Here is a 70,217-nt window from a genome sequence, read left to right as displayed (position 1 = left end):
CAAAAACAAACCAATTAATGTTCTCAGATCTACCACTGAAAGAAAACAATTTTAAGGAACATTAAAATCAATTACATTTCTACCATTCTGGTCAAAAGAGTTCAGAGTCTATATTTCCGTACGATTACACATAAATACAACATAACTTATTTACAAAAACAAAGTGGTTATAATAGAAATAAATACAAAATAAAAATCTGAGCATTATACTTCATGTGTGGTATTGCACCCATTTAAAAAAATTTACATCAGAAATACATTTTGAATCCAAAAAAAGGATTAATTCCTCTAAATAGAATATTTATTTTCCTGACACTTAAGTAGACATAAATATATCCATATATAACTTTTTTCGGTCGAAATAACTGTTTAGATTGCATGTCTTTGATATAAATAAAAATCTTCATTGTGAGAGAGGGAGAGGGGAGGAGAGAAAAGGGGGCGGAGTTCACCGGCAGCCACACCCCTCCACCACCATGTCCTGGTAGTTTTTGAGGATGACCTTCTCGTACTCGTCCAGGTAAAGCAGGCAGATGGGGCTGAGCTGGGTGGGCACGCAGCAGGCCCGGGGGATGTTGGTGTTGACCGAGTTGACCAGGTTCTGCACGATGGCGTGGTTGGTGGAGTTGAGGTGGTCGGCCAGCGGGAAGGGGCACTCGCCATGGCAGTAGAAGGCCTGGTAGCCGGGCGGCGCCACGATCCACTCGTTCCAGCCCACGTCGCTGAAGTCCACGTACAGCGGGTGCCGGCGGCAGTTGGCCCGCTGCTTCTTCCGCGGTTTGGCGCGCGCCTGCCGCTTCTCGCGACGCCGCAGGGCATGGCCCTTGCCGTCGTGCCCGAAAGTCACCAGCAGGGGGCGCGCCTGCGGCCAGGTGTCCTCGTCCCCGTGCAGGGACCTGCTGACCCTCACGTGCCTCCGCCCCTGCCCCTCCCCTTCCGCCCCCCCGCCCAGGTGCTCCACCTCCACCGCCAGGCCGTGATTGGCCCCGCCGTCGGCGGTCCATCGGGCCAGCGCCGGGCTGACGTCGAAGCTCTCCCACTCGCTCTGTCCCTCCCGCACCAGCCGCGTGTCCAGGAGCCGCGCCATTGGCTCCTCGTTCCGGGAAGGGGCGGGCCTAAAGATCTCGTAGATGTTGATGCGGTGCAGGCCGGCGCTGCTGTTGGCGGCGGCGGCGGCGGAATCCGACGTCGCCCCGTCCCGGAAGATCCGGAGCTCGGCGGAGGTGACGAGCTCCTCCCCAGGGATGGAGGTGATGTTGAAGAGGAAGCGCTGTGTGGTCTTCCCCTCCAGGCTGCTCAGCACCTCCATAGACTCTATGGCGCGGAACACAAGAAACAAGTTAGCGTCGGTCAGCATCTCCTCCTCAGCCAGCCACAGATATTCGCTAATGTTAGCTAACATTCAGAAACTGTTAGCTAACTTAAATTGTGTAACTAACAGGCTGTTATACCACCATTCAGAAAAACCATCAATGTTTTACACCTTCAGAAGTCTGTTTTGATAAAAACTTGGCCAGGATTAAATTAACATTTGACTTTTCAACATTTGCCAATTCAAGAATCTTTTTTTGACCTAGACAAATGCGATTTTGGTGACTGTGCTGACACCACTATAATTACATTTAACTGAAGGCCAGTTTAATCAAGACCACTTTCTTGCACCGCCTTCTCATGGGCCGATTGTAAAATAGCCACACATAACAGTTTATTATGGGTAACAGTGCAGTATAGCATTGGGGCAGCTTTCAGTGGCAGACCAATGGCAGACTGATGACATCACAGGCTGATGACATCCCATGAGTTCTGTCACCATAACTCCAGTTGCTAATGTGTCATTAATGTTCCTAAGTTTGATTTATTGATTGACAGATCAAGGCTAAGAGATAATGTGCTCTGTGTCAGGTTGGTGGCAGTTACTGACAGAGCACTAACACTGTTACTGTCACTGCAGATGTACTGTGCATCGCAAAACGAATTCCAGAGTGCAGACACACTTCAGGCTGTGTAAATCACACTGAGGAAAGCTTTATGGCATTACAGCTGGGTGTGCACCAGAACACGCGTGTGTTTCACAACACGCATGTGTTTCAGAGGGAGTGCCCCTCCCCCTCCCTGTCTGGGGAGCGTTTCCAGCATGGAGTCTGGGTCGGTGGCTGTGATTGGATGAATGATTTACAGTAGCTTGTTGGTCAAAAATTCCTATTAGCTGTTCTCTTCCATCACTGTATGTACTGGACAGATTTCATCTTTTAGTAGCAAGTATTGCCTGCAAAAATTTATATGGGGGATCTTGAAATATGCTGATGTGAATAAGTACACATTGGCTCCTTGTGTGCCTCTGTTTTCTTATTTCATTGTGAAATTTTCTTAACTGAAATACCATTTGAGGTCTGACTGCGTCATTCTGTAATTTTTAGATTTTTGCATATCACACCATAACCCAAGCCTGGGTGCAGCAGGCTCATACTGAAATAGAGTGCTTAAAGATCTCCATTCTATACATGCGGAGGTGTATGAATTAACAAGCGTGTTCTTAATCACAGACATTAGGAACATGGACGGGGAGTCCTGTGATTTTGCTCCTTGTCGTGCCATTCGCCAAAGAGCACTTTGGCTAAAATGAAATAAAAGGATTTGGGAAATTCCGTTTTCTGAGCCACCAATTCTCTCCTGCACAAGGCACCTTTCTCTTTCCCTCCCTGCTTGCTCCCCCTCTCTCTCACTCCATCTCTCTCTCTTTCCGCCTTCCTCACCCCACCCCCCCCCCCCCCCATAAGAAATCCGTCTTACTGCAGAGTTGCGCTTAGAACATGTTCAAGCTTGCCCCAGCCTCGTAAACGGCAGATATGGAAAAATCGCCATCCTAAATTTCTGTTTGCAGTGATGGCAGGCTAACGGTCGGCTAACGGCTGTAGCTGTGCTGTATCCAGCCACACACTGCAGTAATTTACTGGCTAACCGTTCAGGTTTTAGTGTTTTCACAGGAAAGCACACAGTGTGCTGTTGCTATCTTTGTCAGACATCATGCATGGCAATATTCTCCTGCAGCTTAAAGAAACACACAAAAGAATTTGCTGCTGATTACTGCTGAGGCAAAGTGTAAGTAAATCTATCCAATCGCCTAAGCAGAGCATGTTCTAAGAGATATATACACGGGAGCCATATAAAAGAATAATTTATAGAAAGACTTTCCCACACCATTAGCATTTAATTCCCTCTGTTTATTTTGAGTGCATTTATAGGGCAAACAAACATTTAACTTACTATTCAGGCCAATCCTTTAGAGTAGACATTAAATGTAACTATAAACACAAAAAACCTTTAATTTGCTATTTTTAATGAGAAATAGTTCATGTGACAGGTAACCACTGACAGCAGCTGTGATTGTTTTCAAAAGCACATGATTACATAACTGGACAGTGCTAAAGTTTTAGACCGTTTTTGATTAAAACTATCGAATGCACTTGTCTGGTACAGAGGTATTTAAGTGCGGTGCAATGTTATATGGAAACTGGCAATGCAAATGACACAGCAACAATCAAAAAGGAGAAAGTGCTGGAAAGAGAGTTGACGCTCTTATGCGGCAATGTGCCAATACTGCCACTGGGTGTCACTAAAGTTCACTACTTTACTGCTATTCGGAAATTTTCTATCACTCGTCCTCAAAGACAAATAATGACATCAGTGGTAACCATGTTCCTAGAGATCTACCCTCATGTAAGTTTTCACTGAATCCCTAACAAAGCACCCCTCATTTAACAGCTAGAGATCTTTGTTGAGCTGGTAATTAGTAGAGTCAGGCGTGCCAAACTAGGGTCGAAATGAAAACCTACCTGATGGTAGATCTCCAGGAACAAGATTGGCTATCAATGAATTACATCGTTCCTTTCTTTATTTGCGTCCACATCCAGGTTCTTTGCGTATGTGTTGCCCAGGTAAATAATAAATAACAGACCTGTGTTAATTGGGCAGTTTACATGAGAGTTACCTGTAACAGTTGCGCTGGTCGGCCCATTTTGCTACAGCGTCATCTGAATGGAACGCAAGTTTTTTTTTTTTATCACGTTCGCTGTCCTCGTAAAACCCTGACTCCGCTGGACCGCCGCGTGTCCACAAGGTTATGGTGAAATCTCCAAATACGGAGTTACCTCCAGCGAGCCATCAAGGCCCAAATAGCGTAATGATACTTTATGGGAGAGCCCGAGTATGCGCAGTTAACACACAGTGCCACTTAAGTGACACAGTCACACTCGGTTCCGGTTGCGTCAGCAGGAATGTTCAGACAGGTACATCACGCCACTTTGGGGGGTTTTGGCCATTAGTCTGTCTAGCGAACGAACCGTATCATGGATGAGACATTCACTGGTTAGTTGTACTCGGTCATTGAGGGGAAATTTTCCACGGAAGTCTTTGGCTTGGTGGAGGAGGGGGGGGGGGGGGCGGTCACGCTTTTGTACGGAATATATTCAGGTTGTACAGAATATCACAAATCCGCCATTAATATATTTATACACAAACCAAGAATAACCATCCTGCCCCTGTTGCTTCTGTATAGCGAATCGTCCCTCTTGTTTTAATTTTAAACTGAACTTTTTGAAAATTTTCTTGAATAAGTTACTAGAAGTGTCCAAACAGGTGTTACGACAAACTTTCCTACTTTTCGAAGCAAAATTTCCTTCAATGATTTATACATTAAAACATTTCATATACCATTCAGAGCACAGTGAATTACCCTGTCTTTTCCCCAAGAGTTCTGTCGCTTAGCCTACAATGCGCTCCTGTTCAGGGATATGTTAAGGTTAAGGGATATGTTGGAAGGAGATACAGAGCAGGAGCGTGCCGCTGGTCAGGGGGGCCCAGCACCGTGCTACCCGGGTGGCGCGTGTGAAGACAGCCGGCGTGCTGCGCGTGCAGGTTCACCATTTCTCACCAAGCGCACGTGCTCGAAAGACAACGCGCATCGCAACCGCGTGATAGGTTTATGTTGAAGTAAATAAGAAGAAAGAGCATTCACAGTAAAAGGTGTCACAACAGTCACTTGGTCTGAGATATTGTCTACGCAAATGTTGTTCACTACATGGCAAACTTCGTAAAGCTGACCTGCCTGCGCAATCTATCACCAGTTCTTTAAAAGTTATGTTCATTGATTTGAGTTGAGGTCTTATAGTTTTCATATTAATGGAAATCTGCTGATGTTGCTGAATGTGTAATGACCGAAAATATTGTTTGTGAAGTGTTCAATGTATTATAATTTCTGTGATATTATTAGGACATTTTTATAAATTAAAAGGACGCGCAATTGTTTTTTTTATCTTCTTCAGCAAATCCCAGCAGAGATTTGTGGTCGCGCTCGTGCTCTGGCTCTGACCGCGCGGCCAGGGTTCTGAAAAGCTTTCTTGAGGTTGCCTGGATATTAGTACATACAATGTTCCTCGATTTATATTCCCTACAGCCTACATTCCACATGCCCGTTGTTCTGTGGAGAAAAAGGCCTTCACATACCACATTATAAATCTCAATTACTTGGCTAATGATGATCTGACTTCGTATTTCAGCTTTAATTTCATTATAAAGCATTTGCCACATAACACTCATATTTGGTCTTTAATGATGAATAGACAAGTTGCGTAAAATCAACAAGTAACGGAACCCTAATCGTTCATGCGTGAAATGTAGATCATTTATTTAAGTTCAGGGTTAAGTAAATATACACGTCAGATCTTTTGAGGGAAATGATCGGAAATGATCGGTTTTTTCGACAGTCTGCCAGTCATCATGCAGCGTAATTGGACTTGAAGACACTTGAAATGTGGGACCTGTCGGGAGGACTTGTCGGGAGGACTTACCTTCGTGGTGAAAACTCCTAATTGTGTTGGCTCTGCTCGCGGCGAAATCTGAACGCTTCGCCGCGGAGTTCCCGCCGAGGCTCTGGTCCGCATTCCCCGCGTGCCAATGGTAAAGGTCCAGCATGTATTGTGGTATCACCGCGAGTTTGCTCGGGGTCGGCCTCCGCTTCAGTCCGAACATATTGAGGAGACGAAGTTCAAACTCGCCGAGGAAGCGGTCCGACTGCTCTGGGCTCTGTCCGGCCATCTCGCCGTACTTCCGTCGGCCCGCCTCGGGAATCAGTCCGGTCGAACGCCCGAACAGCACCTGACAGATCAGCAGTACCATGAGAACACGGATCCCGGCGACCATGATCAATCTGTTTCTGAAGAGAGCAGAAACTAGGTGTCAGTACTCAGGTGTCGCTATTCCATGCGAAACTACTGCCATGAGAGGTCTGGTTCGTTCACTCTGAGATGTAGCCACGAGGACTGTATTCTTCTATAGGAAGAGTTTAATGCAGGGGGATTAAAAGGATGATTGGGCACTTTGAAGTTAAGAACAAAAACTCCTGGAAATAAAACACCGCCGGCTGAAAAAACAGCAACGCCAAACTGATTGGAACATTACAAAGCGACAGGAGATAACGCACCTAATAAAATAATACCCCAGAATTAGACGCGAATGTCATCAATTAAAAAATATATATCGGGAATTAAAACCAAAGAACTTTGTCTTTAAAAAAGTGGGTAGATGTCACAAAATTGAATAATTACGAGGAGATGCTGGAATGGTAGACAGACACCTATGAGACCTTATGACTTTAAAAACACGGGAACTGTGAAAGATGAAGAAAAAAAAAGACAATGGACAGGGCCCCATACACGTGTGTGGGTCCAGAGGCCGTGACGTTAGGGTGTTGTGTCTGAAATAAGATTAGATCATAGAGTTACGGAGAGGCAGTCTCGCAGGTGTTAAATCTAAAGCGCTTCCGCGGCCGGCTGAAATCAAAGGCACACAAAAGCATCGACAGCTACCTTAAAGAACCACTTTGAAACTCTTTCAAACGGGTCCATTGGGACGCATGCGACACGCGCACAACGATTAGACGTTATCTTTCTTACGTCCAAAAAAAATGCACTAATTTGGACGGTCATCCAAACGCGCCAAGTCAAGACGTTTAGGAAGTGCTCGGTAGCCTACATGCGTCTTCCTTAAATCTCCCCCGAGCCACCTCCTCTAGTCGAAAAGCCGTTTTCTTTACAAATAAAAATGTTCATCATAAAGTCTAAATTAAAAATTAAACTCGCCTTTTAAATCACGAGGCAGAAAGTAGATGGTTTGGCGTTTCGCGTATCTCCATTGCGGATCCGAGGTGTTGCGCACCAGTAAACACGGTGGTAATTAAACCTACAGTTTACCTAAGAGGAAGAGGTCTGCCCGCTCGCTGTTCCTGCTTTGTAGTCCGAAACGTTTCCACATCAGTTCGCCTCGTTCCACACAGAAATCCTGCGGCGCACAGAGAACGTCCACCGCACGGCCCGCCTCTGCCTCCGCATATTCTCCGCAGCTGTGGAGCCCGTGGAACCAAGTAGGAACGAAGTTTTGTTGATGCGAAAATATCACTTGAGATAGCCCGTGGAAAAAAAGCGCTGGCAGGCAGCACGGATCTTGGTTTTCTGTGCCTGCGCTGGACGTTTGGAAAAACCCAGAGGTAAAGGCGAGTTTTGGGCGAGTTTCACAGCGGTATACACTGCCATTCGCTTGATTCCATAACTGCCAGGAGTTTTAAAGTGTCTGTCCTGAACACCGCACGACGATTCCGTACTTTTGATTGCAGCCTTCTCTTTCCCCCAGACGAGTACTTTTGTTGCCGGGTGATGTCACTGACGCAGAACTGTCAGTCATAAGCAGCGGCAAAAGCACCTCCTGCCCTAATCAACCTCCTTCCACTGACGGCCACTGCCTGCGCGTTCTTAACATATTTTAAAACTCATTTAATTCTACTGCTGCCAACGCAAAGGTGTGTCTGTGTGTGTGTGTTAATACGTAAACCGGAACATGCATGAATACAATAGAGCCTACTCGCAACTTTGGGGCAAAGTTTCCGATTCATAATCTGCTGCCCTAGCCTATATTTATGTGCATGCTGAAAGAAATGAAGTATTGTTAAAAATAAATCCCTATTTTTTTTTACATGTGACATACCAGGTACTTTATTATTATTTTAAAATTCCAGTATGTACAGTTCATCTATGTACAGGTCAGCCAAATGCTGATTAATTATTCCGAGTCATTCCACAATAAAGTAGAAATGCTGTAGTTTTTAATTTGATTGCATCAGCGTGAAAGGGAAAGGGTTGCAGCGTGCATACCTTAACCGTGATACAATGCGGGGATTAAGCGCAGGGAGGGAAAGCGCGTTTGATTACAATACTGCCAGAGATCTAATCGGATATTGGGCAGAGTTAGAGCGGTTGCAGAGCGCCAACGTGTGGAGAGAAGGGGGAACGCAAGGAGACTGCACAAAGGCTCATTGTACGCGGAGGAACAGTGCGCTTATTTGCGCCGTTGACATAAATCCGATTATCACTTACACTGCTACAAACTGGGAGAGTTTCCTCTATTTTTATGTGCGACGTTAGAGAGGTAACTGCTGTTTGGAGACTGCAGTTTGGTTTGATTTATAATACCGACAATGAAATTAGGCTGCTACTTTCGCACAGCTGTAATGAACTCAGCGCACTATGTAAAACATAATAATGCAGTTTTGAAAAGCAGCCGTGAGAAAATGATTGACTCCAAAGCATATAAATACCATTAGGCGTCCAATTTTGCCCTCGCCAAAACGCATTTGCAGTCTCCAAACGCAAAGTCCACAGTTCTGCTCACATTTCTCTTGCAGATTGTGGTGTGAGATGTTAATATATTTTGTTGAAAAGCACTTCACTCATTTATTTTTATTGAGGCTCTTTCAAAACCTAATATTAAAATATTGCGCCTGAGGCATCAGATGCTCAGCGTGAAAATAAACAGCCACGTACAACGCTTTGCACAAATGAATTGCAATTTACAAAAGTTAAATCTATCTTTGTATTGTATTCACGGGCCTGTTATAATGTGGTTTTCCCATGCACCCGTGATATGTAGCTGATAAACTCCTGAATATGTACAGCAACAGATAATATGATTTACAGTGTAAAATAGGCAATAACTGGTTGATATGGTGTAGCAATGTCTCACTAAATCATAGCAGAGAGGAAACAGTGTGTGACCTTTGACCTACACGTGCTAGTATGCTCTTGGTGAGTATATCACTACCATAGATGACAGCTATATTGTTAGCATTCATGTGTGTAAACCAGATGTTGAACTGCATGCTAAACGACTGCGCATCCTTCCAGAGAAACAGCAAATGCACAGCTGAGCTGGAGAATTCCACCTGAGCAGTGCCCAGGTAAGTGCTGCAATTCACCTGAGCAGTACCCAGGTAAGTGTCGAGCTTCACCTGAGCAGTACCCAGGTAAGTGCTGCACTTCACAGGAGCAGTGCCCAGGCGTCACACTTCACCTGAGCAGTACCCAGACTATACACAATAGAAATGGACTAAATTGAAATGAGTTTTTGGATCTCCCAAAACAGTGCCCCCCCCCCCCCCCCCCCCAACACACACACACATCCGTAAAAAAAAGAAAATCCTTACTGTTTACATTACAGCATATGCCAGCAATGTGCTGTGGGTAATTATTTCTGTTCTGCCTGCCCACACCCCCATCAGCACACAAGCACTTCTGTGTGGATCAGAGGGTGAATAACCCGACTACATCCGCCACCTATTAGGGTCAGAGCAAAACCTGCGCTCTGCTAATGAGAAGATTATCAGACAGAGAGCTGTGGCACTGCTGATAACCTCTGTGAGGTACACTTACACCACAGTGTATGGACATGGCAGGAGTTACAACTGTCCCATTCAATGGGAGTAAAAAGTGATAAGAGGTCATTTTAATTTCATTTTGGGTCTCTGGTTAAGAGGAGAGTTCCATGGTGGATGATGGGTGATATCTTTTTGATACTTTGTTGAGGATTATGACTCTATGACATGGGGGGGTTGTGCTCAATTCTGGCAGAGAGTTTATGGTACTGTATATAAATATGGCCTAAAAGATTAATCACATTATGTTATTTCTAAAGGCAGTTGTCTATGACCATGAAATGCACTTTTTGTATGTCGCTTTGGATAAAAGCGTCTGTCAAATAAATGTAATGTAATGTAATGTAAAGGACTGTTAAAAGTTACTTTAAAAATTGTGCTCTTTAAAAATGCAACATTGAGTATAATTTACAGGGAGGGGTATAGTTTAAAGGGGATAATCACCCATCTCTGCTGGAGCTGAGCTAACTGCTAACTGACCCACGTTTACAGATGACTGATCACAGGGTGTTAATTGGTGGATTAAGGCATCATTCTCTGAGATTATCTCTAATCGACAGCGAATGGATTATGCAGATTACAGAGGGTTCTCGTCTTTCTCTCAACGAGGATGTGAGGAGGATTGTGAACGGCCATTTTCTCATCTTCAAGGCCCCGAGGGGATCCCCCACGGGCCACTTAAGGACCCGCCAACGTACCTGGGAACGTACCTGCAGACGGGGGTTCACCTGCGGAGTTATTCCTAAACGCCCCTCTCAGGCTTCGGCACGTTAACGCAGGCCGTTCACCTAAACGCAGGCCGTTCACCTAAACGCAGACCACTCACCTAAACGCAGACCGTTCACCTAAACGCAAACCGTTCACCTAAACGCAGACCGTTCACCTGAACGCAGACCGTTCACCTAAACGCCGCCATTTCACAGACTTGAAAGAAAAGGGGGATTCAGGAGACAATGCGAGCGGGGACAATCAGGACCAGCTCCGGCTCGAACCCGGCCCACTGTTTCTCCCCCTTAACTTCGTCCGACTTCGTTCTGACCGCGTTTGCAAAAGGGGTGGGGGGGGGGGGGAAGTGAAATGCTTGTGTTTATTTATAAGTAAAAGTTAAGGACACATGCTGAATGTGAATCCAGGAATACCACAGGAACAGTAACATGAACAGCACTCCGTAGTTCTGTAACTAAATCATTTCAGGGGTAGGGTAGTCACTGTTTCTGAGCCGTGTTCCAATCCTTCTGGAAGGAGTGCAGGTAACGGCACCTTAAATAATCACCTTAGCATTTACCACAGTGTAGCCTTTCATCCCACACCATAAAAACATGTGCATTTCAAAGGCTTTGTCTCACAACGTGTGAACTTTAAGCCATCAGATCACCTCGACACGCCCTTACAAACCCACCCGAAGACAGGCGTTTGAATTCAGCGCTGCTGGGCGTGTGACACACTGTGATCAAAAACAGCCAATGAGGCAGACATCAGCTACTGCAAGGCTTCAGAGATGAAAGATATCTATTCCACCCCCCTCCCCCCCTCTCTATTTTGTGACTAAAGTTAAGCACGGCCTCCCCCCTGATCATTCTTGGGCATCATTTTTATATTCATCAATACTGTATATTGTGATCTGGTGCAATATTTTAGTACATATAGTTTACTGTATGTAAGGGGATGTGTGTTTCTGTGGGAGTCTGACTCTGAGTCTGACTGTGGTCCACAGCCAGTCTCCACAGAGTGGGAGATTATGGGAGGCACTACAGCCTAGATTCAAAGAGATTTTAAAAAACTGCCCTTGACTTTGGCTCACAAATAAATGCATGTGTTACTTTTTTTCTTCACAAATACACAAATTGGTGAGTTAATTTTGTGTGATGGCTGAACTCACCAAACTGTGTTAGTGAAAGAAAAAAAACAGGGTTACACATGGATCCACTCGTATTTCAAAGGTAAGGACAAATATTGTTTGAATCTAGGCCAAAGTGAAGGGCTAATGTTGATTGAATCCAGGCCTCTAAATTCTTGTATGTTCGCCCACATGAAAGCATTCAAATGAAACACCTGATTAAATCAGTTTGGGCCTCGACACTGTGAGCCCACCAGCACTCCGATGCCAACCCCAACACCACACATTCACCCTCCTTTCTCCCTCTTTCATTCTGTTATAGAATTACACAAACACGCAGGCATGGCTTCAATCTAACCCCAGTGTGGTTTGCTCTTAATTCAGAGAGATGAATTTTAGGCAATATGCCGCTTTTTCTTACACGACGTGATGTGCTCGGCAGTTGGATTTTAAAAAAATTAGCCGAAATTGCTGTGTACAAAGTCTGCGAAAACATGACAATGCTCGATTGCATTTGCTGTTTAAAGTGTAGCACAGAGCGCGCTGCGGCTAGATTGAAGCTGTGCTAGATTGAAACATGTGGTGCATTACTGAGGTTAGAGGGTTTAGATCCCAGATGGAGATACGCACTGCTGCCCTACCCCTAATTTGTCGCTGTGAAAAATGCATGTGGGTGAATGTACTCGGCCTTTCGAAAAGTCTAGCTGTATAAATTCACAATGTTAAAAAATAAAGCAGGGCGTGTCACCCACATTAGGGTTTTGGGGCGTGCAACCAGACAATAATAAACAAAACGCAGTTTGCGGAATTAATAAACCCAAACCAGGCAAACAGAAGAGAAACGGGCTCCGTGTTGATCCAACGCCGAAACCGAAATTAACCTGCGGATGGAAATTTGAAAAAGGTCAACTGGAAATTTCAAGTCCCTGGTTTTTTCTCCCACAATTCCCTCTGCTCCTGCCCTGATGGCCACGGAGCGCTGAAGCGCGTTGCCGCGGAGACGGCAGCCGGACGGTTTCTGGCAGGGCTGTGGGGAAGCGGCACGTAGGTTCAGCTCTAAAAGGAAACCCGCGGAAGTCAAATATAGCTGCCAGAACGGCTGCAGTAAATATTTATAGATTCCAAAAATGTGGCGAGCTCCTCCACCCTCTAATTCGGTCAACATGTCCACCTCCAGACTGAGGAGGCTCTCTCCCGGCCCCTCGATGTAGAGATCAGGAGGTGCAAGAGTGCAGAGAAAAATCCCCCCTTCCCAAAAAGAAATCCCCCCTTCCCCAAAAAAAAAATCCCCCCCTACACACTGAACAAAGACAAGAGCTGTGGATTTGCAGTCTTCATTTTTATTTTGTTCTGTTTTTTGGTAAAAAAAAACAAACAAAAATAATAATAAGGGGACCTTCCCCAAACCAAAGACACACATTCTGTTGTCATATGCTACAAGAAGTCCATATCCCACGTCAGACTGAAACAGGATTGGGGTTACATTATCTCCCCAAAATCATAATTTAATCCACTGTGAAGATCCAAAACACAGATACCTCATAAAGACTGCTTTATAGACTTTTCTTACACAGTATATCAGCATAAAGCTTTTATAGGTACAATGGACGTGTGTCTGGTACACAGTCTCTCAAGCTTCACTGTTCTTGGGCTCTGAAAAAAACATTTATTTACACCTTTATATTTCATTTTATATTTTAATTTATAGAATAATTCACACACTCAAATGCACACACACACACACACACTCTCACACTCAAATGCACATGCACACACGTGATAATTAACATTCATCATTCCTTTGTAAGTCCTGTATTTCTTTTTTATCCGCATTGGTTCAGTTTCTAAAATGATCAATGTACATTGGGATGCATTTTATAATTCAATTTGGACTTCACTATCAAATAAGTACTCGCTAACCATTTTTCAGTAGGCGAGGAATGTGTTTATCTAAGACAGCCCTTTATTTCCTGTTGAGTTCCAGGCGCTGGACGCACATTTTCTGGTCTCATTCTTCAGCACGAGCTGTCGTGCTGCTCCTACAGGGTTCGGACGGACTCTAATCCCCTCTGAATCCGAGGCAAACGTTTACAGAATGACTGATCAAAGAAAAGGTTTCACTTGAGGAGAAAGACAGAAGAAGCAAAAGGGCGCACGGCCTCCATTAGAGAGACCAGCCGCACATCAAACTCCATTTTAACAACAAGCAAGCTGCTTTCACGCACATTAGAACTGACAATAGCTCGTCAAAACACGGTGGATTTGGGCTAATTGCTTGATTTACATAGTTTTCTTCTCTCTTTTTAAATGCTTTTTTTTTACAGAATTGACATTTACACATCACTAAGCCACTGCTCTTTCATTGTCTGTTCATAATCTGTGCATTAAAGAAACACATGAACGCCAACATACAGTACATGTAAAAAAGGAAATAGAAACATTTATAACATATAGAAACATGTGCAACACACATTACATACATAAAACACAGATGGTGTGCTCGTGGTAGGCGTGTGTGTGGGTGTGTGCACGCGTGCGCACGTGTGTGTGGCAAGAGTGCGTGTGCTTGTGTGGGTGTGTGTATGTGTGTGTGTGTGTGTGCAGATGTGGCACAGACAGAGAGGAAAGAGAGGGACGCATAAATGGAATATAAAATGATCCCTTCTTTCTGAAATTGGTTTTATATGGCTGCACCCCGTGGTTTGTATATTTGTTTTTTTCAAAGGGAGCCGTTTGATTAAAGTCATTGTTTTATTGATGTGATCTGTACACTTAATTGCCCCAATTATTTTACTTCCCAGGATTAAGAGGATTACACGAAACTGCTGGTGGGCGGAGCTTTCTGTGGAACAGAGGGCATGCTGGGAAGGCAGATGCCACTCAGGGCTATTACAGTTCCTGTCAAAAGAGCAATTGTCCCAAAGAACCTTGTTTAAAAAAATAAACATATGCATCATTTATGCATTACTGCCAATGTAAAAATGGAACCAACACATGCACTGTGACGTTGCAGGACTCGTTCGTGTAAGACGGGCTGCACGACTGGGTTTGCATGAGTGAAGATTATAAATGTCAAACCGCTAAGTTTTAATGTTGCTGTATGAAACAGCACAGCGTCCGCGATTAAACAGCGTGACAAAGACGACCGCGACGAGCGGAAAATCCACTGGCAGCGCGACTCTGATCCCCCCCCCGCCCCCCCGACAGAGATGCTTAATCTCCCCGCTCTCTCAGGAGGAGCACCGCGAGCGTTCACACACACACACACACACAGCGCTCAGCTCTGAGCTCCAGTAAGTGCGCTCTTACCCGGGAACGCAGCGCTGTTATGGTAACCGGGTTAAATAATCGCATTACCTCATGGGCCCACCGAGCGCACACAAACAGTAGCGCACAACCCGCCACCTCTCTCTGAGTGACAGCTCGGCCTTCATCAAAGGCGAGCGACTGAACTTCTCTTCCCCCGACAGGAATAACAGCAGGGGAACAGACGCGGGGGAACAGACGCGCATACAGTAGTCCCGCTCCCCGCCCGCCGAGGGCGAGTCTGTTCTCACGTGCGGAACATCTGGCGGGAGGCAGGCCATTTCCACTTAAGTGTTTTAGTGTTTCCTCCTAATTAATTTCACATGCGTGAAACGGGAGGCCGGCGGGCCCCTCACAAAAGGCCCCTGTGTGCTCGCCGCGGCGCTGCAGCGGTCCGCAGGCCCTCCCCGAAAACACGCGCCCCGAAACACGCGCCTGCTTCGTGGGCCCGGCCCGGCGGAGAAAGGCCCAGCTTCAGGACCCCGAATATCAGGGGGCAGCGCCGTGATGCAACCGGCAGCTGTGATGAACGGCGTAGTTTGGCTACTACCAATACTACTGCAACTACTACTGCCAATACTACTACCAATACTACTGCGAATACTACTACCAATACTACTGCAACTGCTACTACCAATGCTACTGCAACTACTACTGCCAATACTACTACCAATACTACTGCGAATACTACTGCGAATACTACTGCCAATACTACTACCAATACTACTACCAATACTACTACCAATACTACTGCCAATACTACTACCAATACTACTACCAATACTACTGCCAATACTACTACCAATACTACTGCCAATACTACTACCAATACTACTGCCAATACTACTACCAATACTACTACCAATACTACTGCAACTACTACTGCCAATACTACTACCAATACTACTGCCAATACTACTACCAATACTACTGCCAATACTACTACCAATACTACTGCAACTACTACTGCCAATACTACTACCAATACTACTGCCAATACTACTACCAATACTACTACCAATACTACTGCCAATATTACTGCCAATACTACTGCTCATACTACTACCAATACTACTACCAATACTACTGCAACTACTACTATATTGTCTTTTGTGTGTGTGTGTGTGTGAGCGTGTGTAGTGCTTTATGGGATACTCTGCTCTCTTTCCTCAGTGTGAGAGCACCAGGCGGGGTGGACCCCAGCGCATGCTGCTCCTGCTGCTGCTCCTGCTGCTGCTCCTCCTGCTGCTGCTCCTACTGCCACTCCTGCTGCTCCTCCTCTTGCTGCTCCTGCTGCTACTACTCCTGCTCTTCCTCGTGCTGTTGCTCCTGTTCCTGCTCTTGCCCCTGCTCGCTCAGCCTGTCCGCCCCCCCCGATCCCGGGCCCCGCCGCAGATGAAAGACGTTATCAGATGGATCGTGGCGGGAGGATCAGGCGGCTGGCTGAGGGCTTCACGCGAGCAGAGTACCGTCCCGTTCGCCGCTTCGTTGATTTAGGTGTCCCGGACCACCCCCTTGCAAACTGGCCTCTTTTAATTTTTTTTGGCAAACCGCACCCCGGTGTAGGCCTGACAATGCTGGCGGGACGCCGGGGCTTCCCCCCGAAACGCGCTTTCATCTCCCGCCACGGGTCCCAGACCCGTGAACACACCACACCGCGCGCCGACAGGAACACTGATCCCGAGCAGCGATAAGGACAGGTGCTTTCCTCTGTGTAGGGTTTTTATGCTGAGATACTCATCTGCTTTTCTGTCAAGGGAGGGGTGGACTGCAGAGTGACTGCACAGCTCGGCTGGGGGACTGCAGAGCGACTGCGCAGCTCAGCTGGGGGGCTGCAGAGCGACTGCGCAGCTCAACTAGGGGACTGCAGAGTGACTGCGCAGCTCGGCTGGGGGACTGCAGAGTGACTGCACAGCTCGGCTGGGGGACTGCAGAGAAACTGCGCAGTTCAGCTGGGGGACTGCAGAGTGACTGCGCAGCTCAGCTGGGGGACTGCAGAGTGACTGCGCAGCTCGGCTGGGGGACTGCAGAGTGACTGCGCAGCTCAGAGTGTGCATCTCACAGTATTTTCATGGGTAGTCTAATCACAATAGGCTGTCATTCTAATGAAGCGTTTCTCCCAGGTGCATGTTGATGTTGTACACACTAATCTGTTCATTTCTAATGATCCACAGCTGCCTTAATTGCACAGAAGAACAGACATCTAATGTTTAAATGAACAGAAAAAGATTACAAATGAGGCTAATTTAGCAATGAGGCTAATCTAGCAGACGATCGTGTGACTCAGAAACTGATGTCACCCCTCTGGAAACGTTAAGTCAATCATTTAAATACACACACAGCTCCTTAGTTTCACTTTAGCAACTCCGCAGTGTTCAGAGCTTACAAGATTAAGTTATTACATGATTATTAAATAATTATTATACCACCTAGAAAGAGAGATCTGCAGAAACCAAGGGACTGTATATCTTAACCCTCCTGTTCTGTTCATTTTTTAGGTACAGCAAAAATGTTCCCGGGTGATATAAACATACAGGGGGGGTTTGCAAATACATGAAATGAACCATTTTCATTTAGAATGTTGATTACACTAATTAAGGCCAGTAGAAGAAGTTTCATACTGAAAAAATAATTTTAAGTATTTTTCCTAGATTTTCAAACTTTAAAAAGGGTCAATTTGACCCGCAACATAACAGGAGGGTTAACAATTCAATCCTAGAAATAAAAAAATAATTTTCTTATTATTCTGCTTCTTTTCTTTTTTTAAAACTAACAACAAAAAAAAGAATATTTGAATTGAAAAATCTGAACGGATTTTTAAAAAGTGTTCGCTTTTTCCCTCTGGCCTGTCACCCCCCCCCCCCCCCCCACACACACACACACATGCACACACACAGACACACACACACAGGGTGCAGACAGCAGGCACGCATTCCGGTCTAATTGCACATTTGTCGTCTTCAAAGGAGAGAAGCTGCCGTCCAGATTCCTTGCCCGTGGGATGAGACAGTGGCACACGCCCACAGGCCTATTTAAAGGCACCGAGGGCAACGCTGTCTGCTGCCATCCCGATACCCACCCCGCCACCACACTCAGCCTTATTACAAACAGATGCCCCCGCTGGCCTCTGATCCCCACACACAGCGCCCCCTGCTGGAGGGGAGAGAGAGGTGAGGGGGGAGCAGGGGAGAAAGAGACAGAGAGAGTGGGCAGGACAGGGAGAGAGATGGAGAAAGAGAGAAAGGGAGACAGAGAGAAAGAGAGGGAGAGAGAATGGGATAGAGATGGACAGAAACAAAGAGAGAGAGGGAGAGGTAGAGAGAGAGAGGGAGAGAATGAGAGGGAAAGAGAGAGAAAGGAGAGAGGGAGAGGTAGAGAGATAGGGACAGAGTACCAGAGAGTGCGTGTGGATTACTCCTGTGACATTACTGCAGTAGTGCTTTAGTGAGGTCACATCCTCAACGTCTGCCACTGCAGCTCATATAAAACAGGTGGCTGCACTTACGCTCAGATAAATATACGTTTAATCAATCATGTCCTTAATCAAATTCATCTTGTTTCATCTGTAAATCACACCCAGTACATAATTAGAATGGAATTCTTCCAGGAACGATCAATCCTAAACGTTAGCAGGTTCGCTGGTGTGCTGTGATCTTAACAGCCAACCGAACTCTTCACCACAAGAAAGGCAAATACTAATTGAAGTTATGGAGGATGTTCAAGGACTTCTAAAAACAACAAATTAAGAGAAGCCTTTAATTTCGCCACGCAAATTTACTTTAAAGGGATTAACGTATCGTTGGCAGATAATTTGAAAGCAATTGAGACGTGAATATGGTTTTAAAGATAAGGTTTTAAAAAAGAAAGACTTTTAAAGGATTCACTTAAAAGTGGGACATGGAAAAGTTCCAACGGGGCACAAAGTGAGCATTCCGAGCTTAAATCAAACTATTTCTGCCCCTACCCCCCACCCCCTGCCCCCCCATCATCCGGAAACGGTTTTTATCTGAGACAAAACGCCATCCAGACGCCACTGTCTTCAGTGAAGCCACGTCTTCAAAGCCTTAATGTTCCGGGTTTATTAACTTAATTTACTTAAACTGAGACAGCAAAGATCTCAAGTCACAACATCAAATAGCTGTATTTCAGTCCTTTAAAAGTCTTCTTGGTCATTTCCTTCTGTTTCTGAGTTCTGACCGTAAGTCCGCAGTCATTCCTATATGTCCATATAACACACACACACACACACACACACACACACACACACACAGAAAAGTAAATATGCATCTATGCAAAGTACTGAACCAGATCGTATTTATTCAACGCAACTATTTGATGCGTAAGCTGTGAACATGGAACCATTGTCCACAATTCAACTGTTAAATTCCAATCCACAAACACACACACAAACACACACACACACACACACACATTTTTTTTTCATATTGCTACAAAAAAGGCTTTTAACACGTTAACACATGAAGTCACATTTGACAGGACTACGGAAGCTGCAGTGTCTGGCTGCCAAAGGCTGTTCACCTCAGACGGTGATTAGTGTTGCATTGTGGGATTTCCCTGGATTCTCCCACATAACCCCCCCCCCCCCCCCCCCCGCACAGTGACTGACTCTTTTACACACCGCGCCTGGCACGCCTCCCCCCGCCCCCCCCCCCCCCCGCGCCTGGCACACCTCCCCGGGGGGTCGGGTTCCATTTCCGGACGAGGCGGCGCTTCCCAGAACGCAGGCGGCGGCGTCCGCGCGGTGGTTGCTAGGAGGCTGGCGAGCCGGACGTGTCGCGGGAGATGAAGGGCGGAGCCGCGCTTTGATGTCGGGACGGCGGGAGTTCGCGGGAGTTCGCGCGGCGATCACGTGAAGCCCAGCCGTAACCCGGCGCGCGGCAGGGGGTCTCATTAGCCAATAGGAACAGTGATACTGTGTGGCAGCGCGAGCCGACGGTTTGAGAAGGAGGTCCGATTAGCCTGTCAGCTCTTTACAACACCTTTAATCTCATCAGGCAGGTGAAACCCGTCCCGCCGTGGGAAGAGGGCGTCTCCTACACTGAGGTCAGCCAGCTGAGCGCGCAAACAGCCCAAACACGGGGACAGACGAGCAGGGAGCCCGGATCCCAGAGTTAAGAGGCCGTTTAGGGGTCTACGGGTGTGATTATGGAGTGCTGTTTTTTGTGTACTTTTCACTTAAATGTCTTAGCAGTTTCCCCGGGACTGCTGGAGAAGAGATCAGATCAAATTGATGGTGGGCGACAAGTTCAAACAGACAAGTGACTGATAACAACAGTAATAACGCAGTAATAACACCGTAATGACACGGTAATAACACGCAAAGTCTGAATGTTCCAAATGTTCTTGAGACATTTTGTGTTTTCTGGGAATCCACTGATATGAATCTGGCAAAAACAAAATAAGCAATCACTTGCATTTAGTATTCTATGAAACTGCCCAAAGAACAAAAATTTAACATTTTAGATGTGTTTTTTTAGCTTTTATTCAAAGAAAAAAAGTAAGTTATGGATATTTTAAGGATACAATGTTTTGCAAGTCTTTAGCTGCCGTAATAAATCCTATTGGTCTGTATTCAGACACCTGCACTGAAAAGGGTGAATCAGCAGTTTGGAGATTTAGTTTTTAGAAATGAAACTAACGGAAGTCCCAGCCCAGCTCCCACACCATCCCACCCATGATCCTGGATACGAAACACTTTCCATTTTCAGCGCACTGACATTTAATATTTTCGCTCTAACGTTTAACCTGCTCTGACACAGTCAGTGAGCCAGCCCATCACGGTTTAACCAGACTTTAGCAGACGACCCACAGGTCTGTCTCTAGATTTGGGCCTAGCCGCTCATTTGGGCCTAGCTGCTTTCCACACCTCCCTGCATCTGAGCGTTTCACCCCAAAATCTTTTCAATCAGATACTCGGGGGAAAACTGGGAAGCACAGACTAAACAGACGGGAACTGAGCTGTTTTGAAAAGAAGACATCAAAAGATTTTACACCGTATTTAACACATCATGTTTAGCTTCCCCTGTAAACCCCCCCCCCCCCCACCCCCCACCCACACACCCAGGCCCGAAGGCAAACAGCTGACTGCCTGTTAGGGATGTCTTTACAGCTTCATCATTTTCCACAATCACAAAAAAAGCATGGTAAATAAACGAGGCCTAATGGTCTGTGTGCGTCTGTGAAGTTAACAGGACAGCAGAATTCCCAGCCGTAATCTCCCAGACTTCCGATTCGGATGTGGATGGGACGCTGTCTGCCTCTAATCGGCTTGTCTTCCCCTCTCTTATCACTGAACGCCAACTTCCTGTCCACAATCTTTCCTCTTTATTTTTCCCAAGACTACACATTCCCCACAACAAACTACAATGACCACAATGCCATACAATGGCCGGGATCACCGACAACAACCACAATGAACTACAATAAGCAAAAAAAATATACTAAAGTAACCTCAACAAATTACAATAACCACTGCAACACCCATAATCGACTACAGTAACCATTATGGACTACAGTATGCAAAAAGAACTACAAAAACTAAAATGAATCAAAATAACCTCAGAAAATACAACACCCACAATACATTTCTAATGAGAGAATGGAGCTTTGGACTGAACGAAATCCTGCAAGCTGCACCCTCCACTTCAGACCCTGTGTTGCAGGGGTCTGCTGGGCTGCGGTGGGCCTGCAGCGCCACCTGCTGTTTAGTTAGAGACACGCACACACACGCACACACACACACACACACACACACAGTGTCTGGGGGTTAGTGAGGCTAAGAGTACCTGTCACTGTAATATTACTCATTCTGATCCATCCTGGCATGATTTCAAGGGCAGCCATGTGGAACAATGCTTGGACAGGACATACTTCTTCCATGTACAGATTAGCAGACACACACAACACACACACACGCACATACACACACGCATACGCATACACACACACACAAATACGCAAACACACACACACACACAGGCACACTCACACATGCAGGCATGGACACACAACACACACACATACACACACGCGCACCAATTAGAGTAATTTAAACATTCTCATTTTCATACACACACATATGCACAAGTGTGCATATGTGGCTGCAGATACACATACATACTGTACATCCATATGATCCCTTTTATGGATAACGTCTGCTAGCTCTCTGAAGGTAATATAACCTCAGCAGTCGGTCAAAGTGCATTCAAGGACGATGCAAATTTATAGTGACACACATTGAAAAACAGCCGCAGGAAATGTGGCTTATACCCATAATTATGAGGAGCCATTATGAAATTATAAACCTATTTATTATTGGTCGGGGGAGCCTGTCAGTCAGGACTAATTACCCGAGTAACCCTGCACTCCTACCTCACGCTGGTGAGAATAAGCTCGGTAAGAATGCTAATGAAAACACATCCGCAGCGTCAGGCTCTGGGACACACTGATTGTGATGCAAACGAACACCGGGCGCAGTTAGCATAGAGCGGTTTCATAAAGAAGCCGCAGGATCCCGGGCTGTATTGATGTCTGTCCTGTGGTTCCACACTTTTATTCTCGTCAAAATGTGCAGCTCTGTAAGGACATCTTTACTTAATTAACTTCTTAGTTTCACTCAGTGTCGATGAGCCAATAAATGTGATTCGGTCTGTTTGAACAAAAACCATCTCTAAACCCACACCTTGGCCAACTCAATAGTCACACATTGCAGACAGCAAAGAGAGACGGCAAAAGGGTCAGCTGACCTGATTTCAGAGTCCAGCTGATCTGATTTCAGGGTCCAGCTGATCTGATTTCAGGGTCCAGCTGATCTGATTTCAGAGTCCAGCTGATCTGGTTCTGAGGGTCCAGCTGATCTGATTTCAGGGTCCAGCTGATCTGATTTCAGAGTCCAGCTGATCTGGTTCTGAGCGTCCAGCTGATCTGATTTCAGAGTCTAGCTGATCTGGTTCTGAGGGTCCAGCTGATCTGATTTCAGGGTCCAGCTGATCTGATTCCTGGGCACAGCTGACCTGAATCCCCTGATTGGGCACTGTGCCCATTGAAACTGAAGCAAACGCAGGTGTCAGTGCCTCCAGCAAGATTTGAGTGTCTGTCATTTAAAGGAGGGAATACGGCCTCTCACATGGGCCAGAGAGAGAGAGGGAGGAGAGGGGGGGGGAGAGAGCAAGAGAGAGAGAGTGTGAAAGAGAGAGATAGACAGAGAGAAAGATCAAAACTATGATCTGTTCTTCTTTCTCTCCGTCCCTTCCTTATTTTTTGTCCCTCTTCCTCTTGTCAGAAGCAGCTGTCAGCTGGGTGTGTGTGTGTGTGTGGGGGGGGTGCCTTCCAGACTTTGGGTTTTTCAGGAGAGACAATGGGACCTGCAAGGTGTTGGGTTACTGTGACAGAAGGGCTCTGAAAAAAAAAAAAGCCAGCTCACATTCTACTGCAGGTTTCACAAGCCTGCTGCACTTCTCCCAAACACACAGTCACCCCGTCTCTCTCTCTGTCTCTCTTCCTGTCTCCCTCCATCCCCCATTTCTCTCTCCCTCTGCCTCCCCCGTCTCTTTCTCTTATTCTCTCTCCCTCTGTGTCCCCCTTCTCTATTTCTCTCTCTCTGTCCCACTTCTCCCTGTCTCTCTCTCGCTCCCTCTGCCTCCTTCCCCATCTCTCTCTCTTTCTCTCTCTCCCTCTGTGTCCCCCTTCTCTCTCTCTCTCCCTCTGTCCCCCCGTTCTCTCTGTCTCTCTTACATGCACACACACACTAATGCAAGTTATGAAAATGCAGTATGTTTTTTACACTCTGCTTTGGTGACACAATTTATTCATCCAAAACCCACCGCGTTTTAAACAACACACCCTTTGATTTAGGCTCATGCTGCATCAGCCACTTGTTAAACCAGCTGTGAAGTGTTTCTGTTTTTGTGTGTAAAAAACCCCAAGTCACAGAGTCACTGAGTAAGTACCAAGAGGGGGAAAGTCCAGGGGTCAGAAAGTAAAAGTCCTGCCGTGTCTTTCTTCCACCCATGAACTCAGGCTGCTGATTTAATTCAGTAGTTCTGCCTCCTGGCTGAAGGACTGTGCTGACTAATGCTGGGGAGGGAACAAAATCCTGGGGAGGACTTTTACTTTCTGAACCTGGATTTCCCACGTCAGGTAAGAACAGTCTGCAAAGTGGACGATGAAGCTTCAGAAATAACAAAGTGTTGGAGCCTACTTACCTGGGCAAGGTGAGCAATGACACCCTCTGCTGCCTAAAAATAGACACTGCAGCTTCACCTGCAATACTGAGGTAAAAGATTCACCACCTCCACGACCCGAGCAGCATGATGCATTAATGAGCCATACTGCACTTCTTTTAATATTAATATCACTTATATGCCTGACTGACAGAAACCAAGAACTTCAAAAACACTTCAAAAACGGATGTGTAACGATAAGAACTGAGGGCACTCAATTAAAATCAAAACTTCATTCAGGAACTTGGAAAGACGCACATGAATGGTTATATGATACTGTGACATGTTAATTAAATCGCTCAGGTTCAATAACCTACACGCCCCATGTGTTGTGGAACCTTACACCTGAATAAATATGCAACTCAGGTAGACGGAGGTGACTCCACTGTATCTGGGAGTGAGGTGTGCTGTAAATTAACTGCATATCTGTAGGAACCCTGCAAGCAGGTTTCACACAAACCAGCCAGGTACAGGTGTACTGGGGACTGCACATCCGCCAGGACTGCAGACCTACAACACCCCCGCCCCCCATCGTTCATAAGGAGATGAAGAGGCCTACTGCACCCACGCAAACACACAAAGACGTGCACACTCGCATATAAACACATGCGCACACACATACGCACACAGGAAATACTTGCTCAGTGTTTTACGAGAGTCGGTGGATGTTTTATTGTCTCCGAGTGAGTCACTGGACGGAGCCGTTGAGTAACGTGTAATTATATCATCCTGGGGAAGGCTGGCCTGTCACCGCTCCGCCCTGTTTCCAAGGAGCGGGGTCGGAAAGTTTGGGCGTCTCCGAGGGGAAAGGTGGGGGAGGCAGGGCGGGGGTCACAGAGGCACAAAATGGAGTCTAATTAAACCCATGGATCATAATGCCAAAACCAGCGCAGTGTCGCCGCGGGCAAAGGCGTCTCTATGGCAGAAACCTTTACCATAAGACTATAATACTGAGACCTGATACGCGCGCTTTGTCACACAGGCGTGTCTCTCAAGGAAAAGCAGAGAATCGCAGGAGCTTCCCTCGTGCGAAGACGCGGGAACACACACCTAGTTAAAAGGTACCGCAAAAATAGAGAAAGAAACACAAACAAAAACACTAAATGATACATTCAGTCCCAGTTTATGGGTTACCATCTTAAACGCACCTGGTGCAAAGGAATGCAGTTAATTCTAAGACCCCGGCCGATGCTGAACTGCCGGTGTTTACCCCTAAACTCTAGTGTTTCCATAGCGACCCCTTTTCCACTTTAATGTGATTCTGTACGGTAAATAGTATTCTGGTTGAATTATTGTGCACTTAGCTTGAACAATGCTGCCACTAACTGCTAAAAAACTTTAATTGTCCGTAATAGCCAAGCTGTGTCACGGAAACTAGCTACAGATGTTATTTCATTGCTATTGCTCCGCGGTTATATTTATTTTACGTTATCTTTTGTTCTCGCTAAACATTTCGTTTGCATAGAGAAACGCAGTTCGATTGAAGCGGTAAATTAAATGGCTACCGAAACACGGACTGGGTTTTGAGTTGTGAAACTGTACCTTGATTGCCCTTGGGCTGAGCGGAGAAATCTGAATCCTTTGCCACCGCACGGCGTTCCAATTACGGGCTATTAACTCGGCTTCCTGAGATACCGACCAGACGCCCCAGCCGGGGAGCTGAAACCGGGGGAACAGGAGTTGGGCGAGATCCTCGGAGCGCCGCCGTTTCTGTGAAGGGGTTTTATTCAACTGTCAGAAACGTGCAGGACCGACAACGACCTCTTTGTCACGTCCAAGGAAAGGAAAACACAATGCTAGACTAGGAAAAACACGGTAGTTTAATACCCAGCGGACCCGGGGAACGTGCGCTTCGCGGTGGGTCCGCCAACGGTTCCGCGTGAGAGCTTGTACCCAGTCCGGGCGGCTAAATCTACGCTCTTCTGTGCTCCGCCTACGCCACGAGACCAACGGTCACACACGTATGGGGTGCCGATTCTGGACAGACTTCTGAATGAATCGGCGCCCCAAACAAACGCAGTGGACCACCCTGCCACAGAGGCTTTATAGTATTAACCATTAACAGCTGAGCGCTCCCGCTGGATGTTTTCTCAACATGATCACGGGTGATATTGTTTTAAGTAGCTAATGTAGTGCAGCTACAAGCACTCAGTCACTTGAATATTATGAGAAATGTGATATGATGTAAAGCTCGTTTCCCAAGTTTTGGCGAACCCAATGACCTTGACCCTCTGGTTAAACCGTTGGTTACTGCTCAGCCATCAGGAGTATTTTATTACGTTGCCTATTATGCAGCTTAATAAAATAATACCACCCCTGATTCAACACGTCGCACATTGTGCAGGTCATGAGAAAGTTATGTAGATATCTAACCCATATCCTTAATCACACAAAAAAACTGTCAAGGCCACTTGAACATACACCAGATCAGAAATTATATGGAAAACCCCTAAGAAAGGAAGCCAAGCTGTTAACTGGTGAACTGCAGAGTGAAAAAAACAGCAGATTCGTCATGCTTTCGAGGATAGTGATAAGCATGAATGAACTGGCCAATTCCAAAACTGGAAATCAAAACAATTTATCAGAGAGAAAGAGTCAGACATCAGACCGAATCCCCTTAAGGCCCACTCTAGAAACTTGCAACAGGCCCCAACGGCTCCATCGCAGCGGTGAGCTCTTTGACCATGCTGCCCCCTGGTGGAAATATTGTGTTTTACAATCTCTGTGTAGAAAATCTGCAGGGCTCGAGGCGCTCCGTATCAGCTTACATCTGGCTTGTTCATCAGACGTGTTTGAATGGAAAAACTTTTTTTTTTAAAACAAACAAAAAAAAACCTTTTACCTTAAAACGAATTCTAAGACTTACACATTCAGCTGAGGATGAGTATGGAAGAATCCCACGGCCACTCTCTGATTGCATACTGCTTCACTGATCAGCTGGAGCTGAATTACACCAAACTGATTTGATTGATTAACAGGTTAATCAGTAAGCAATGACATTTTTTTAAAACGTAGAGACACACACACACACTGTTCACAGATACAGTAACCGAGAATCGGTACTCAATATTTGATTACAATTATTAAACCCCTAAAAAGCTTTGGCGCTATTTGGGGGATGTGTAGATCAGACAAACCACTTCGCCACAGACAGACGTAGCTTATTTGGAACTTACTAACAACCGACGTCTCCTCGTCAGAGATCATGTCATTGTGGTGAAAAAGTCGTAGCGACGGTTCGTGAAATAACCAGCAGGTGGAAGCATTACCTAGATTTTTTTTGTTGAGTTTCATAAAAATATAATTACGCCAATCTCCTCCGCCCATATTTTAGGTTAATCATTACCGTGACTCCGTGGGACCAGGACGTATTGTATGTCCTCTGTGCTGTGGAATTAAATAAGTTATTCTGAAGTTGCGACAACCGGCCGGACTGTCAGGACGCACAGGGAAACGATTTCAAAATCATGATTCCCTGCAAGCATAAACTGAGGATGGAATGACTAATGGAATCAAGAATATGAATCAGCGAACCGCATCTCCGACAGGATAACAGGTGATTCAGTAGGCTGGTCACTGTGACGCGCAGTGCAATACATTGCAATACAGCGCATTTAGCAGACGCTCTTATCCAGAGCGACCTCCACACCTTCTGTGATGAGTAAACGGTCTTATCGTTTAACCAACTTTCCAACTTATTACATAGTATCAATTTACACAGCTGGACATTAACTGTGGCAATTCAGGATAAGTACTTTGCGCGGGGGCACAACGACAGTGTCCTGCTTGGGAATCGACCCGACCCAGTTCCCTAACCATAATACTCTGGTGTGCTTAATTACTGCTCACCTATCAGCACACCTGTTTCTCGGGTGGGGCGATAACAGTGTACAGAAACACAAGAAAACTTTTTAATATCCTACTTTTCACACAGACAGCTGGATACATTACTTAGATAGTTTAAAATGAATTATATTGGGAATTATAAGCATTATATGTTTCAAAAATCGAAATTCCATGGCATGGTACGGAGTCCCCACTAGGCACGCCAGGCGAAAAAAAATAAACGTTTCGCAATCACTGTGCGAAATTTTGCAATCCGTGCGCTCGGTTTTTGAGTGAGTTCACTCGGGGTCGCAATGCTCAATCCAATTTTAAATAAAGGGTTCATTCCAATAATGTCAGTCACGGAAGCATCATCATCATAGCTACAATTCACACTCGAGACAGCGTTTAAGGCAGCTGTGTGTAAGAATGCCGATGTCAGACAGTCGATATTTACTGATAGGGCCAGGATACGATACAGATCGGCCCCCAGCAGACACTGCTCGCGGGGGCTGTTTCAGCACATTCACGCGCTCGGGCGCAGTAGCCTCTGATACTCCCGCGGCAGTGAGTTTCTGACCGCGCGCACTTCAGCTGCACCACTTTACCTGTGCAGACAGGGCGGATTCTGACTCACGCGCGTCTCACCGCGGGCTCCACTTCCTCGAAAAAAAAAAGAAAAGAATCAGATACGCTTCGGCATTTGGAGAGAGACGGTTTTACATTAAGGTGGGTCTTAAGATGTGGTTAAATACTATTATAATCTTTTTTATATAACTATTTTGAGTCTGTATACCATATCTCTGTGAAATATTCAAAGCTTTTTGTTCATGTGAACTTTTAACGCCTTGATGTAGCCTACTGTAACGTACATGCAGAGGGTCAGGTATTGCGATTGTTTACAACAGTGTGTCCGGGTGTTGTTGCCGTTTTCTTAAAGGTATAACCTACGCGACGGAAACTGTGGCGAAAAGGTACTGTTTCATATACTAAATATTATTTATGTAATTATTTTAAAATTACATAGCTCTAGTCCAAAGTATATGCGCATTAAGTTACTTTCCCAGCGTCGAACAATGGCTTTAATTACGGTTTGCTTTTTCACGCCTTTACATTGTACAAAAATAGTGTTTAAGGAGAAAAAAAGCCAAAATATGGTTTTGCTGTAGATGTTGTATAATGACAAAGGCCCGTTGCGTTCGGTGGATTGGCTACTGAGACAACTTGACGTACAGCAATAGAGTTTGAATTTATATGACAGCAACGCATTGTTTGTACTTAAGCGTTTTAAAAGACGCGTAAAGGCGCAGCAAAGCAAAATGACTACATACGCAGGCTACTCTTATTTATGAATCGAGTATATTTCACTTGTCTTGGTTTTCCCTGAAATAGATAATTTGTTAACATTTTGAAGAGTTCACCCGTGGAATTCTATTTCTTCTTGAAACGTGTGTGGGCCAAGTTTCTGTAAAACAGTTCCTCGCGAGTATCCTGCACAAAATGGTGTTATGGTTTGGCGAGTGTGCCGCGGTGGGATCTATGGCGGCACCGCTCTGTCAGACGTCTGTAGTTGAGGGCGTGGATTCACGGCGTTTGTTAGCCCTGCAGGCCTGTATTTTGACAAACTTTAAAACTTCGTGCTCTCGAGCTATGCATACGTGCGGATGAAAACTTGAATTACTTGGAGGAATACATGTTAAATTCCTTAGCATCCGATCTTTCAAATAATTTCAGCGAGTAAACTACTTCGTGTGCAAGTTCGTGGATTTAGGGAAATGATAAGCACACGATATCAATTATCACTGCACCCCGTCTGTGAAACCAATGAACATAAATTATGCTCAGGTGTGTGTCACTGAAAATTATAACATATCACGGTTTCTTAGCAATGTGCTGCGTGGTACCTGCAACTCCGACAAATCGAGCCCTGCACTACAGATCAGAACCTCATAATGTATTTACACATTAGTGCTGCAGAAATGCGTTTGGCGCACATCCTCTACACTACTTTACTCGCGTTTAGCCAATGCTAAGCGTAATCCAGAAGGTTCAGTATTCAGTTTTATTATTATTATTATTATTATTATTATTAACCTGTGTTTAGACCGTACGCGCGAGAGAGCAGGTATCCTGCATTGTTCACTTTGTGTGCCTGTGTTCAACAATGCTAAGCGCGAGGCAGCAGGTATTCAGGTAGGGACACTGATTTGCGCGGCTCATGTTCCTACACGCCCTGAATACCATTGTTGTGCTGCGATGTCTGTAGGCTTCGCAGTCCCTATCTGCTTTACTCTGGGTGTGAGTTTCCTTCTGTGGGGGGTGGGGGGGCTTTCTTCTTTAGCTTTATAATTAAATGACCCACATGCTGAACAGCGGTGCTCGTAAACTGTAACAGCAGGAAAGGCTCTGTAATGGTGGTTATTACACAGCATGCAGGTTATCTCGTTTAACTTGCAAAAAGATGTCTGCTCTTTTTTTTTTTTACAAAAGCAAACTGTTACCAGCCGACACGTTCGAAGAATAAGCTTTTTTGATCCCACATGCAGTTGTGTGGAGAATCAATGGTTTGTTACATTTGTCAGTTTTTTTCATTGGTGTAATGAGTTGACTTCAGTATTCAAGTGCAATGACAATACATTTTATTTTATTTATTTATTTTATTTTTTAATAAACCCGTTAAAACCTTGGAGCTTGACAAAGTATGTTTTAGAACTGGGGTGTGCTGCATAGTTAAATCCATGGCTGATCAATGATAAAAGTAACAGAACTGGCCTGAAAGGAGAGGAGCTTTATGACATCATAGTACCTGATCAAGACCTAGTTCCACTGTAGCCACACCCATTACAAGGGAACAGTGTGGTCACACCACAGATTTTAAAGACTGCCCAGATATTCAACTCCTGCTTTCATTCTATCCTCTCTGCTTACTTCCAAGAGGTTTACAAGATAGCAAGTTTCTGGTGCTGGATTACAGTGTCTAAAATGTACAGCCACAGTTGTTCTAGGACTTACTGTCAACCAATATATCACAGCGCCTATAACATAACACCGCATTAGCTCTGTGTCTCCTTTACACTGCACCACCAAACCAGGCCTGTTATCTCCCCTGATGTGTCAGTTCCGTCTGAGCTGGACGTGCGTGATGCTTAGCGGGTTCCTGTGCCCGGGTTGCAGGTGGAACCCTGCTTACTGTGCCCGTGTTGCAGGTGGGACCATGATTACGGCGGCGGAGTACGGGAAGACTTCCTGGGAGCTCACGGTGCACGTGGAGCAGAGGAGCGGGGAGGAGGGCATGAAGTTCAAGCTGCGGGTGGAGGGGAAGCTGCACATCGGCGGACTCATGCTCAAACTGGTGGAGAAAATCAGTGAGTCCGTCACGTAACCCCTTCCCCCCCCCCCCCCCGTTTCCCTTATTTCACTTTGGGTCCTCTTACAGAAATGTGATACACTGCAGTATATTGAACTTAAATATAAATGTAATAACATGTAATGCTAAGTATATTTCACAGTAGTGTATATATATATAGCCTAAAGCTGCATATAAATGCACTACTATATATACATGACCAAACTGCATACAATCACATTCTAAACAGGAATAGAATCATCTAGAATGTGAATGTTTGCTGCAGCATTAAGATTTGCCTTCACTGGAATTAAGAGGCCTTGCCCAAACCATGAAAAACAGCCCCAGACCAAGGGGTGTCCAGATACCTGTGGTCATATAGTGTGAGTGAGTGTGTGTGCTTTACTGTGTGAGTGAGATACAGATTGGCCAGTCAGTGTGTAAAAGAAAGGGGACCTTGTTCAAACACAGAGACACACCCATGTTTATCCTGTGTTCCAGCTCAAAGCTCTGGGCCAGGTAGCGTTGTTCATCTGTTCACCTGCTGACCAGTTCACCTGCGGCCTGCTGCCCCAGGTGGGGGAGGGGCACCCCAAGGCCTGCAGTTCGTGCCCAAGCTCAGATAAGAGGCTTGGGCTTATAATACTAGTGGTAGTTTAGAAGAGTGGTGAAACATGGTCACAGTAAGGTAACAATTAAATAATTGGTTATTTAGCCCGGTGCATGCTGGGATAGGCTCCAGCCCCCCCGCAACCCTGACCGGGAATAAGATAATGGATAATGGATGGATGGATGGATGGATGGGTGGGTTATTTAGTCATCAAAATAACTTACTGATTCCATACACTGGAACACTATTCTCTATTTCCTGTTGAGTCACAGTTTGTCCTAAATTGAGGGTGCAGGCTACACTGTTTCCAACCACCGACCACCAATCAAAAGACTTTGATCTGCACAGCAAGCACTGCCATTGGTCCACGTCACTGATGACACAAGATGGCCCCAGCCATTAAGACGCTGGGGTTCACAGAGCCACACTTACTCCATCAGTAGGAGGAGGTACCCCACCCTGTCTGAATTCCCCTCTGGACCTGTAATCTTTCTGTCTCCCGCCCCCTCCTGCACAAAAACTGCATCTGCCAGAGACGTGTTTAAATTACAGCAGCAAGCTGGGCTGTAAAGCTGGGCAGTAAAGGCAGTCTAATGTGCCCGTGTTCAGCATGGGGCCTCTTCCTTCCCCCCATTAGACGGGATTTAATGTGCCCGTGAGCTGCGTGTGTTTCCACCCAAACTGCTGCGTGTCGAATTCCACTCCCCCGGGACCTCCGGCCTCCCTGAGGGGAGAGGGGGGGAGTGGGAGGGGGGTGTCAGTGCTCGGGCTGTGGGCCTCGCTGTGGAAATGTTCACATCTTTTCTCCGGGAGAAAGTTTTTGATGTGTGTGACTTTGTGAGCAGTCAACAAGGCTAGCCCGTAAAAAACGTTAGGGGCCACACACTCTTTTGGTTTCGTTCTTGGGTAGAGTCGTGAGATGAGCCTCTTTATTGCACTCTTTAGTGTGCACACACACACTCACTCCCATTGACAAGTGAAGTGATTCAACTTGTATACTCAGTAGTAGACAAGTAAGCTGTTTTGGACATGGCCCAGGATGCATTGAATTACCTTTGGCACCAGGGATAAATAGGCGTGTGACAGTCTGCTGTAACCCCATTTTGAATCTGAGGAGAATAAGGAAGTACAGAGAAAGCGCTGTTGCTGATTGGCCGCTTTGTGTGCAGAGGCTCCCCAGGATTGGTCGGATTATGCGCTGTGGTGGGAGCAGAAGAACTGCTGGCTGCTGAAGACCCACTGGACGCTGGATAAGTACGGGGTCCAGGCCGACGCCACCCTGTACTACACCCCCCAGCACAAGCCCCTGTGCCTGCAGCTGCCCAACATGAAGACCATCAAGCTGAGCGTCAGCTACTCCGCCGTGGTCTTCAAAACCGTGGCCGACGTCTGCAGGGTTCTGAGTGAGTACTGAACACCGCAACACAGCGTTACACAGCTCTGAGTGAGTACTGAACACTGCAACACTGAGTTACACAGCTCTGAGTGAGTACTGAACACCGCAACACTGAGTTACACAGCTCTGAGTGATTACTCAACACCGTAACAGAGTTACACAGCTCTGAGTGAGTACTGAACACCGCAACACTGAGTTACACAGCTCTGAGTGATTACTCAACACCGTAACACAGTTACACAGCTCTGAGTGAGTACTGAACACCGCAACACTGAGTTACACAGCTCTGAGTGATTACTCAACACCGTAACACAGTTACACAGCTCTGAGTGAGTACTGAACACCGCAACACAGAGTTACAGAGCTCTGAGTGAGTACTCAACACTGTAACACAGAGCTACAGGGCTCAGAGTGAGTACTCAACACTGTAACACAGAGTCTGAGTAAGTACTCAATAAAGGTGAGGTGAGATTTTAACTCAAAATCACAGTTAAAGTGAAAAGATATATAAGGAGGGCAAACTGTCAAACAAGACTATTTCAATCAGTAGAGCCCCTGGACTGAGCTGTGTGTGAAGCTCGGTCTGAAGGACACATCGGAGGGCGAGTTTCACTCTCCTGAACAGGCCCAGACATGCAAGGCTTCACTCACAGATGCTTTTCACTGAGCTCACCACTGTCCCATATCTTTCTGCTCTTTCCCAGAATGCCTTGCTGGTTTCCATAGGCATGAAGCGCATATGTTCAGCTACAGGCCTGTGGTGTTACGGTTTCCCTGTTTGGGTGACCAGCTCACCATTTTTAACAAGTTTAACTGATTTCCCCCCACCTAGACATCCGTAGGGCGGAGGAACTGTCCCTCCTGAGACCGCCCGACGACCCGTCCAAGAAGAAGAAGAAAAAAGACAAGAACAGAGACCAGGCCATGGAGGACATCCTGGACATGGACGCCATTGGGGGAATGTCAGGTGACACGCACGCGCATGTGGGCTCACATGGGGGGAGGCATACAGGCACACACACACACACACACACACACACATACATACACAAATACTGAAAACTCAGGTGACAAATTACTCACCTTCTTTCACTTTCACTTTTAAAACAGGTGCTGCACAGTTTAATTTTTAACTGAAGTGAAATATTTAATTCCTGCACTTTGGTCTGATATCGTAGTCTTTATATATATAACCTTCTTTATAGCTTTGTGCATTGTTGGTTGGTTGCGTTTTAAGATATATAATGTTTAAATGTTTGATGAAACTCACTTTCTGGCTTATTTGCTGTGCTTAATGTACCTGCAATTCATTTCTTTAATTTCATGGTATTGTATGTCCTCCTATAGAGGCGCATCTATCAAATGAGTAAGTGTGTAAATAGCTGCTGATTGGCTGTGGATGCGTCTGACACGTGTGAAATAGCTGCTGATTGGCTGTTGGATGCGTCTGACACGTGTGCTGTTTCCAGGCAGCCCCGGGCTCTACAGTAAGACCATGATCCCCACGTACGACCCGGAGAACGGGACGCCCGCCTCGGCCACCAGTCTGTGGTTTGGGGACAACCCCCTGACCACCAGCCAGCCCAACCTGCCCCCCGCTGAGCTGGCCAAGCTCTACCAGCCCCTCAGCCTCACGGACAAGACCGCTATCAACGCCGGGTGAGCCAATCAGCTCTCAGAGAGAGACACCAGCCAGTCAGCACTTAGAGAGAGACACTAGCCAATCAGCTCTTAGAGAAAGACACTAGCCAATCAGCTCTTAGAGAGAGACACCAGCCAGTCAGCTCTCAGAGAGAGACACCAGCCAGTCAGTTCTTAGAGAGAGAGACTAGCCAATCAACTCTTAGAGAGAGACACTAGCCAATCAGCTCTTAGTGAGAGACACTACACAATCAGCTCTTCGTGAGGGAGACTAACCAACTGGCTCTTAGAGAGAGACGCCAGCCAATCAGCACTTAGTTAGACTCCAGCCAATCAACTCTTAATGAGGGGAATGGGCCAGTTACATGGTTAAGTGGAATCTGTGGTCACAGTAGCATGTCATGTGACAGGAAGCTGTGGTCACGAGAATGTCATGTGACAGGAAGTCGTGGTAACAGGAGCATGTCATGTGACAGGAAGCTGTGGTCACGAGAATGTCATGTGACAGGAAGTCGTGGTAACAGGAGCATGTCATGTGACAGAAAGTCAAGAGCACTGAAGCGTGTCATGTGACAGGATGTTGTATTTCGCAGGTGGCTGGATTCATCGCGATCCTTAATGGAACAAGGCATCCAGGAGGAGGAAAAACTGCTACTGCGATTCAAGTACCACTGCTTCTTTGACCTCAACCCAAAAGTGAGGGACCACTCCTCTGCTCATTATCCATTACCATACTCATTATCCTCATCCATACTCACCATCCACAACCCTACTCATTATCCCCAACTATATTAATTCATTGTCCCCAACTGTATTCATTATCAACCAATGTATTCATGATCCACAGCCTTACTTAATGTCTTACACAGCCAGTCACAGTGAAAAAGGCAGCACATTGTACCTGGGAGAGACAATGAAAGCAACCATGCTGTGGTGTGTTTGAGCGGGAGTAAATCCTGTTCTCTTTCTCTCCCTCTCTCTATGTCTCTCTACCCTCTCTCCCTCTCTCTTTGCCTCTCTCTCTCACCCCCCCCCCCCCAGTATGACGCGGTGCGGATAAACCAGCTGTATGAGCAGGCGCGCTGGACTGTGCTCCTGGAGGAGGTGGACTGCACAGAGGAGGAGATGCTGATGTTCGCGTCCCTCCAGGTACCGACCCCAGAACCTCCTGGAAAATCAGGGTAAACCCTGCAGACGGGGTGCCCCCTCCAAGACTGGAGTTAAACCTGCAGACGCTGCGGCCCTCCAGGACTGGAGTTAAACCTGCAGACACTGCGGCCCTCCAGGACTGGAGTTAAACCTGCAGACGCTGCGGCCCTCCAGGACTGGAGTTAAACCTGCAGACGCTGCGGCCCTCCAGGACTGGAGTTAAACCTGCAGACGCTGCGGCCCTCCAGGACTGGAGTTAAACCTGCAGAGGCTGCGGCCCTCCAGAACTGGAGTTAAACCTGCAGACGCTGCGGCCCTCCAGAACTGGAGTTAAACCTGCAGACGCTGCGGCCCTCCAGGACTGGAGTTAAACCTGCAGACGCTGCGGCCCTCCAGGACTGGAGTTAAACCCGCAGACGTGCAGTTGCTGTAGCCGTGAGCCCTGTGTTTGGCAGTAGAAGGGGTTTTACCTGCCCTGCTCTGGGTGGGGAGAGTAATATGTGTCCCTGCAGGAGCAGGATTTTCGCTCTACTGTAGAACCGGTTTGGTCTCTCCCTCCGGCAGAAAGGAGTCAGGACAGGCGCTGACACGCGGATCGCTTTACCAGAGCAGAGCAGCCCTCGCATCTCACACACTCACCCCTGAACTGCTCACACACTCACCCCTGAACTGCTCACACACTCACCCCTGAACCTCTCACACACTCACCCCTGAACCTCTCACACACTCACCCCTGAATCGCTCACATACTCACCCCGAACCTCTCACACACTCACCCCTGAACCGCTCACACTCTCACCCCTGAACCTCTCACACACTCACCCCTGAACCTCTCACACACTCGCCCTCACACTTTCACCCCTGAACCTCAAACACACTCATCCCTGAACCTCTCACACACTCACCCCTGAACCTCAAACACACTCATCCCTGAACCTCTCACACACTCACCCCTGAACCTCTCACACACTCATCCCTGAATCGCTCACATACTCACCCCTGAATCGCTCACACACTCACCCCGAACCTCTCACACACTCACCCCTGAACCGCTCACACTCTCACCCCTGAACCTCTCACACATTCACCCCTGAACCGCTCACACTCTCACCCCTGAACCTCTCACACACTCACCCCTGAACCTCTCACACACTCGCCCTCACACTTTCACCCCTGAACCTCAAACACACTCATCCCTGAACCTCTCACACACTCACCCCTGAACCTCAAACACACTCATCCCTGAACCTCTCACACACTCACCCCTGAACCTCAAACACACTCATCCCTGAACCTCTCACGCACTCACCGCTGAACCTCTCACACACTCACCCACTCACCCCTGAACAGACACTCACCCCTGAACCTCTCTCACACTCACCCCTGAACTGCTCACACTCTCACACTGAAGCCTGGGTTTAGTTGAAAGCTGGTTCTGATGAATGAATGAATGAATGAATGTTTGTGAGTGTGTGGATTCATGGTGTGCACGCGCTCTGTTTATTTCAGTACCACATCTGTAAGCTGACCATGTCGTCCGAACCGCTGGACTACTCCAACGAGCCGGACATCGACGAGGTGGAAGCGGCGCTCTCCAACCTGGAAGTGACTCTGGAGGGAGGAAACACAGACAGAATGCTGGTATGAGCGGCAACTTATATGCAGCATTTGTTTATCATCTATTTGATTATTATAGTCCCGTATCGCTTGATTGGATGCAACTCACTAAAGGAGAAAAATAGTCTAATAATGTAGTCATGTATTTGAAAATACTCTTGCCATTTTGCCCTATAACACAAAAACTAAGTAGGATGTTAGTAATATATTATTAGTGTAATGTTTGTGCATGTAAGCTAGCCGGCTTGGTTTAATGTAGATGCAGCTCTGCGTTGTTAGAGAAGCTGTGTGTCTGTGTGCTGCTGGGAGTCCAGATCTTTGTTGCTTTGAGAAGAAAACTTTTGCCCTGCGCACACCACAGGTATAAGCTGTTGATTGGCCGGCTCCATGCATGATGTCATGAGAGCAGGAAACCTGACACCGCTTTTATTCTCTTTGTAGGAAGATATTACAGACATTCCAAAGCTGACCGACACCCTGAAGCTGTTCAGGTGAGCTTTGAGTTAGCCCGACGGCTAACCCTGATGCCTGCAGTAGCTTAGCATTGCTCAGGGAAACGCATATGCAAAGTGCTAGAGCAGTTAGCCCGCTTTAATAATCTCTAGTTATCTACAGGTTCTCACTCAGCATATGATTTAGTGATTGAGCACTATGGTGCTTTGATATTAACATTTTCATATTTTGCTTCTTCTGTGTTTGCAATTTGGAAAATAGAATATGGAATATCTTGGAATAATGCGTCGGTATCTTGTAATGTTACGCAAGTGTTCCAAAGTTACCGCTGCCTGCCAAACAAATCAATGCATGCAAATACATGCAGATGGCAACAACATCCACAATAACAATTATATCAGCAATCGCCATGGTAACAATCACCAGCGTAGCTGTGGCAGTGATGTTTGGAAATGAGATGAATATTAAAATGAGACTCAGTGGGCTTACTTATTTCCACCAGTCACATAAATCCACTGAAAGCCATTGCTACAAGTTCTCCTCACCAAAATGCAGAATGCTTATAGCACCATCTAGAGGCTCAGAGGAGAAACACATCGCCATATTTCTATTCCTTCACTTCACTGAGAGAGCAGAGTGGATTTCCATAGGCCACGTCTAAGCCAATGAAGTTATGAACGGTGTGCTATCTTGGCCAGGTCTCCCTCGAAAAAGAGATTTTAATCTCAAGGGATTTCCTGCTTAAATAAAGGTTAAAAATTAAAAAATTAAAAATTAAACACCCCTCTTGACTTGTCTTTCTGTTGCAGGCCCAAGAAGCTGACCCTTCGGCCCTATAAGGAGTACTGGTTCATTTTTAAAGACACCACGATCTCCTATTACAAGAACAAGGAGGCGGCCAGCGGGGAGCCCATTGAGCAGTTTCATTTAAGAGGTCATAACCGGAGTTCCACGCGTCAATTCATAATGCGCTCAGTGTTTAGAGTCGCCATGGCGATTCTAACGGTTTTTTTTTACCGGCTCTCGCAGGATGTGAGGTCGTTCCCGACGTAAATGTGTCAGACAAGAAGTTCGGAATCAAACTCCTGCTCCCGGTGGCGGACGGCATGAACGAGGTGTACCTGCGCTGCGAAAACGTAAGGCTCGCCTCACCTGAGACGTCTCTGATTGGCTCTGCCTCCTGGCTGAAGGATTGTGCTAATTAGCAAAACAAGGTGATTGGAACAAAACACTGGTGGGAGGACTTGTACCTTCTGAACCTGGACTTTCCACCTCTGGATATGTTGCGTTTGGGAGCATTAAACTATGTGTGTCACATCTGTCCTTTGACCATATAAGGTCACTGGAGGTTGAGGTGGGGGGTTGATATTGTAAACTCTATGGTACTTTTCTGGTCGCCATGAAGGAGACACAGTATGCGAAGTGGAAAGCTGCCTGCATCCTGGCCTCCAAGGGCAAGACGATGGCCTACAGCTCCTACCGCACGGAGGTGCGCAACATCCAGGCCTTCCTGCAGATGAAGAATCTGGCGCCCTCTTCTGGCCAGGCCACGCCGGACCTGGACTCCATGGAGATGAACGCCGAGTGCTTCGTCTCACCGCGATACGTCAAGAAATACAAGACCAAACAGGTGAGCGGGAGTACGCCGCACATAGCACGTCTGTGCACCTGTGCGTGAATCACCTGCTCACCTGTGTCTCTCCTGCTTACCTGTGACTCACCCTTTCCCCCAGCACCTCTTCCCTCTCATTAAACTGCTGCATTGTCATTGGCTAACTCTTTGTGCTTTGTAGGGAGCCGCCTGTTCATTGGCTAACTCTGGGGCGCTGCCTGCTCATTGGCTAACTCTCTGTGCTTTTGTTGGGTGCTGCATTGTCATTGTCTAACTCTTTGTGCTTTTGCTGTTCTGTCCCAGTTGACGGGTCGGATTCTGGAAGCGCATCAGAACATCGCCCAGCTGTCCCTGATGGAGGCGAAGATGAGGTTCATACAGGCCTGGCAGTCCCTTCCCGAGTTTGGAGTCAGCTACTACATCGTCAGGTGACTGCCGACAGCCTTTTTTTTATCAGACGATGGTTTTGACGATCACGGCAGTTTGTTTGATCTCTAGTCCGGAAGTGAGTAGTGAGGGCTGCATCTGTTTCTGGCCTTTCCTTACAGTAATTAGCCCTAGAATTTCCACCACCTGACATTTTAGTTACATTTCTTGATAACCACATGAATGACAGCTGAAGACTGTTCTTGTGTCCTTATATGAACCGTTTTACTGTGCTGTGATCTAATCTCTGAGTGAACCAGTTGGTGTATGTAGCCAGTTAGCTCATTTAGCCAGGGTAACTGGTGGTAACAGAAACGTGCAACACCCTGGCCCCCAAGGACATTGCCCAATTGCCCCACACCTGCTCTGGTCCATACGTTTAGGCTGTGATGTCTGCTTGTGTGCCTGTCTGTGTGTCTCAGGTTCAGGGGGAGTAAGAAGGATGAGATTTTGGGGGTCTCCCATAACCGACTGATCCGCATCGACATGTCCACTGGCCTGCCCCTCACCACCTGGAGGTTCTCCAACATGAAGCAGTGGAACGTCAACTGGGAGATCCGACAGGTGAGCGCCTCCTTCCCCTCACCTGCACACACCTTTACTCACCTCCGGATCGGCAGTTCCCACATTCACGTGCCTAAAAGTGCAGTTCAGGTCAGAGCTGCATCAACAGAGGAGACAAGACTGGTGAATTTTCATTTTAGAAAAATGTCTTAGAATGTTACTGACTGAACCCCCCAAATAGTCGTGGGTACAAGGCTGATTAATGTTGCGTGCATATTTACTACCCATAAAGGATCATTGCTTTGTACTCATTGATTTACCGATCAACATCAAATTGACCTTTATGACCACTTCTGATTAGACACCTGAACCGACATCAAAATGTTTTTGGCGGGAACAGACAGCCAGTTGTAATGAAACGGTTATTTCCCTAACAGTGAGCGATGAGCTGGCTGAATCGATCGGTTTCACCTTCGACCTTTCCGGACTCAAACTCCGGTTTCTCACGAGCGACTTTCTCACCCGCCGTGCCGCTTCGTTTCCAGGTGGCCATCGAGTTCGACCAGAACGTCTCGGTGGCCTTCTCCTGCCAGAGCTGCGACTGCAAGGTGGTGCACGAGTACATCGGCGGCTACATCTTCCTCTCCACCCGCTCCAAGGACCAGAACGAGTCTCTCGACGAGGAGCTCTTCCACAAGCTCACCGGCGGCCAAGAGTGAGCCGGTCCGACTGCCCGGTCGGCTACGCCCCCCCCCAAACGCCAAGATGGCAGAACGTTCTGGTGGAACCAAGCAGCCAGGGCCTGTTGTAGTTCTACACTAGCTGATGTTGTCCCAAATATGTGCTTCTCTATCTGGGTCTTGTGAAGCCATTACGCAGAGCATGAGTTTGTGTACTGAGTTTTCATTTGTGTACTTTTTTTTTTTTTTTTTTTAAAGAGCATGTAGTCAGGCTTTGTAAATACAGGAAAAGGTTACAACATGTTTAATGATTAAATACCTGTGGATTTTCACAGCAGAATGTGCTACTAGTGGTAGATTGTATGAACATTTGACTGTCAGAATTCATGCTTATCTGGGTAGGGTCAGTGAGTATTTCATATCACAGGCACGTTCTATTCATGGTTTTTTATTGTTGGATTTTTCCTGACATTAATCATGTTATATTTGCAATAGTAAGTGAGTCTCTCAAGAGTTTGAGCCTTTCATCTTCCTAACTTTGGAAGAGCATTTAAATGGGAAAAAAGACAGTGTATGGAGCATTTACTTTTCTTGTTTACAAAAAAAAACCTGTAGAAGTTCTTTAAACTGAAACTCCCAATAAAATACTGGATATTTTTGTTGGAAAACAAATGTGTGTGTGTGGTAGTCATTGTTTGCATGCAAAATTTGCCAGTAATGCAATGTCAATGTCATCCACCAGAAGCTGCTGCATTGGTTTAATAGTTTTAGTAACAGATACACAGATTTCATACCTTTTCTCAATCAAGTTTAACTGTTCTAGTCGTATTTTACATGTAAGTAGTATTAAGCACTGAAAATTATTTTTATGGCGAGATTTCAATTCAATACCTAGTTAAATACCTCTTCTCTATCGCCAGTTTTCAGTACTCTCACAATCGGTGACGGCACTGAACTCCCTCCTACATGATGGACAGTAGAAGTGTTTTAAATATGCAAAAGCTGCAACACAGGCAACATTTTTTCGGCAGAAGAAGCACTGGTAATTTTTTTTTTTTTTTTTACAAATTGCGTAAATAACTACATAAACCTCTCCTATAAAGAACAATCCAATTTTTTGGACAGTTTTTGTCTAGTCCAAGAACTTATCGCATTAATATGTTTGTAATTTAGAAAATGCTGATACTCCTGTTGTGTGTCTGCGATCATTTATTTTTCCTGCTACAGATTGATATTCAGCACTCCACGCTATTGAGTAACGCACTCAACATATTCTACTATGATTGGTTAAGAAGCGAAGTGAGACAGAGATACACCAATCATGGCTGACTGTTTCTGCGGAACGTCCCCTAACATCTGCAATTGATTGCTCTTCCTTATTTTCTAGGAAGTGCATACGCACGTGGGAAAAACTGGACGACACAAACGTCCATTTTAATTCGAAAAATAGTTTGGCTGGCTAGCTAGCCAGGGGTTTTTGGTTCGAAAAGCAGTCAGGAGCCTTTAAACCCTCAACGTGTTAGCTAGCTTGCTAAATCACGTTGTTGGAATGGCGAATAATGTGGACGATTCGCCTGACGCACTGTGTACGATTGGAGAAGGCGACTGCGTGGTGCTGAAACGAGGAGACATTTTCAAAGCTGCGCAAATACAAAAGAATAGGTAAGTGTAGCTAAACAGTAGCATAACGGAGGGGACACGTAGCTAGTAATCTCTTTGAGCTCAGTAGCCACCTAGCATCCAGCTTTATGCATTGATACAGGGTGGAGAAATAAAAAGGCTGCTGCTAGCAAGTTAAGGTGTACTGGATATGGATGTCATACTGATCAAATACCTATCGATAAAACGTTTTGTGATTTTATTACCTGTTGATTGCTTTATAATATTCTAACATGCAGGAAAGTCATTTTTGAAAAGCAGTGGTTCTTCCTTGATAATGCCGTCGGCGAGCTGTACGGGACCGCATTTGAAGTCGCTTCCGGCGGAACACTGCAGCCGAAAAAACCCAAAATTACAGAAAGCATCACAGGTAATGTCAGTCACCGACAACAAAAGTTGTTTATTTTAACATTCACGCGTGAGAGTCACGCGTGCACGTTATGTGTGTATCAGTCTTGCTGTGCCGGCGGCACCACGAGCCATCAGACTGTCGATGACGTAATCTGGCTGCTGAAGTTGTCAAATCATGGTTGCCCTTTAACGGCGAGATTTGACCGTGCCACGAAACCATTCATTTTGGAAAGCTCAGTCCAAAATTCACTGCAAAATCTGCTCGCAGTTTTAGAAACACTGCTAACCACCTAAAGTTGAAGCCTGCTAGTGTATCTGTAACATCGTGGTGACGTTACTCCAGTTTGAAGCCTGCTAGTGTAACAGTAACATCATGATGACGTCACTCCAGGTTGACGTTCTGTCTTGAACTGTGTTCTTCCCAGAGGTCAGAGAGGCTGGGACGGACAACAGGAACATCGTGGACGACGGAACGTCGCAGAAGCTCACCAGGGACGACATCGAGACGTTAAAGGGGCAGGGTCTGAAAGGGCAGGTCTGTCACTAATCCCCAAACCAGCTTTAAACCCTGTTCAGCTCTAACCTGTGGGCATTAATCCCCAAATCAGCTTTAAACCCTGTTCAGCTCTAACCTGAGGGCATTAATCCCCAAATCAGCTTTAAACTTAATGGTTAACTAAAATGTATGTTTCCGTGAAGAAGTTATCAAATGTTTGAGTGGATCTGTGGCTCTGATCTGAGGTCTAGTATTGGTTTGGCACCTCCAGGACCACGGTTTGTGTCCTGAATTTTGATTCCTAACCAATGAAGGAAGAACTCACCGAAAAACATATTTATTCTGTCCGCCGATGATAATATTGTCACCCAGAGCATAAAATGGGAACTGTATCACGGTGCCAAATCGGAAGACCGGTTTTTGTCAAGCATGACAGAATTTTAGCTTGTGAAAATAAGTCTGGCTTTTTTTGCTTAGATTGCTGCCACAACAAAAAAAGTAATAGCATGTGGATTTAACTAGTTTTGGTGTTTTTTTTTTACCCGTCTAGCCGCAGATAAATGGTGCTGCTGCACTGTTATATTTGTTTCCTGCAGTGCTGCGTTGCCCCAATGCGCTGCGGTAAAATGGCAAACTTCCCCCTTTATCTGGGGAGTTTCGGCTGCAGATGCTTACGGTGCTTAACCTGCATTGCCTCAGTAAAATATCCCGGTGTGCACATGGATTTGCCATGTAAATCTGGGAGCTGTGTCTGGATAAGAGCGTCTGATAGACGCCTGAAATGTAATGTTCATCATACAGTCCTGTAGAGATTTAAAATGCAGTTTATGAGATGGATGGAGGTTATTAGTGAGCAGAACAACTGCACGTACATAAACAGACGTCACAAACTGATTAATATGCATCATAAAAGAGTGTCGGTAGTGTCTGGGGCGTGCCCGTCCCCAAACTCTCCCAGCGCACACTTTACATCACATCACACGTTGGCGTATACGAGGAGCCACGGGAAAACCCGTGATTTAGAGCGGTCTAAATTCTTGGGATTTTACCCAGTAACTGTTGTGCTCTTCTCTCCCTCTCTCTCCCTCTCTCTCTCTCTCTCTCTCTGGTCTCTAGGACATCGTACAGCAGCTTGTGGAAAACAGCTCGAGCTTCAGGGATAAGACGGAGTTTGCGCAGGAGAAGTACATCAAAAAGAAGAAGAAAAAGTGAGTCCCTCCATGTTGACACGCTGCGTCAGTCTTTGTGGCCCGGGTCTTCCTACATGCTACACGCTACACACGTGTGATTCTGATAGGCAGCCAATGGTCTGTGCCTGTTTCTCATTGACTGCATTTACATGCACCCAGGATTCCGGTTATTGCCGTTATTTTGAACAAAAAAACGTTCCGAATGAGCTGTTTCCATGGCTACTAGGAAATGAATGTTCTTTTAATATTCCCATCTACATACGCCTGTGCATATTAAGCATGAAATGTAACATTTCAACCTTTGTGATCTTCATTTGCTTCTCAAAAATGTTAGTTTCTCCCTCTGTCCAAAAATGAGAACTTAATCGAATTATGCTGCTTACATGTCCCATGTTTTATTCAGGATATTGCCTTGTTCGGAATAATATCAGAATATGAGTTTGCGTGTATGTCATTGTTAATAAGTGCTCGTACCAAATAGAAAATATTATGAATATAGATTTAGATTTTTTGTTGTCTGGTGTTGCTGCAGGTATGAGAATACCGTGACGATCCTGAAGCCGTCCACGCGCATCCTGGCGCAGATGTATCACGGCCGCGAGCCTGGGAAAATATGGTAGGACCCGTTTAACGCAGCAGAGCAGGTTACCGACCGCTCACAGTTCACTGTGTGAGGTGGAGGTCGTGGTAAAAACAGGGTTCCCACACTCTTTGAAACTCCTTAAATTTTGTCCATGTTGTGATTGCCACTGTGAGAACATTGTGAGAACGCTGTGTGTTAGCTGAGCTGTCTCCTCACCTGTGCGTTAGCTGGGCTGTCTCCTCACCTGTGTGTTAGCTGAGCTGTCTCCTCACCTGTGCGTTAGCTGGGCTGTTTCCTCACCTGTGTGTTAGCTGGGCTGTTTCCTCACCTGTGCATTAGCTGGGCTGTTTCCTCACCTGTGTGTTAGCTGGGCTGTCTCCTCACCTGTGCGTTAGCTGGGCTGTCTCCTCACCTGTGTCTTAGCTGAGCTGTTTCCTCACCTGTGCGTTAGCTGGGCTGTTTCCTCACCTGTGCGTTAGCTGGGCTGTCTCCTCACCTGTGCATTAGCTGGGCTGTTTCCTCACCTGTGTGTTAGCTGGGCTGTTTCCTCACCTGTGTGTTAGCTGGGCTGTTTCCTCACCTGTGTGTTAGCTGGGCTGTTTCCTCACCTGTGCGTTAGCTGGGCTGTTTCCTCACCTGTGTGTTAGCTGGGCTGTTTCCTCACCTGTGTGTTAGCTGGGCTGTTTCCTCACCTGTGTGTTAGCTGGGCTGTTTCCTCACCTGTGTGTTAGCTGGGCTGTTTCCTCACCTGTGCATTAGCTGGGCTGTTTCCTCACCTGTGTGTTAGCTGGGCTGTTTCCTCACCTGTGTGTTAGCTGGGCTGTTTCCTCACCTGTGCGTTAGCTGGGCTGTTTCCTCACCTGTGCGTTAGCTGGGCTGTATCCTCACCTGTGCGTTAGCTGGGCTGTCTCCTCACCTGTGCGTTAGCTGGGCTGTCTCCTCACCTGTGCGTTAGCTGGGCTGTCTCCTCACCTGTGCGTTAGCTGGGCTGTCTCCTCACCTGTGCGTTAGCTGGGCTGTCTCCTCACCTGTGCGTTAGCTGGGCTGTCTCCTCACCTGTGCGTTAGCTGGGCTGTTTCCTCACCTGTGTGTTAGCTGAGCTGTCTCCTCACCTGTGTGTCCGCAGTCACCTGCGCTACGACAGCCTGGCCCAGATGCTGACGCTGGGGAACATCCACGCAGGGAGCAAGGTCATCGTGTTCGAGACGTGTGCCGGCCTGGTGCTGGGCGCGGTCATGGAGCGGATGGGAGGTACGGGTTTGAACCCGGAGCACCGCCTGACTCAGTGCGGTCAAACCTGGGCCGTGATCAGGAGCTTAGTGTCCCGCTGCAGAATGTTGTTATTGTAGCTGACACCCACCCCAAAAAATATGAAATGACAGATTTGTGTTGGTTCTGACCCATCTCTGACAGGTTGTTTTTGTTTTAATGCGTGCGTGTGTATGTGTGTGTGTGTGCGCTTGCGGCGTGTGCGTGCGTGTGCGTGTGCGTGCGTGCGTGTGTGTGTGTGTCTGTGCGCGTGTGTGTGTGTGTGTGCTTGCGGCGTGTGCGTGCGTGTGTGTGCTTGCGTGTGTGTGTGTGTGCTTGCGGCGTGTGCGTGTGTGTGTTGTGACCCCTCTCAGGTCACGGCTCGGTCATACAGATGTACCCGGGCGGGGGGCCAGTCCGCGCCGCCACAGATAGCTTCGGTTTCCCCAAGCACTTCCTGCACACGCTGCACGACTTCCCCCTCTGCAAGGTGCAGCCCCTGCTGGCTGGCCGGCTCTCACCGGACGCCCAGGAACCTGACGCCCCGCCCCAGCCCAATCCCGAGGGGCGGAGCCAGGAGTCAGGGGGCGGGGACTCCACCGTTGAGAGAATGGAGTCTGAGATGGAGAGGGAGACTGACGACAGGGAGAAACGCAGGGAAGATAAAGTATGTTCTATCTCTCTACTTCTCTCCTTCTGTCTGTCTCCTTTTCTCTCTCGCTCTTTCTCTCTCTGCTTCTTTCTTTCTCCTCCCCTCTCATTCTGTTTCTGTCTGCCCCTCTCTCTCTGTCTCTCTCTCTCTCTCTGTTACTATCTTTCTTTCACGTTTCTTATCCTCTGCTGTTTCTCTCTCTGTCTAGCTGCAGAATCAGGACTGTGTGAAGGCCTCAGTAAATAATGTTGAGTTATGCTGTGCGCTGGTTAGTGCAGATGCATCCGTCTTCTCCAAGTGACGTTCATGCAGCAATCTGGGCTTCAGGGTGACTAAAGCTCCATCATTTACTGCACAGCGAAGAGGAGTGCCGAGTCATTGTCAATCTGCGAGACAAAGAGAGCGTCATTCTGCTAAATCCAGAGCGTAGCTCTGCTAAATCCAGGGCGTCATTCTGCTGAATCCAGAGCTTCCTTCTGCTGAATCCAGAGCGTAGAATCCAGAGCGTCATTCTGCTAAATCCAGAGCGTCATTCTGCTGAATCCAGAGCATCCACCTTGCTAAATACTGTGTGGCATTCCTGATTCCATTCATCTGATTTGGGTCTGAAGTGTGCTTGCGTGAACACTTGAAGAATTAGGCTCCAAGTGAAAGCTTGCACGTGCTCAGTCATGTTGAGAGGAGGGGGATGAACTGGAAGTCCAAAGCGATAAAGCACTTACTGTGCTGCATGTTTTTAAATGACCAAATGGCTCAGTGTTGTTAGTAGAGTGTGCGTGTGCGTATGCGTGTGTGTGTTGAGCTGGGCGGAGTCACATTCTCACTGTAATAATGCGTTCTTCAGGCTCAGGAGAGGAAGATGAAGAACGAAGAGAAGAGGAAGAAGCAGTTGGCTGTTGCTGCTTTGTTGCAGCCCAGGAATGCCGATGGGTCGGTCTGCAGTTTCCGAACTTGTCGTCTTTATTGCAGTGCCTAATTGTGCCACTTGGGGGCAGCAGAAGCGTATGGAGATTTAGACATGGAGAAGAAGGAGAGGTTGAATATGTGGATTTGTACTGATCTGTGTTTGGGAGTCAGGGGAGGTAATTGCACTAATATAATTACACAGCAGCTAATGGGAGCAAGGACTAGAGCACAGGGAGGAGGAGTTACGGGGGGGTTTGGGGGGGGGGGGTTCAGACTGCAGCAGGTGGGGTTATTTGCCAGCAGATAAAACATTTGGGATGCTGGGCCTGACGGGAAAATATCATGTGACCTCCAGTGTGAAAGCGGTGTATTGATGCAGTGTTCTGTGTTTGCGCCCCCTTCAGCTTGGTGATCGCCAGTCGGCTCCACCCCTGTCCCGTGCTGCTGGCTCTGCTGAAATTCATGGCCCCGTCCCGCCCCTTCGTGGTGTACTCTCAGTACAGAGAGGTGATTGGCTTAAGGGTTGTTACTGGCCTCTGATTGGCTGTATGGGTTACTGAGCTGTGAATGTCTTGGTACTGATCTCTCTCTCTCTCTCTAGCCACTAATTGAGTGCTACACTAAGCTCAGGGAACAAGGTGGTACCATTAATCTTCAACTCACCGAGACCTGGCTCCGTCACTACCAGGTAAATTCTGCCTCTACTAGATAAACTCTGTTACTGCCAGGAAAAGTCTGTTACTATTACTACCAGTTAAACTCCATCTCTAGCAGGTAAAGTTGATTACTACCAGGTAAAGTCAGTTACTATCTGATAAACCACCTCTGCCTGGTGAACTCTCCATACCTGAGCCTCTGATCGCAATGCTGGGAGTTGAGGGAGTAGGGTAGTTGTCTGGCCAGGAGGGGGCGCTGTGATTAGCTCATCGTATTATTGTTAACAGGGGTACGTTCAGCTGACTGTTTGGTACAAGGCTGAACCTCATAAACACACTGAAGCCTGATGCAAAAAAAAAAAAATACAGGGAAAATCTGTAGAGAAAGAGCAACAATTAACACATTATTTACTGTTGTTTAAGCAGGTGAATTATTTAGAATGCTCGTTTGTACATAACTACCTGTCTAAGAGGCATAACAGCTTGCAGAGACGCTGAGGCCAAGTGGGCTGATTGGGCCGTTCAGATGCTCTTATGAGTGCGGAGGCCAATGGGAGTGGTGCAGAGACATTGAACTTTGACCCTGTCCGCTCTTGGTCTGCCTTTTAGGTTCTGCCCAACAGGACTCACCCGGTGCTGCTGATGAGCGGGGGAGGGGGGTACATCCTGTCGGGGACCACCGTCATGGCTGGCCCACCCAAGCCGACCCCCCCACAGAGTGCCGAAGAGCCCTCCCCAAAAAGGATCAAATTGCAGGAAGCGGATGGCTGACGTCGGTGTTGGGACACTCTATATATATATATGTATTTTTTTTTGTAGTTTTAATTTTTATTCCTGTCCCTTGGAGTGAACCAAATCCTTTTTTTGCTGTTTTTTGTGCGTTGACGGGAATGCCATAGAGCCTGTTTCGCCAAAGCTGCGTCTAACGTAACGTTTCAAAAAGTCCAGTGCAATGTTGAAATATTGGATCCGTTTTTTTTTTCCTTCGCGGCAACTGGCAAGCGATGGACACGTGGATTTAGGCTACGTCAGGCTTGCACAGCGTGTCTCCGATCTCCCTGTGTATAGACTTTTCAATAAAGTACGTTGTGGAAACGTGCCATTTTTGAAGGCCCTTATTTTGTGGAGCTATCATTGCACGTGTCTGACTTCTGCGAATGCATCTCTGTGACATCACAAAGTCTGATAACAGGTTTAATCAGTGAATGTAAAGTGTAATCATTAAATGCTGAGACTATTATGCCTCCTAATTTTTATGTAACAAAAAAAAAATTCGAAATATGTGTGCCTCCCTTCACACATGGGAATGTTGTATTTGAGGTATTTAGGTTAATGCATAAATTAGGGAAACTAGATCATGATTAACAAGACATTCTTCAACTCAAGAGTATGAGAGTATTTCGTTGCACGTATTCCTGACAACTAAATAATCGGACAGTCAGGCTTAAGAACTAAACTACCTGGGCATTAGAACATTTTTAAATGGGAGAAACAAAAACACGGGATAAAAAATTTTATGAATAAAAAGAATGGATATTATATACAACGTGAATACATTAAGCTGCATTTTTCGTGATTAATTTGTGAAGTGAGGTTTTGGATGTCAGCTATGGCGTTTAATTGTGTTTATGTAATGTTTTACACCCCAAAATGTACGTTTTTCAAGTCAAAATATGATCGTGAAATTGTTTACTATGAACTATGGAGCTGCACTTCCTGTCGCGTTCCGAACGTAAAAAGATTTGTAAGCGAGCGCGTGCAATCATTTGGCACGCGGGGCTTCAGGTGTGAGCGCCCTAACAGGCAACGGAAAAAGAGGCGTCGCTTTCAGCTAACGTTATATAGCCAACTAGTTTTCAGGTAAATATTTTAAAATTTGAACGTTTAACGTTATTTAAAATAACGCTCAGATACTATAATTGAAACTTAAAACGTTGTGGATTAATGGAAGTCTGTAAACCGTATTTTAATAACCGTCCTTGTTGGAATGTCGTTTTAACGGTGACCTAGAAATCGCGTCGTCCAGGAAGTCGTTCATAATGAGGTAGGCCTGTGTGGACCTGGGGATTTCGTTGTTCTGACTATGGTGGCTGTGTGTTAGACTCGTATAATCATGATGGCGCCCATTAAAAAAGCATCTGACAGAAATCTTGTAAGGTGTTTTATAGATGTTAGCTGTGGGCAATGGGCATAGGTCCACATCTTTCTTGAACTCAAGTAGGCTAACATCGTTTTATTTACGTTACAGTCGGTCAGTCCTATGTTAATTAATTTACCTTCATTACTGACTGTGGGCTACGTGTCTTAGTGAAGAAATTCACCAAATGAAGGATTCTGTTATTTGTTGTATGTTTCAGAAGTACTTAATGCTAAGTGGCGCACTGGATTGCGTGAAAAGCATTATCCTCAGAGGGTGAGTATTTTTGGTCCCAGAATAATTCATAATCTTTATTGATGCAATGGCAACTGCCAGAAAAGAAACAATGACCTGTTAAGAACACAGACAATCATTCAAATGTTCAACGCATAAGCAAAACACTTGTTTTTCCATATAGGTTTCTATGTAGTTCTAAATGATTCCCATGCCAGTGTGTGTGTGCGTCTGTTTGTGTGTGTGTGTAACTTTTTAAATGTTTTTAATTCAATGGCACAAATACAAATGTTTACTCCAGTGCATCAGGAACAATGCTATTTTTTTTTCTTAAATACTCTTTTTAAAATAATGTTATTTTCAGCAGAAGAGCGGCCGCCCTGCATGTCAGACGGCGGCCATCGCCCGTCGCTCTCGTTACGCTGGCCGTAGAAGCCGTCGCTCTCCGTCACGTCCCCGCTCAGTCCTTCTGCGTCTCGTGGATCTTCTCCGCTATTTTCTGAAGCTCCACGTCCATGGCTGCCAGGTTCTCCAGCTCCTTCTCCTGCAGAGAAAACGGGGGGTGGGGAAAGAGTCGCTGTCATTTCGTCCGGCGGTCCGAACAGGGTGAAGTATCGCCTTGAAGCTGAATCCGTCTCTAATCGCGGCCCTTGTAGCGAGCGGCTCGTCCCAAGGTCCAATGACCGGTACAGTAAAGCCTCTTTTTAAGTCATTTATATATGGACATTTCTGTCTGACATTTTGGGCCAAACCTCTTTTAATTGGGCTCCAATTATTGCAGCTGCAGCATCTGAGACAGCACTGCACTGTAGCGTGCTCCTCGGGAAAACCGTAGGAAGAGATCAATTAGCCCCCTAGCCCTTATGTGCCTGTAGTGTAACACTGGGCTTAGCGTACTCAGCTCGGGGGACGCAGTCAGAAACTCGTATTTGGTCCCAGTGCGATCGTTACGGGGCATGGTGGGGGGTGGGGGGTGGGGGGTGGGGGGGGGGGGGTAAAGGCAATGCATCCTCCCACTCTAGAGCGGTGACAGCTGCCCGGTCGTGCCGGAGCGCCTGCAGTGTAATTATGGGAAACTCGCGGCGAAGTATTCGCATGGGGGTGGGGGGCTAGTGGCAATTTCAGCCCGCTAACCGAGAGCAATTCTGCTCTCTGGAATTGACCACACACGCATATCAACACAGTCTCACACACACCTGCACGCACGCCTGCGTGCACACACAAATTGGCGGTTCTGTAGTTCTGTCTCTGTCTCGAGCATTGATCCTGCGCAAAAATGTGCGATAAAATATATATTTTATATGCATCATGGGAGCCGTAACGCTGAGAATTTATGCTTCCATTCTTCCTGTTCTTTCAATTCTTCAAATCTTAAATTGGCGGGAGAAAGGTCTTTATATCTGAAATCATTTGGGTTCGATTCGCTGAAATATCGCTGCCTCCTGCTGCAGATCCCTCATGCTCAGTTTTATACTTGAATTCAGCAAAATTAGTTTGGCCCGTGAGTTATGGCCCCAAGGCCCGCACACAACATTGGTGTATTTACAGCCCAGTGTGTGTGCGCTCTGGGTTTCAGACAGTGTTGAAGTTTCAGCTAGTTTACAGCTGGCAGCTGAAGAAATGTAATTCCTCCTGCAATATTTCCAACATGTTTCATAGCCTTGGAAGGACTGTGGGGTGAAGTTTGTACATCCCAGATGAAATTAATCATGCATGTGTTTTAGAGCCCAGTGTGAGCACTGTGACTGCTGTTTGTCTCAACAGCATCTTTATGTTGACACCCAGGGTAGAAAGGATGGGGGAAGGCTATACCTTTCTAGTTTGCTTGCTTGTAATTTGTGATTCACAATGTTTAATTTTTCCAAAATCATTGCAGTTACATTGGATTGTTACGATCTGGCAAGATACACTGTTCCCCTTTACCCTTGGCGTCTACATAACGTGTTTACACATGGCGTCAACATAAAGATGCTGTGGGTTTCTACTGATGTCTATAGGGTTACCTAGGACATCCTTGTGTGTTGTAGAGTGACGCCAAGGGCTTCTGACTAAGTGCCAATATGTGATGAGTTGGGAATCGAGCAGTAATGAAGAAAATGAAGATTTCCCTCTTTAAAAAAAACAAAAAAAAAGGAAAACGGATTCATTATTAGTGGGATTTTGTGTCCCCCCTCACATTACCTCCTCCGGGGTGAGAGGCCTCTGGTGCAGAGTCCGCTTCTCCTCCTGTGGCTCCGATAGGCCGGCCAGCTCGGCCTTCTTGTAGTTGAGGAGTTTGGCGAGCTGGTCCATCTGGCTGGCGGAGTACGGACGCTTCTCTGGCGGGCGGTGGGCTGGCCGCTCACTCCACCAGCTCCTCCTCTCCTCCTCCTCCGCCTCCGGGGCCCCGCCCCTCAGGGCCCCGCCCCCCAGGGCCGCGCGTTTCCACCAGGCCGGGTGGTAGTAGCCGCGGTACTCCCAGGGAGACCTCTTCTCCATCGCCTCCTCCTCCTCCTCGCTGAGGAGGTGCCCCTCTTCTTCGCTCCTCTTCTTGGCCAGCAGGTACCTCATCGCTGCCTCTTTCTCCGCTTCCTCCTCTTCGTCGTCCTCATTTCGGCGAGGTTCGTCTTCTTTGTCGAGGTGCCTCTTCTCTTCCTCCTCTTCCTCCTCGTGTCTCTTCTTTGATGGGCGGTGCCTCTGCTCTGGCCCTTCCTCCTCGTCCTCTTCCATGCCATGCCGCTTGAGGACCTCCTCAAAGATTTCGGCTGGATGGTGTCTCTTATTCTCCGCGTGGCCTAGTCTGACCCTCTCGTCCTCCTCGCCCTCATCTGATTGGCTCCTCTTCTCCTCCTCCCAGGATTCCCCACTGCGGCGGTGCTTTTTGTGGTGGTATCTGTGCGTGGGCTTCCAGATGCGCTTGTCTCTCTCTTCACTCTCCTCGGAGAACTCTGACCTTTTCTCTTTAGAGCTCAGCTCCTCCAATTCTTCGTCCGACTGGCCTCTGGTGTGCCGGTGCTTTTTGTGGTGGTACCTGTGAGTGGGTTTCCAGATCCGCTTCTCTCTCTCCTCACTTTCTTCTGAGGATTCGGATCGCTTCTCTTCAGAGGTGATTTCTTCAGACTCCTCTTCCGAAGGCTCTCCGCTCCGCCGGTGCTTCTTGTGGTGGTATCTGTGTGTGGGCTTCCAGATGCGCTTCTCCCTCTCCTCACTTTCCTCCGAATATTCAGACCTCTTCTCTTTAGAGGCGAGCTCCTCCGACTGTTCGTCCGAGCCTCCACTGCGCCGGTGCTTCTTGTGGTGGTATCTGTGTGTGGGTTTCCAGATGCGCTTCTCTCTGTCCTCGGCCTCCTCCTCAGACTCCGACCGCTTCTCCTCGGAGCTCACCTCCTCAGACTCTTCCTCCGATGGCTCTCCGTTGCGGCGATGCTTTTTGTGGTGGTACCTGTGAGTGGGTTTCCAGATGCGCTTCTCTTTCTCCTCGTCGGCGTCTGGCTCCTCCCTGGGGCTGTGGTCTGACGTGCCGTGGTGACTTCGCTTGGAGACGTCGTCCTCTTCTTCCTGCTCCTCCTCATCCTCAGTGCCGTCTCCATGGTGACGTTTGTCCTCCAGATCTTGGCGCTTCTCCTCCATCGCCTTCAGGAGCTCCTTGATGTTCTCGGCATCCTCTTTGTTCAGGTCTCTGAGGCTGGGCTCCTCTTCACGACCTTTGACCTCCTCCTCCTCCTCCTTGTTCTGGACCACCTCTTCATCATCGCTCTTCTTCGCCGCGGCTTCGTGTTTCACGCCTGCGGGGGAGACGGGGGCCTGTTACTACGCAACAAAGGGATACACGCAATCGCAGCTGGCACAGAGCGTTCTCACATCGTTACTGGAATGTTTTGCCAGTGTTATAACAGTGCTGCCACATGTTGGCGACATTGCGAGAACGTTTTGTGTTAGCTGGGTGACCGTAGCACCGCCGCGGGAGGAGGGGGTTCAGTAAGCCGGGGTAGCTGTATTTATTTGCTTAGCAGTAGTGACCCCTACTGGTTGATCCAACACCCACAGTACCCTTGCGAAAGCTGCACATGAACCATCTTCCTCTGTCTCGTGTCTGTGTGAGCTCAGCTTGAAAGAGAGTGAAAAAGAGGAAGCACTAAAATGAACGATGTCATTAAGAGCTCGGACACGCATCAGTCAGAGCTCGCCAGAGTGGTCCGCTGGCTGGCCTGGGCTGTGCCGCTCACTCCATATGTAACAGAGCCTGATGCAAAGTTACGTTTCCCTCTCTCCTGACAGAGGACACTGTCACTGACATAAAAACACTCCATGCTTTAAACTTCATCTTAATGATGGCTTAAAAAGCATAAAAGATCACTTTTTAAAGTTGGATATTGCCTTTTATACGGATTACTTAGTCTGTGGACATGCATTTGGGGGGATGTGAGTTCAGAAGTAGGAAAGGTAGGCATAAGGCATCGCTGTCACCTGACTTAGCTCATTTCAGTGCAGAGAAAATATGAATGCATGCCTACTGATGACAGAAAACACTCAGATATTGGGCAGACACAGAGCTTCTTTACCTGCTGGAGCGAGTCCTATCCAGTGTCTTCCAGTCTGCACACCTCCTGATATTTATATGTCCTCCTCTCGCTGAAACTGTGCTGAGGAAACGGCCGGACTGCGCGTCCCTGTGATGCTCTATTTGCTTCATTTTTTTTTCGGAAGGGAGATTTGTTCGCTTTGTTTTTTACGACTGGAGATTTTATAGAGCGCAGCTCTCTTTCAACCGCTTTCCTCGTATATTAAATTTACACAGTATAAAAACTCCAGCGTTCATCCAGTTCCGACAGAGTACACGTGAGTCCAGTAGGGACCATATGTACGCTGTCTGAGTTGATTTGAACATCGAACATTTTTCTGCGTACATAGCCTGTTTTTTACTTGTACTCATCATTGTGTCCTTTATACATTTGGAGTCTCTCTACATGATTCCCCTTCTCTGGTCCTTTTCTTTATTGGGCTGAACGTGCTTACTGAAGGCCAGTCCCTCTACTGAAGGCTTCAGCTCACAGTAGGCACAGGTTTTCTGTGCCTGCAGTGAATCTGGCACATAGCGTATTGGAGGGCACACGATGTTGATTTTGTTAAAAAAAAAAAAATGAGTACACCTCTTGCAGAAATATATTTTGGATTTTGTGGTTTTCCCAGATAATATCTATGATTGGGAGATTTACCTTGCACTGCAGCTGATCTAGCTAACATGTTTATATGTTTGTTTTAGAATAAAAGTAGATCCATGTCAGATGTTTATCCAACTCTTTATGAAAGAGTAATTTCATGTCCCGGGGGAATGTGGTCCATTCTCGCCAGGTGCTCAGTAAACGAGATCTGTATCTGCGCATCGTGTCCCCGCTCAGTGCTCAGGGTCAGCGAGAAATCTTTAATAATCTTTAATACAAAATGTTTATGAACACGACGTAGCACGACAGCTTCAACTGTTATGGGGAAGGGGGGCGGGGGTGTTTTTCTCGGTGACAGATAATATATTGCACACTGGAAATTGTTTTTTTTTTCTTTTAAATCACTTCAATTTACAATTAGTATTATTATTATTATTTTTTGCATTTTTTGCATTTTTTGTTCGTCTTTAACACTTAAAACGTGAATGTGTTTTAGGTAATGCAGTTACGCAGAGTTTTAAAAAAGTTTGATAGAAGTCGACAATGAAAATCTGCGTTAACAGGAATTTTAATGTCTGAAGAATTTTACCTCTGAACATATCACCAGTCTAATAGCGTGTTCGGAGAGTCTACATAGATTATTCAAACAGAATCGTGCTGTGATCCCAGAAAATAAACATCGCTTTACCTTATATTTTGTTACGGTCGTCAAGCTCACACAGGTTTTTAAAAACATTGTTTTATGAGCTCGCGCATGAATCTGCTGTCAAGCTGCTTTAAAACATACTGAGCATCGCAGTTTAGTTCACTAGTGCAGCACTGCACCCAAAATCCGACGTATTATCCAGTAAACACCATTTATTCCCCGTGGAATGCAGCAGTCGTGATGTCTATAGCGCTGAGGAGATGAATTCATTTATCGACTGCTTTATGTCCAGATTTTCGTCGTTTCTATTGGCTGCAGCCCAAACTCTTATAATAAATATGCATACAATAAAATCGTCTCGGCGCTGTCAGAGGTAAATGTTATAGAACCGTTTGAGTTGGCTCAGTCACATTTCACTCCGGTGTCTCGCTAATAGGGAGGACGTGAATAAGACGCCTCGTCCCCTGGGTTCGGGTGAACGAGCAAAAAAGGCAACCATTTAGCACGTGCAAAAGACAACCAGTTTTTTTCCGCGGTTTCAAATGACAGCGTAGCAGCTTTTGGCGTGAACGGAGTGGACCGAGGATGAAATGCATTATAAATACGCCACTTTATAGTGCAAAAAAAACGTTAATATTAACAGCCACAGTGCTGAAAGGCCAGCGTATGTACCCGTGGATAGTCGGGACGAAGTTACGCCATAGCTTGCTTATGGGAATTGGGAACTTACCTGATTTTATGACGTCTCTGCATTCTGGATCCACAGGCGTCGCGTTTGGTTTGGAAAGTGCCTTGGACAGCACCTGGACGATGCAGCGCGTCACCTGAAATTGAACAGCGTGTCTTAATTTCCCTTCCACTTGTACAGGCTACTGCTGCTAGAATACAACGCAAGTTTCTTCTCAATTTCTTTTTTTCCCCCGACATGCCTCTCAATTGTTATTGGTGTAAACACACGTACCGAGTCCTCCCTCTTCGATTCTGCTCCAGTGGGAAGGGACAGATTATCTGCAAATGCAAGAATATTTTTCAAAACAATGAACGGAACGAAATAAAACGCGACCAGGTCCAAGCAAGGGCTCTGTAAAATTTTACGATTAGTGCCGCTACGGATCAAAGTCGACTGATTCTATCTCAGCATATTGGCTACTCAGTACTAATAACTAATAGAGGGTCGCTTGGACAGTGTATTCAAAATATACTTTGTCTTTAGACAGGGTGTAAAACTGTGTTTGCCAATTGAAAGCTTCAGGTGGAAAACGAATAAAGAATCATTATACCGTCGGATTACATTTTTGCATGCGGAGTAAATCTGTCCAGTCTACATGATTTCCTTCCCGCCCGACGTTACCCTCACTTGAAGCTGCTGTCCACGGTTCTGAAAAGACAGGCTCCCTCCCCCTCTCCAAAACCTCATTATTTCCAAAAGCATTTTCCTACCTCCGACGAAAGATACCGCCAAAGCAACAAGAAACGCAAGTTTCATAGTGGAAAATGTGGCGAATATTTGGCGATGGATCTTGTGTTGCTCGTTCAGTAACAAAATAAAAGAGAACAAACAAACAAAAAAAGCGCGCGGCAAGTTGAAATAAAACTCGCCCGCTGAGAGTCGGAGCGCGAGCGGCGTGCACAGCTCACTGCGCAAGAACGAGCTAGATCATTCTGCTCCGCTATAAGAAGGGTCGGTACAATAGAGCCGTCTACAGACCGAGGAGGCGGGGGAGTTGTGCTTATTACCAGAGACCTGCGTCACGAAGTCCCCAACAAGAAAATGCCAATCCGTACTTAATTATTAGTATTGCGAACTCCGCGAATGATGTGACATTTGCGGTAATTTCGCGGTCGCATGTCAACATGCTCCCCCCCCCCCCCCCTGCGCGTGCCGCAGTTTATTAGGAATTCGGTTTGAAGTGGCTTTCGCTCGCTAGTCCGTCGATGATTTCTACATTTTTCTCAGACTTGGTGAGGAGGGTAGGCTACAGCATTTAAAGTTGTAGACCAATAGGCGTCTTATTGGGGAAGTAAATCGGATACTTTCCCCTCGACGCTATTGGAGGGGAAAGCATCTCCGTTTGTCTCCCGGGAGCATCCAATAAAATCCAATAAGGGATATTCAACTCCGTAGATTCCTTATAAAATTACAGCAAACTTGTTTTCGTGTGACATTTCAATGTAACTGTTCAGCCTCTATTACTGTGCAAATTCAAATCCGATTGTCTGTTTGCTTTGTCATAATTACGGGGGTCAGAATTATTATTTTTTATTTATTATGAACAGTCTCATTTTAATGCTTTAGCATCACTTTAAGCTGCCACCCGTCTACGTTATGAATGCAGTTTATAGTTGCTATTATGAGAATAAAATTATATAAGCTTAATCGTCGTAATTTTTTATGCAGACATTGTTTGCAATTATTTTTTTATAAATTAAACAATTTTAGCCCTTTAATGGAAAATACGATTTCAGACTTTAATGGCTGAGCAGAATGAATATATTGCTGCATATTGCTGTGCAGTTGGAAGAATGCTTTTTAAGCCCCAGGAGAACCATTTGACTTGTTTCTCTCACTCTTTGGCCATTCTCTTGAAAGATTTGCCATTTAAAAAAAAAAGAAGTCATCTAAGCTACATCTAATTAACACAGGAAAAGGTACTTTAGGTTTTCAGGCCTACGGTTTATTCTGAGAGAGAGGGCTGAACGCCCCTGTCACCCTGCTGCTTCACAGGCACTTGGTTTGGCCAACCAGGCACTTTCCCTGAGTTCTGCATCCCCACAGAGCAGCACTTTGCCTGGTAAATCGTGTCCCCCTCATCACCCCTGTGCAACAGCGCAGTGACTGTTTCTGTCTTCTTTGTAGTCCTGGTCTCTAGTGCTTCTGAGGCCCTGTTACTCACAATTTCATCAGCGCTTGCGCAGCTGGGCTGCTGTCAGCATCTACGCAGCTGGGCTTCTGTTAGCATCTGCGCAGCTGGGCTTCTGTTAGCGTCTGCGCAGCTGGGCTTCTGTCAGTGTCTGCGCAGCTATACTGTTACTGTGCAGCGTCTCTCCCTCAAGGGGAGCCTGTAGTTTACTTTTCTAGGGGATATTTTTGTATATTTTATAATCACATCATCAGTATTCTCATTTTCTGACAATGTGCAGCCAAATGAGTAATAGTGTATGAGGAGGATGTAGAGGGATGGCTATATATGATCTGTGCATGTGCTGCAGTACATCTGTTACAGGAACAGAAGGAGAAAGTCTGAGCCTGTGCTTATAAATAATGTAGCTGCTGCACGGAGAGTGAGATCTATGAAGCAGTGGAAATGACTCAGAATTACGTGCTGTAATGTAAACTCCATTCTAACCCATTAACACTCCAAACTCGTGAAAAATACCTCGGCTAAATGACACTAATGCGACCGCATTAATGAACGACAAATAATTACAACTGCATTAATAACTAAATAAGATCTAACAGGTCGAATTAAAAACAGGGAATAAAAACTATGGAAACGGTACCCATACATAATTCATGGTGAGTCAGCAGTTATGTTTTTACCTACTTGTGTATTTTGTTGATTGAATGTAGAAGATTCAGCCTAATTGGTGTAATGTGGGCGTGTCTTGTTTTGTGGGCGTCATGTTTTGTGGGCATGTCATGTTTTCCAGGCGTGTCATGTTTTGTGGGCGTGTCTTGTTTCGGGGCGTGTCGTTTTTCGGGCTCTCTTGGGCATGTTGGGCACTGGCTATAAGAGGGAAGAACCAGGGCACGGAGTCTCAGACTGAAATGCCTTTCAGAAGAGCGATGAGGCAGGGCTGTCGGAAAGTGGGGAACCCCCGGAGACCTGGCACCCCCCCGTAAAGGGCGCCCCAAACCTCACACCCCTCCTGGGAAGCTCTCGGCTCTCACACGAGTGTTTCTCGGATGGGAGGCTGTTGCGTAAGGCAGAATGAAATGACGGATTCTTACTGATGCTGATGCTGCCCCTGCACACTGTAAAAACTTCACAGAGCCCCTCATCCAGAGCGTATTAAAAATGCAGCAGGGACTCTGAGGGGAAGCGTGTCCCCTCATTATGGGTAATGAATGAACTCTCTGGAAAACGGGCCTGACTGTTGCAGTGTGAAAATATTAAAACATTCATTAAGAAGGTTTGAGCTTTGAAGGAGGGGTGGGACTATCCGGCACCAAGGTTTTTTATTGCGGCTGGTTCTCGATAATCACACTATTACAAAATGGAGGAGACACAAGGGAAGGAGCGAGAGAAAGTGTGAGAGAGAGAATGGCGTTTGTTGCATACCTTGTATTCTAACTAAAAACGAGATCAGCCGAGGAAGACTTAAAGGTGTAAAAATGGCAGCTGAAATGAGATCAGACCCCCCAGTGAGGCTTGGAGCAGCAGGAGTCTGTGTCTAAGGTCTTAATAGCAGCGTTTACAGCTGGGCCCCCAGGTGTGCATCTCTAATGGAGTTTTCACCCCAGGGTTTACTTCACCTGCTGGTAATCTGTTGAGCGGGGTCCTGGACTGGGAGTGCCCTGTGATGGTCAGGCCAGGTGCAGTCTGAAGAGACTGCCGAGTGGTTGGTAGGGTTAACGGTGCTCTTCCCCACAGTGGGTCTGGCTCAGTGGGGATTAGATTTCAGGTAGCGGGGCACCCCCCCCCCCCCCCCCAGACGGGCCTGGCAGACGGGCGATGGAGCGCGAGTGCTGGATTAAGACGGATGGCGCTGACAGTGAGGGCCAGATGCCGCCCGGTCCGGCGCGGTAGATAGCCGTTTTCTGAGAAGAGGGAGCAGATGGGGAGTGGCGTTTCTCTGGCTCCCTGCCACCCGTCCGAATTTCGCAGAGACTGCAGGTGTGCTGGCAGAGCCGTGCCTGTGTGATATACGGGGCGGTCTTTACCTCGGGGCGGGCAGGGCGTCCCGGTGGCAGGTCCAGGCAGGACCAGGCAGGACGTCCCGGGGGCAGGGCCGGGCCGAGCACAGGTGATCCTGACCGCAGCGCACCTGGGGCTCTGCTGGGAAACGGCCAATCAGCTGTTCTTTACACGCTGGTTTGGGTGACCTTTGACCCCTCTGCTGCCGTTTCCCTTGTTTCTGAGCTTGTGGGGAGGGTTAGGGTAATACCAGGGAGATCTGCTCGGGGTGTGGGGGGGCGGGGGGGGATTGCTGTTTTGTTTTAATAAGGGAGAGGTTCTGGTGTTGCATTCTGGGATGCGCGTCGGGCGCTCTGCTTCAGGGTTGCTACGGCCTTGTGTTTTTCAGCGCTTGTGAGGATCTTGTGAGCCGAGTGCCATGAATTATACAGACGCCATGTAGGGGATGTTCTGGGCTCCATTAATACTGCATTGAGCCATAAAGAGGCGGCCCAGCTTTAAAGAAATACAGTGTCGTTAAAAAAACAGCAGAATATCCTGAATTCGCCTGAAAAGAAGCATCTCATCTGATCGGTGCTTCACGGGCTGCTTGTCTTTTACCAAAGGTCATGTCTATGCTGGGGCGTACTTTAATGGTACAGACCAGAGCCATGTTAAAATCAGAGCCCCAAAAAGCCTTTGAGCTTTGATCTGTGCAGTGACACGGTGCATTAGAACCAGGTCTTGAGACAAAAGTGGAATTTCCCCCCGTCGGGAGCACACTGTGTGGGTTATTATTTATTTGTTTTTTGTTTTCAGGTAAATCATATCAAAGGCAACAGCAGCAGATTTGCTGTAATTCCCCTCGCTCGGTGTTCGGTGTTTGCGACGGCTCGCTTTCCCCTGCAATTCAGCCTGATCAAAGCCCTGCCGCCGCTGCAGCGGCTTCCCGCCATTCTGACCTCTCCCACAGACTGCTGGGAAAAAAGTGAGCAGCGATGCCCATTGGCTGCAGACGACAGGGCCCGACAGAATTCTGGGAAAAGTGAGCCTGGGGCAACATTACTGCCAATTATACATTGTCTTGAGGGGTTACCGGTCATTGTTTGGCCCATCCACGCGGTAGAACAGAGCCTTAATGGCTACCAGGCCCTGTGGCCCATCCACGCGGTAGAACAGAGCCTTAATGGCTACCAGGCCCTGTGGCCCATCCACGCGATAGAACAGAGCCTTAATGGCTACCAGGCCCTGTGGCCCATCCACGCGGTAGAACAGAGCCTTAATGGCTACCAGGCCCTGGGGCCCATCCACGCGATAGAACAGAGCCTTAATGGCTACCAGGCCCTGTGGCCCATCCACGCGGTAGAACAGAGCCTTAATGGCTACCAGGCCCTGTGGCCCATCCACGCGGTAGAACAGAGCCTTAATGGCTACCAGGCCCTGTGGCCCATCCACGCGGTAGAACAGAGCCTTAATGGCTACCAGGCCCTGGGGCCCATCCATGCACTGGGGCAGCAGAGAGGGTTACAGACAGAGGTGGGATCACAGTACAGAAAGTACCATTGCGGGGGGAGGGGGGGTCGGTCCCAGTGGCCCATTGCATGGGGGGTGAGTTGTACATGAGCTGGCAAACCCTTGGACTGTGCCACGCGCCTCTCCTCACACTTTCACTCCGTAACGACTGCTTTATTTTACATTTGGCCCTTCTTCTGCACTGTTCTGTTGTCAGGGAAACAGAGTTTCTAACTGCGTAACCCCCCAGAGGAATGCTGGAACACTTTTCTGCACACGCGTGCGGGTTTGGGCACGTGCGCGGGATGGCTTGGCAGGCTGGTGAGGACAGTGAGCTTGGCAGCAGCAGGCTGGCAGTTGGCGGTTGGCAGGTGAGTTGGCGGAGGAAGGCGTTAGTGAGTTATAATGTTTCTGTTTTGTTATTTGTTCATATTTTCTCCAAACAATGCATGAACTGTGCTTTAGTAAGCATCTTGCGCCCTGTAGATAAGCACAGACCACCGCAAATAATAAGTAACTACAGCTTTGAGCACACAAAAGCAATGCTGTCAGTTGAGTTTGGGCTGCTAAGGCCTCACAATTTTAAGGACACTAATGTAGGGCGTGTGCACTTTCCCTAAATTGCTAAACATCACTTTTATATGTGTGGTTTTTTGGGGCCGATTTGAAAAATATTGGAATTGTGTTTTGGGGCCGGTAAACACACCCCTGCTTTCAGTCAGACTTTTTCTCCCTTCACTCTGGTGGCTTCATTTCTCAACAAGCACAGATTGGCTGGATCGCCAATCATCAGTTTTATCACCCAACTGTGTTTCCAATGAAACGATTTGCACAGCTTCTTAGGAATGAATACTGATTCAGTCCAGGCCGGTGTTTTTGTTAGAGTTAGTGCTGTTTTTCTTCTTTTTTTAAATTTGCCATAATGCAGAAACCGCTTCAGAGAAAAAAAGTTAGAAGTTATGTAACATTGTTATAAATATCCCATCTTTGATATTGAAATTTTCTTGTTCTTGAATGGTGCATATTTAGCACAACTGGTTCTCTCACTAGTAGGATATCTAACTGCTTTCTGTTCAGTGCTGCCCAATAAGTGACATGCATTTGAGTGAGCTGTGTGAATGAGTGAATGTGTGTGTTATCTGTGTGAGTGAGCTGTGCGAATGGGTGAATGTGTGTTATCTGTGTGAGTGAGCTGTGTGAATGGGTGAAGGTGTGTGTTATCTGTGTGAGTGAGCTGTGTGAATGGGTGAATGTGTGTTATGTGTGTGAGTGAGCTGTGTGAATGAGTGAATGTGTGTGATATCTGTGTGAGTGAGCTGTGTGAATGGGTGAAGGTGTGTGTTATCTGTGTGAGTGAGCTGTGTGAATGGGTGAATGTGTGTTATGTGTGTGAGTGAGCTGTGTGAATGGATGAATGTGTGTTATCTGTGTGAGTGAGCTGTGTGAATGGGTGAATGTGTGTGTTATCTGTGTGAGTGAGCTGTGTGAATGGGTGAATGACTTTCACTAGTGTGGACCTGACTAACAGAATCCCTGTTGCATATACAGTCACACATGGAGTCCTTAGATAGTCAGTAGTTTTCCATGTAAACGGCCAGCAGCCATCCCGCCCTGTAGCCTTCCTCTGCCTAGCATCTGGAGCTACGCGCTAGTGCTCGGCTGGGAGCCCTCTGAGCCAGTCACGCTGCTGGTGGAAGCGATGTTGGTGGGCCAGTAGGGGGCGATCTTCCTGGATCTTCACAGAATGATGGGTACACTGTGCTGTGAGAGGCTCAACATTTCAGGCGCAACGTATTTAAAATCAAAAGGTCTAAGACAATTCACGTTATATAAGATAGAAAAAATATAAAAATATATACACTATAAATATACACCCAACTTTTATTAGGGAGAGGAAACGAGCTGATCGCTAAAATAAAATTGGACATATGCATATAATTTAGTAGCCTTTTCACAGCGTCCTTTCCTTTCATAAATGAAGAAGTGGCATGGCGATTATGCTTTATGCGAACGGACCGAAGTAATTAGTCCCGATGTGTCAGTCAAGGACAGAAAAACCCATAATTCATCTTCATGTGCAGTAATTATGTACAGCACGCATGCATCTCCATATGTTTGTGTCGATAAATAGAAAATGCTCATAATTCCATCTGAAAACGAAGCAAGTGGCCGCAATAGCCGGTTGATTAACATATGTCTGTTTGCTCTTCAGTAGCTATGGCAGCTCCTCGTTTCCACGGTTACAGGTCACATCTCTTCAGTTTGCTCTTTATCATGTTAAAAAGCGGATTTAAAATTCTAAGTGAAATAAAAAAATGATTCATTCTAATATTTCCATTGTGAAATAAAGATGGTTGTAAGCGCTTCAAACGCACACTCACACACACATACATATTTATTGCTTTAACTCGTTGGTACTTTTCCACAGAAATGAAATATGCATATTTGCAAAACTGATGGATATCATCAAAAATAGATTTTATTTTCGTTTTTGTGTTCCTCAGTACCTCTGCACCTTTTTGTCCTGTCGTGGTTGGTGTTATTCTTGTTCATCTTTCGTTCATCATCAGTCCACAGTCATAATTAACGATGTTAATTTGTGCTAATGTTCCCGCTCGTGTGTTCAGCAGTGAACGCGGCTACTGCTACTGCTACTGCTACTGCTACTGCTACTGCTACTGCTACTGCTACTGCTACTGCTACTACTACTGCTACTGCTACTGCTACTGCTACTGCTACTGCTACTGCTACTGCTACACGTCGGGAAAAAACTGCCTCATTTTAAACCACAGGAGCTGCAGTGTGTGTACTGAGTAATAAAATATATACTTTTTTTTATTGCAGTGTTTCAGTATATTGTTGACACAGATTTTTGGAGAGACAACGTGTGCTTGGATGGTAGGTTCTTTTCTCTCCTGCTTCATGGCTCTCCAGCCTCAGGCTGAATAAACTACTCCTGGTCCTGCAGTCACACCTCCAGAGCCGGCCCTGGGGTTCTCCTGAACCTGCACAGGGATACTGTTGTGGCCCCGAAGCGCTGCAACATAAAATAAATTAATGAATAATTAATAAATAATTGCCTGAGTTGTGAGGCCCAGGGATGCTCGTGGCCGTGAACGACTGCATGGAGCGTTCTCTCCAGCGGCCCAGCTCTGCGTGTGAAAATATTATGGGATGGCGCAGCCGGAGAGCTGTGATAATTCATCTGATCACCGCGCTTTATTGAGCCGGCGCAGTCCGTACGAGTCTGAGAGCAGGTTATTAATGATTAATGTGCGATATCGAGACGGAACAGACAAGAGGAGCGGAAATGAAATCCAGAAATGAAGAACAGGGCTGCGGCGGCGATGATGGTTATTTTTATAGCTCAGACTCAAAATATGAAAACCAGCGATGCTAAAGATTATGATTTTTGACTGGGATAAACTTGGATTCTAGCCATCCTTATTTATCTTTCTTATTCCATTAAATAAATGACTGGTTTTCTTTCAGTAGAACTGATACGACAGATCCTCGGATATTATTGTGATACTGCGTCCCACCTCCACCCATCTTTAAAACGTGTATGTGAAGGAATCGCACCATTTGGGCAGGATATGCCGATGCTCATCATATCCGTGCATAGTCATTATTTTAGTCTGAATTTAGCACAGCCTTGTACATTTTTACATCTTATTCTTAAAACCGAACCCCTTTTCTAAATGAGAGACTGAATCAGTAATCCGGTTTTGGATCTGCACTCCTCAGGGTCCGCAGTGGTCATGTAGCGTTATACCCACGTCTGTTATGAATTATGAATAATATAAACCGTGAGAAAACAAAATCGGTAGAATTGTGATTCCGCGTTATTCGCTTGCTTTAAATGTGCCAGATGTATGTGTGTTTTTTTGGGTTAAAAATGTAATAATTGCGTTGAATAAATGCGATGTGATTCAGTACTTTCAGTAGACGCTCATTTCCTGTTTCCAGTGCACCAGAAAGGCAATGAATGCAGTATACCCAAGGCAATGAATTCAGTGACGTGCACACAAACCAGGGTAATTACTGCCCTATTGTAGCTGTGTCTGAACTACATGGGGGAAAAACAACACTGACATTTATTATGCAGTTTAATGCAGAGAATCCCCCCCTCCTCCCAACACACATACACACTCACACACTCTCACACACACACACACACTTGCATACACAGGCCCTAAACACAGGCACACACACAACCCCCCCCCCCCCCCTTCCACCCACTCTGCTCTCTCTTCTCTCTGTTTCTCTTCATCACCTGTGAGTTTGACTGTAGAGTCCAGCCACAAATGCTCATCTGCAGCATCAGCTGCGCAGCTGAATGTTTGAGTGTCGGACTCTCTGCTGCAGACTGCGCAGCTGAAGCTTTGAGTGTTCTTTCAGAGAGAGGAAACAAACAGATTGAGTGGCTCATAAACAACATCCCCTGTGCTGGTTCTGCTGTGTAAGGTGTGTCTCACACACAGCATCCCCTGTGCTGGTTCTGCAGTGTAAGGTGTGTCTCACACAGCATCCCCTGTGCTGATTCTGCTGTGTAAGGTGTGTCTCACACACATCATCCCCTGTGCTGATTCTGCAGTGTAAGGTGTGTCTCACACACAGCATCCCCTGTGCTGATTCTGCAGTGTAAGGTGTGTCTCACACACAGCATCCCCTGTGCTGATTCTGCAGTGTAAGGTGTGTCTCACACACAGCATCCCCTGTGCTGATTCTGCAGTGTAAGGTGTGTCTCAGAGACAGCATCCCCTGTGCTGGTTCTGCAGTGTAAGGTGTGTCTCACACAGCATCCCCTGTGCTGATTCTGCAGTGTAAGGTGTGTCTCACACACAACATCCCCTGTGCTGATTCTGCAGTGTAAGGTGTGTCTCAGAGACAGCATCCCCTGTGCTGATTCTGCAGTGTAAGGTGTGTCTCACACACATCATCCCCTGTGCTGATTCTGCAGTGTAAGGTGTGTCTCAGAGACAGCATCCCCTGTGCTGATTCTGCAGTGTAAGGTGTGTCTCACACACAGCATCCCCTGTGCTGATTCTGCTGTGTAAGGTGTGTCTCACACACAGCATCCCCTGTGCTGGTTCTGCAGTGTAAGGTGTGTCTCACACACAGCATCCCCTGTGCTGATTCTGCAGTGTAAGGTGTGTCTCAGAGACAGCATCCCCTGTGCTGGTTCTGCAGTGTAAGGTGTGGCCTGTTTAGCATGGCACGGCTGAAGCTTACAGACCGGCTGTGCTCGTGTGAGTGGGGCTGGCACTGCTGAGGCTGTTTGCGCAGATGGTTTTACGCCAATGGTAACGATGGCCTCCGCTCTTCCGTGAGCGTAAAACGAGGCTTGTTTTTAGCGCGCTCCTCGCGAGCGGCTCTGTCAGCGTTGCCGTGGTGAGAAACTTCATTAGAGTTTAATGGGTGCTGTCGGGCCTGTCCGTGCCTGTCCTGAGCGTGTGGAGCGGGAGCTGGGCCGTCCGCCACACGTCCTCCTCGTTAGTGCTCGACTCCGCAGGAAGTGTCGGGAGGCTCGCAGGGCGCGAGTTACCGCCGCGCACTTCCTGTTGAAGCGGCCGTTTGTGCTCTGGCTGCTTTATTGATGAGGAATCCTTTCCTGCTGTAAATCACTGAATCGACCTTAAATTTCACTCTCCCTTTCAAGAGTAAAGAAGAAAGAAAAATGGAGGAACTCTCCTGTGTGAGATGAAATTTAGCAGCTCTCCCCTCTCTCATTTCTCTCTCTGTCTTTCTCTAATTTTCTCTCCCTCTCCCTCATTTCTCTTTCTCACTTTCTCATATCTCTTATTTTCTCTCTCTCTCTTTTTCTTATTTCTCTCTCACACTTTCTCATTTCTCTCCCTCACTTTCTCTCCCTGTCTTCCTCTCTCTCTCTCTCTCTCTCTCTCTCCCATTTCTCCCTCTATGGCTTTCTCAGATCAAACACGCATACCAGCTCTCTGCGGCGTTACATGACGCAGAGCCAGAGAGCGACTCTGTGCAGAAGCGAGACGCTTGAGAGAGAGGAGGCCGTTCCTCAGGGGGCGAGAGGCAGGAGCATGCCGGCCTCCAGGGGGTGCTAGAGAGCACCAGGCAGATCTGAGGCGTCATGGCAACGTGACTTGTGACCAGGGCACAGCTATTTCCCGTCCTGGGCCATGGCTCTGTTATGGTTTCCGTGGTAACCCAGCTGTGGTAATAATGAGGTCACGCGTAAATAAAAAAAACACTCCAGAATTGTAGGCTGGGCAGGCCGACCTGACAAACAATAACAACAAAAATGTATTTTTTTAAAAGTATTTTGTTTTCGCCTCAGATTCAATGAGATGCGTGAGCATGTTTCCCATTTGGTGGTGGATTGAGAGAGCAGCCTTAATCTGAGCACAAGCACAAACGCAAAAATCCCCCCCAACCCCATGTATCAATTACCCTTCCTGTCTCTCAGTACACAGAAGACAGAGAGGGTCGCTCTCTAAGTGGATTTCACCCCATGCAAAATTAATAATGTTTTTTTTTCTTTCTTAGTTCATATTCACACTTCCCCGGTATTCAGAGCAAAGAGAGGGGTTA

General features: G+C 46.8%; 4 protein-coding genes and 1 long non-coding RNA gene across 11 annotated transcripts; 3 read left to right on the top strand and 2 right to left on the bottom strand.

Moving 5' to 3' along the window:
- Positions 1 to 85: 85 nt before the first annotated feature.
- bmp2b (bone morphogenetic protein 2b) lies at positions 86 to 7,562 on the bottom strand. Of its 3 annotated transcripts, none has more exons than XM_035421200.1 (3): positions 7,248 to 7,562; positions 5,847 to 6,211; positions 86 to 1,314 (listed from the first exon to the last, which is right to left on the bottom strand). In XM_035421200.1, exons 2-3 carry the CDS (start codon positions 6,196 to 6,198, stop codon positions 449 to 451), a joined length of 1,218 nt encoding a protein of 405 aa, XP_035277091.1. In that variant the 5' UTR covers positions 6,199 to 6,211; positions 7,248 to 7,562; the 3' UTR covers positions 86 to 448. The 3 variants fall into 3 exon arrangements, with proteins under 3 accessions (XP_035277091.1, XP_035277089.1, XP_035277088.1); XM_035421198.1 differs by having other exon boundaries at positions 5,847 to 6,153; positions 7,248 to 7,353; XM_035421197.1 differs by having other exon boundaries at positions 5,847 to 7,333.
- Positions 7,563 to 27,683: 20,121 nt separating this feature from the next.
- Positions 27,684 to 42,073, top strand: fermt1 (fermitin family member 1). 5 transcript variants are annotated; one of them, XM_035420814.1, is made up of 15 exons: positions 27,684 to 27,698; positions 31,174 to 31,332; positions 33,093 to 33,326; positions 34,152 to 34,286; positions 34,789 to 34,978; positions 35,554 to 35,656; positions 36,002 to 36,109; positions 37,619 to 37,750; positions 38,168 to 38,217; positions 38,989 to 39,113; positions 39,209 to 39,315; positions 39,585 to 39,809; positions 40,095 to 40,219; positions 40,640 to 40,781; positions 41,267 to 42,073. In XM_035420814.1, the coding sequence occupies exons 2-15, from the start codon at positions 31,182 to 31,184 to the stop codon at positions 41,438 to 41,440; spliced, it is 2,001 nt and encodes a 666-aa protein (XP_035276705.1). In that variant the 5' UTR covers positions 27,684 to 27,698; positions 31,174 to 31,181; the 3' UTR covers positions 41,441 to 42,073. The 5 variants fall into 5 exon arrangements, with proteins under 5 accessions (XP_035276705.1, XP_035276702.1, XP_035276701.1 ...); XM_035420811.1 differs by lacking the exon at positions 27,684 to 27,698 and adding an exon at positions 28,428 to 28,656; XM_035420810.1 differs by lacking the exon at positions 27,684 to 27,698 and adding an exon at positions 28,428 to 28,696.
- A 694-nt stretch (positions 42,074 to 42,767) lies between these two features.
- trmt6 (tRNA methyltransferase 6) lies at positions 42,768 to 50,256 on the top strand. Its single transcript, XM_035423088.1, has 11 exons — positions 42,768 to 43,063; positions 43,300 to 43,430; positions 43,837 to 43,946; positions 45,024 to 45,115; positions 45,630 to 45,713; positions 46,807 to 46,931; positions 47,303 to 47,595; positions 48,425 to 48,510; positions 48,891 to 48,993; positions 49,088 to 49,174; positions 49,752 to 50,256. Exons 1-11 carry the CDS (start codon positions 42,951 to 42,953, stop codon positions 49,911 to 49,913), a joined length of 1,386 nt encoding a protein of 461 aa, XP_035278979.1. The 5' UTR covers positions 42,768 to 42,950; the 3' UTR covers positions 49,914 to 50,256.
- Positions 50,257 to 50,916: 660 nt separating this feature from the next.
- On the top strand, positions 50,917 to 64,680 carry LOC118230246. The gene is made up of 3 exons (XR_004765811.1): positions 50,917 to 51,002; positions 51,500 to 51,555; positions 63,868 to 64,680. It is a non-coding gene; the product is annotated as an uncharacterized LOC118230246 (long non-coding RNA).
- On the bottom strand, positions 51,561 to 59,028 carry chgb (chromogranin B). The gene is made up of 5 exons (XM_035423087.1): positions 58,741 to 59,028; positions 58,262 to 58,308; positions 58,031 to 58,124; positions 53,695 to 55,277; positions 51,561 to 52,057 (listed from the first exon to the last, which is right to left on the bottom strand). Exons 1-5 carry the CDS (start codon positions 58,784 to 58,786, stop codon positions 51,974 to 51,976), a joined length of 1,854 nt encoding a protein of 617 aa, XP_035278978.1. The 5' UTR covers positions 58,787 to 59,028; the 3' UTR covers positions 51,561 to 51,973.
- Positions 64,681 to 70,217: the final 5,537 nt, after the last annotated feature.

Source organism: Anguilla anguilla, chromosome 6 (assembly GCF_013347855.1).
Source record: "Anguilla anguilla isolate fAngAng1 chromosome 6, fAngAng1.pri, whole genome shotgun sequence".
NCBI lineage: Eukaryota > Metazoa > Chordata > Actinopteri > Anguilliformes > Anguillidae > Anguilla > Anguilla anguilla.
The sequence above is the reverse complement of the archived record's forward strand: the minus strand, read 5'-3'. Positions and strand labels throughout refer to the sequence as shown.

Bases quoted from the DNA above. Each gene is read 5' to 3' on its own strand.
- bmp2b (XM_035421200.1), bottom strand. From the start codon at position 6,198: ATGGTCGCCGGGATCCGTGTTCTCATGGTACTGCTGATCTGTCAGGTG. The intron at 1,315-5,846 runs GTAAGTCCTCCC...TCCGCGCCATAG, and splicing joins TAGGAGTTTTCACCACGAAG to AGTCTATGGAGGTGCTGAGC.
- fermt1 (XM_035420814.1), top strand. From the start codon at position 31,182: ATGATTACGGCGGCGGAGTACGGGAAGACTTCCTGGGAGCTCACGGTG. The intron at 31,333-33,092 runs GTGAGTCCGTCA...CTTTGTGTGCAG, and splicing joins CAAACTGGTGGAGAAAATCA to AGGCTCCCCAGGATTGGTCG. The intron at 39,114-39,208 runs GTCATAACCGGA...CGGCTCTCGCAG, and splicing joins TGAGCAGTTTCATTTAAGAG to GATGTGAGGTCGTTCCCGAC.
- trmt6 (XM_035423088.1), top strand. From the start codon at position 42,951: ATGGCGAATAATGTGGACGATTCGCCTGACGCACTGTGTACGATTGGA. The intron at 43,431-43,836 runs GTAATGTCAGTC...TGTTCTTCCCAG, and splicing joins AATTACAGAAAGCATCACAG to AGGTCAGAGAGGCTGGGACG. The intron at 45,714-46,806 runs GTAGGACCCGTT...GTGTGTCCGCAG, and splicing joins CGCGAGCCTGGGAAAATATG to TCACCTGCGCTACGACAGCC.
- chgb (XM_035423087.1), bottom strand. From the start codon at position 58,786: ATGAAACTTGCGTTTCTTGTTGCTTTGGCGGTATCTTTCGTCGGAG. The intron at 58,125-58,261 runs GTACGTGTGTTT...GTTCAATTTCAG, and splicing joins AATCGAAGAGGGAGGACTCG to GTGACGCGCTGCATCGTCCA. The intron at 52,058-53,694 runs GTAATGTGAGGG...TTTTCTCTGCAG, and splicing joins GGCCTCTCACCCCGGAGGAG to GAGAAGGAGCTGGAGAACCT.